The sequence below is a fragment of the Mustelus asterias genome, chromosome 20 (assembly GCF_964213995.1).
Source record: "Mustelus asterias chromosome 20, sMusAst1.hap1.1, whole genome shotgun sequence".
NCBI lineage: Eukaryota > Metazoa > Chordata > Chondrichthyes > Carcharhiniformes > Triakidae > Mustelus > Mustelus asterias.
In genome coordinates, this window is record NC_135820.1 from 23,934,850 (window position 1) to 24,006,938 (window position 72,089).

Here is a 72,089-nt window from a genome sequence, read left to right on the forward strand (position 1 = left end):
GCTGTCCTTGTCCTTTTAGGTGGCAGAGGTCATGGGTTTGGAAGGTGCTATCAAAGGTGTCTTGGTGAGTTACTACAGTGCATCTTGCAGATGATACACACTGCTGCTACTGTGCACCAATGATGGAGAGAGTGAATGTCTAAGGTGCTGGTGGAATGGAGTGCCACTCAAGCTGGCTGCTTTGTCCTGAATAGTATTGAGCTTTGGAGAGTTGTTGGAGTTGCACTCATCCAGGCAAGTGGGGAGTATTCCATCACATCTCTAACTTGTGCCTTGTAGATGGTGGACAGATGCCCAGTTAAAAGAGCATTGTACATGCACATTTATTTTCCTAAGCTATTGACAGAGAAAAATCGTACAGCGATACAGCATTTCAGAGAATTAAAGCTATATACTTTGTGGCAATTTCCACAGGGTACTGAGGTAACCAATTCCTCATTAGAATCTTAGAATCCCTACAGTGCAGAAGGAGGCCATTTGGCCCAAAGAGTCCTCACTGACAACAATCCCACCCAGACCCTATCCCCGTAACCCCGCTTATTTACCCTGCTAATCCCCCTGATATTAAGGGGAAATTCTTACGCATTGATACTATATAACTCCACTGAGCATTCCACAGCCTAGAAAATTTCCATTCTCTGTGTAAAATTTCCAATATTTAACCACATATCTTAATTTCTTGTTCCATTCTGCTGTGCCTATTCCACATGAGGAATCCTTTACACGTTTAACAACAGGACACTTGCAGGAGATATCACAGCAATGACGATTCACTGAAATCTAGGTCATTGTTCAAAACTGCTAAACTGCACAGGATTTTCAACTTCTGAAAGAAAAACAGAAAATGCCGGAAAGGCTCAGCAGGTCAGGCAGTGTCCCTGGAGAGAAAGCTAATGTTTCAGGTCAATTATCTTTCATCAGACATTGATATGAAAAATTGAACCTATTTCATTATTTTCACGCATGCTGATGTTCTGAGTATTTCTGATACCTTTTTTAAACACATCACAAATCTCCAACATCCACGGTATTTTGCTGCACTGTCTATCTGTCTAAATCCAGTACCCTTTCCTACTACATCCAAATTCACTCATTTTCTTTTGTTTCCTTTCTGGTTCGTATAAAATTAAATAGAAATTTCTACAGCAAAACCTCTCAGCCCAACCACTGTGTTAGTGTTTATTTTCCACTTGAGAAGTATCTTTGTCCCCATTCTGTTCTCATCTGTCCATACTTTTCCCATGATCCCTTTTATTCTCCTTCCTTTCAACAACTTATCCAATCTATTCTTACGCATTGATACTATAATCTCTCCATTGAGCATTCCACAGCCTAAAAAGCTTCCGTTCTCTGTGGAAAATCTCCAATTTAACCGCATATCTTAAATTTCTTGTTCCAGTTTCCTTAACCACTGCAAACCATCTCTTTTCTATGTTGCATCCCTTCATCATCTCCAAGTTTCACCATTATTCTGCATTCACTACAATCTCAATGTACTTCTGAATGTTGTTACCCAAAAGTGCAAAACAGAAACCCAACAGTTCCAAAACATTGCCACAAACCATTCATTTTTCATTGACATTACCGTTCTGAGGGCATAAATAGATATTATGGTGCCCAAGAGCACAGCCTGTATGAATTGACATCTTAATAAACGTACACTCCCTTCAAAAAACAGTTAGTTGTAAAGAAGTTTCACAACACTTAAGTACACTTCAGACAGTACATTCAGCTCACTCCCGGTACCCGGAAAGGGCCCTCGTGCATGAAGACCTTCAGGTTATTACAAACACAATCAAAGCTGTTGCATACAAACCCACTGTGTACGGGAACCACGACAGGGAGGAGTAATGCACAATCTTCACAAGCAAGGTATAAACAGTCACCAAAAGGAAAAATGCTGGAAAATCTCAGCAGGTCTGGCAACATCTGTAAGGAGAGAAAAGAGCTGACATTTCGAGTGTAGATGACCCTTTGTCAAAGCTCCCTTTGTCAAAGACCAGGTATAAACAGTTCTTCCACTTGAAATGAAGAGAATAAAAACTGAAATGTTCCATACTGCCTATTCCATTTATATTACAGGTTTAAAAAAAATCAAATTATTCTGGTGTCAAATCAGTTAGAGAGTAACTTCATAGAGATACAACAATTAATTCTTAATGTAGAATGAAGAACAGGAAAGATGTCTACACCATTTGATCCTTTATATTGGTATTATTAAAAAAGTTTAAAGGAAATCTCTCCAAGTTCCAATATTAATCTAATTTGATTCTTAAAGGGATTATCAGTTACACTTGCATGCACTTGTATACAAAGTGCTTATTGCTCATTTGGAGACTCTCTACAGATCAAGTAATAAGATATTGGTGTCTATTTTAGCCAGTTTAATGATATGCTGATTTACCTTCACTCCTACTGAAAGAGACCCAGGGAAGTTGACATTTCCAGGATTTAGTAGAGCTGGCTCTATTTCCACCATTTTGTTTTATTCTAACATCCTTAGTTTAAACATAATGCTGAAAATATTTTCCATGATTTTTTTTGGTAACACTGGTTCTCCTTTTATCCTTTCAATTGAGGTCTTTCAACAACCAAATGCAGCCAAGAGTGCAGACAGCAGCCTCTAGCAGCATGACAGTATTGACTTTACAATTTATCCGCCCACCTTCCCTTTCCTCCCTCTGCTTAGCACCAACCTGTTAGGTGGGCAGCAGACAGTAATAAACCATGGGCACAGGCTCCCACCATACTGCTGCATTCCATTATTTTGCAGGAGAATAATTTAATTACCCACACAAAAGGAAATCGCAGACTGCTGTGTATTGAAATGGGCACAGTATATCAAGCAGAATGTACAATAAAGCTGGACAACACCTGAACTTCCAACAAAAATGTTCGTTCATTTTGCTTTTGATGGTCACTGTTGGACATAACCATAAATACAAAGCTTGATTATGGGGGAGTGGGGGGAATAAAGCGCATTACGCAAAACCAGAATTTCTGCTACATACACATTGGTGCATAGAAAGGAAAGAAATGCAGAGGAATCCAATGTGCTCAAGGCATACTAGAGAAATGCCAGTATCCACTCCGCTCCACTGAGACGCTGACAATGCTCCTTGTAAAGTTGAACGGTTCCTTAATGGGAGACCAGTTGGGTAAAGATCACTTGCACATCACCAGCTGAAGAAGGAATGCGGAAAGAAGCAAATCCAAGTACTGCTCACGAGCAACACAAGAGAGAGAGAGAACATGCCTTTCCCCCACCCCATCCCCCCCCCCCACCCCCCCGCAAACTCAATTTACAACACAGCAATCACAATATCTTCTGATTTTCTGTAGTGAAGGAATTCAAAGGATCTGATCCTGTTCCATAGTTACCCTTGAGACATTTTTAATCACCAGCTCCAGTCAATTTTCCTCATGGTTCCCACCACAGGGGCATTCCTGCCAATCACCTTGATTTGACTCCTATTAACACGATAATGAGAACCACTACTATCACAAATAAAATCAGAATGACCAACATCTTTCGATTTTTCTTCTGGTATTGCTCTGCCTGCAAAATTAAAAATAGAAACTTTTAAGATAAATACTTCTATATAAACACTTGTATTATATACCACCTTACACGTCACAGATTCTCAATGAAGATTGGCCTATTGAATCTGCACTGACGTGTGAGAAACACCTGACTTACCTATCGAATCCCATTTACCAGCACTTGGCCAATGTTATAACGTGCCAAGCGCTAATGCAGGCAATTCTTAAAGGATTTGAGGCAACCACCTTGCCAGAAAGCACATCCAGACCATCACCACCCTCTGGGTAAAAGTGTTTTTCCTCACATACCCCCCCAATCTCCTGCCCATTACCATGAACTTCTGTCCCCTTGTGACTGACCCTTAAAGGTTAAAGTATATTTATTAGTGTCACAAGTAGGCTTACACTCACACTGCAATGAAGTCACTGTAAAAATCCCTTAGTTGCCACACTCCGGCACCTGTTCAGGTGCAGAGGAAGAATTTAGCATGGCCAATGCACCTAACCAGCACGTCTTTTGGACTGTGGGAGAAAACCGAAGCATCCGGAGGAAACCCATACAGACACGGGGGACAACGTGCAGATTCCATATGGTGACCCAAACTGGAACCCAGGTCCCCGGCACTATGAGACAACAGTGCTTATTACTGTGCCACCGTTCCACCCTTCAACTAAGGGCAGCATGGGCACAGCTGTTTCCTATCCACTTGGTCCATGCCCCTCAATCTTGTACACCTCGATTTGGTTGCCCCTTAGTTTTCTCTGCTCCAATGAAAAACCCAAGCCTATCCAAACTCTCTTCATAACTTAAATGTTCCATCCCACACAACATCCTGCTGAATCTCCTCTGCACCCTCTCCAGTGCAATCACATCCTTCCTATAATGTGGCAACCAGAACATAATAGAACATAAGAACTAGGCCATCTGGCCCCTCGAGCCTGCTCCGTCATTCAATAAGATCATGGCTGATCTTTTTGTGGACTCAGCTCCACTTACCCGCCCGCTCACCATAACCCTTAATTCCTTTATTGTTCAAAAATTTATCTATCCTTGCCTTAACAACATTCAATGAGGTAGCCTCAACTGCTTCACTGGGCAGGGAATTCCACAGATTCACAACCCTTTGTGTGAAGAAGTTCCTCCTCAACTTAATCCTAAATCTGCTTCCCCTTATTTTGAGGCTATGCCCTCTAGTTCGAGTTTCACCCACCAGTAGAAACAACTTCCCTACTTCTATCTTACCTATTCCCTTCATAATCTTATATGTTTCTATAAATCTCCCCTCATTCTTCTGAGTTCCAATGAGTATAGCCCCAGTCTACTCAGTTTCTCCTCATAACCCAACCCTCTCAACTCTGGAATCAACCTAGTGAATCTCCTCTGCACCCCCTCCAGTGCCAGTATATCCTTTCTCAAGTAAGGAGCCCAAAACTGTACACAGTACTCCAGGTGTGGCCTCACCAGCACCTTATACAGCTGCAACATAACCTTGCTGTTTTTAAACTCCATCCCTCCAGCAATGAAGGACAAAATTCCATTTGCCTTCTTAATTACCTCCTGCACCTGCAAACCAACTCCTTGAGATTCCTGCACAAGGACACCCAGGTCCCTCTGCACAGCAGCATGTTGGAATTTTTTACCATTTAAATAATAGTCAATTTTGCTGTTATTCCTACCAAAATGGATGAACTGCACACAGTACTCCACCCGTGGCCTCACCAAAGTTCTATACAACTCCAACATGACCTCCCTGTTTTTGTAATCTATGCCTTGACTGATAAAGGCCTTTTTCACTACTACACTAACATGCACTTACACCTTCAGTGATCTATGGACAGACACACCAAGGTCCCCTTGTTCCTCAGAACTTGCTAGTGTCATGCCATTCATTGAATACTTCCTTGTCAAATTACTCCTTCCAAAGTGTATCACCTCTCACTTTTCAGGGTTAAATTCCATCTGCCACTTATCTGTTCATTTGACCATCCCACCGATATCGCCCTCTAGCCCACGTCACTTAGCCTCACTTAGCCTGGGTTAACCACCCAGCCAACGAGTAATCCACAAACATACTAATCCTATCCCCCACATCCATCGTTCAGTTCACTGGGCCTGTAACAGCTCAATGATGGAGGCACCTTCTCCATTCCCATTTATTTCCTCTGGACTTTTGGATATTGTTCCCTTCAAAGAATTTTTCAAATTTCTCTCTTAACCGTTGATCAATTCAGTTTTGCCAGTAGCTGTGGTTCCTTGTTTTAAAAACCGATATGCCGAAAACAATTTCTGCAAATTTTCCCTTTAGGACCGCAGTAACTTGCACCTCGATGGACACAATTCACTGACCAGAGGTCAGAGATTTGGGAGAATGGGTTTTCCTCAGGTTCTAGTAAAACTTAATAGAAGGATCTGCTTAACTTTGGCGTGAAAAACAGAGTTAACAGGTCAGATTGATAACCGATTGTCAGTTCTGATGAATTCTAGAATCCTAGGTAGTATTCAGCTACCTTAAAGGTATCGCTGTACCAAGATATCAAAACTGTATGAGCAGATTGATGGGATATATATTTTCTGTGTTAGGTTCACACTATGCACTGCAGGGAGTTGTGTACAACTGCTTGACAAATAAATCCTGTATAAATAAAGGTTGCCTCACATCCTTTAAAAAGTACCTGGATGAGCATTTGGCACGTGATAACATCAAGGCTATGGGCCAAGTGCTGGTAAATTGGATTAGGTGGGAGGTCAGATGTTTCTCGCATGCCGGTGCAGACTCGATGGGCCAAAGGACCTCTTCTGCACTTTATGATTCAATGAAATAGTCATCTGAAAGAAAGTTGTACCTTCTGTAACTGTTGCAAGCCCTCTTCTGTTTTAATACAGGATTGTTCAACATTGTAGTCAATCTGGTCCAAAATGGTCCCCTGAAAATGAATATAGAGAATAGGCAGCTGCAAGATTAATGAAAAGTTCATCGGGTCACTGCCTTTTGAGACCTGCTTGTGCCAAGTACACTATCCTGGTCGGCAGGAACATGGTGGAACTGCTCCAATGCTGCAGGGACTTGCGCACCACGAGCTGCTGAATACCAGCACTCGAGCTGAGATGTGTTAAAAAGGCAAAATTGGCTAGTAAAGGGATGGACACCTTGGCAGTGGGAGAATGTTTCTTTGTACCATTGCTGAGTTTGGCAGCAGTATCTTGCCGCTTTGCTCTGTGAAGGTCTGTTTAATCACGATCCCCAACATTAACATGGGCCAATTAAGATGATTTACCTTCTTTGAAGAGTAAGTCTGACCTCTGGTCACTGCCTCTTCGCCCTTGGAGATTCGGTGGTGTATGTAGCAAGGAACATGGTTTGATATGGAGGCGGTGGGGGTGAGGGGGGACTGGATGGATGCTGGAGTGAGCTGAAAATGGAAAACAAGAGGCTAAACAGGTGCATGTGCACACCTGGTGCCTTCCTTCTGGGAGCAAAGCTGGAAAGGGATCTCATGCTCGAGCGTTAACGCTTTTCCAAAACCACCACACCTGTTCCACTATCATGCTGGCCAGCTCTCTGAAGATTTCATTCAAGTCTGAGATTGATTGTACAATCTGCCGGATCTCCTTCTCTCGTTCTTCCACCATCAGAGTGTTCTCTTCTACCAACAGCAGCTGATCATTCGTAAAACCCTGTAAATGGAATAGAGCGTGTCTGTTTACATACCGTCAACACACAAGGCCAATTAATAAAATTAGTCACATACCAGGTGCACAAGGACATTTTACTAAATTATACACATACCTTTGTTACTTTCTTGGGGTGTCACTAAAGGTATTTTTGTTGCCCAACAGGCCTGAACTAAGTGACTTGCTCGGCCACTTCAGAGGGACTTATAGTCAATGATGTTTGTGAAGGACTGCAGTAACTTCTAGGCCAAACTGGGCCTAGAATTCATGGAGTCATAGAGATTTACATCATGGAAACAGGCCCTTCGGCCCAACTTGTCCATGCCACTCTTTTTTTTAAACCACTAAGCGAATCCCAATTGCCTGCATTTGGCCCATATCCCTCTATATCCATCCTACCCATGTAATTGTCTAAATACTTTTTAAAAGACAAAATTGTACCTGCCTCTACTACTACCTCTGGCAGCTTGTTCCAGACACTCACCACCCTGTGTGTGAAAAGATTGCCCTCTGGACCCGTTTGTATCTCTCCCCTCTCACCTTAAACCTATGCCCTCTAGTTTGAGACTCCCCTACCTTTGGGAAAATACCTTGACTATCTAATTGATCTATGCCCATCATTATTTTATAAACCTCTATAAGATCAACCCTAAGTCTCCTACGCTCCAGGGAAAAAGAATCCCTCTCCTTATAACTCAAACTATCAAGTCCCAGTGGCATCCTAGCAAATCTTTTCTGCACTCTTTCTAGTTTAATAATATCCTTTCTATAATAGGGTGACCAGAACTGTACAAAGTATTCCAAGTGTGGCCTCACCAATGTCTTGCACAACTTCAACAAGACATCCCAACTCCTATATTCAATTAGTGATCAAGTTCAGTTCTTACAAGAAACCGAAAGCTTTTATGGATACTAGCATTTTATTTCCAGATTTTTTTCTTCAAATTTGCACTATTTTTATAGTGGGATGTGAAGTTATTCTTTGGATCATTGGTCAACCCCTCTGCATTACTCACCTAGTAACATTACCAGTGCATCACCGCAATGCAAACAAAAGGGAGAGAGGCTCACCATGATTGTAAACAGTCAGAAAAACTATGGAGCCTCTATTACGGCTGCCAGTCACAGCCCTTTCATGGCAGTTCCTTATTTTCACACTTGGTTTATTTCGACAAATTCATCCTAACTCTCAAAATGCTTTGTCCTGAGCAATGCTGCATACCATAAAATCCCTACTGTGCAAAAGGAGACCATTTCACCCATTGAGTCTGCGCAATCCCACCCAGGCCCTATCTCCATAACACTGCTTATCCTCCCGACACTAATGGGCGATTTAACATGGCCAATAAACCTAAACCGCACATCTCTGGTCTGTGGGAGGAAATCCATGATGTGGAGATGCCGGCGTTGGACTGGGGAAAACACAGTAAGAAGTTTAACAACACCAGTTTAAAGTCCAACAGGTTTATTTGGTAGCAAAAGCCACACAAGCTTTCGGAGCCTTAAGCCCCTTCTTCAGGTGAGTGGGAATTCTGTTCACAAACAGGGCATATAAAGACACAAACTCAATTTACAGAATAATGGTTGGAATGCGAATACTTACAACTAATCAAGTCTTAAAGGTACAAGCAATGTGTGTGGAGAGAGCATTAAGACAGGTTAAAGAGATGTGTATTGTCTCCAGACAGGACAGCCAGTGAGACTCTGCAAGTCCAGGCAAGCTGTGGGGATTACAGATAGTGTGACATGAACCCAATATCCCGGTTGAGGCCGTCCTCATGTGTGCGGAACTTGGCTATCAGTTTCTGCTCAGCGACTCTGCGCCGTCGTGTGTCGTGAAGGCCGCCTTGGAGAACGCTTACCCGAATATCAGAGGTCGAATGCCCATGAAGTGTCTACCTGATACGCTGCAGGAAACGGATGAATGAACACCGCTGGACAATCACCAGGCAAGACTGTTCTCTTCCTGTTGGGGAGCACTTCAGCGGTCACGGGCATTCGGCCTCTGATATTCGGGTAAGCGTTCTCCGAGGCAGCCTTCACGACACACGACAGCGCAGAGTCACTGAGCAGAGACTGATAGCCAAGTTCCGCACACATGAGGACGGCCTCAACCGGGATGTTGGGTTCATGTCACACTATCTGTAATCCCCACAGCTTGCTTGGAACTGCGGAGTCTCACTGGCTGTCCTGTCTGGAGACAATACACATCTCTTTAACCTGTCTTAATGCTCTCTCCACACACATTGTTTGTACCTTAAAGACTTGATTAGCTGTAAGTATTCGCATTCCAACCATTATTCTGTAAATTGAGTTTGTGTCTTTATATGCCCTGTTTGTGAACAGAATTCCCACTCACCTGAAGAAGGAACTTAAGGCTCTGAAAGCTTGTGGCTTTTGCAACCAAATAAACCTGTTGGACTTTAACCTGGTGTTGTTAAACTTCTTACGGAGGAAATCCATGCAGACGTGGGGAGAATGTGCAAACTCCACACGGATAGTGACCCAAGGTCGGAATTGAACGAGGCTCCTTGGTGCTGTGAGGCAGCAATGCTAACCACTGTGTCACCGTGCCACCCTACCATTGATAAGGGGCAAACTGTGTTCACATCAACATGTTTTGATTTGATTTATTGACACATGTATTGGGATCAAGTGAAAAGTATTGTTTCTTGCACGCTATACAGACAAAACATACCATTCATAGAGTACATAGGAGAGAAGAAAGGAGAGGATGCAGAATATAGTGTTGCGGCATAGGGTATAGAGAGAGATCAGCTTAATATATGGTAGATCCATTCAAAAATCTGATAGCAGCAAGGAAGAAGCTGTTCTTGAGTCAGTTGGTACGTGTTCTCAGACTTTTACATCTTTTTCCCAACGGAAGAAAGTGAAAGAGAGAGTACACCTGGGGTGCATGGGGGGTCCTTAATTATACTGGCTTTTCTGAAGCAGCAGGAAGTGTAAACAGAGTCAATGGATGGGAGATTGGTTTGCGTGATGGACTGGGCTATGTTCACAACCCTTTATAGTTCCTTGTGATCTTGATCAGAGCAGGAGCCATACCAAGCTGTGATACATCTGGAAAGGATGCTTTCTATGGTGCATCTGTAAAAATTGGTAAGATCGTAGTGGATATGCCAAATTTCTTAGTCTTCAGAGAAAGTGGAGACATTGGTGGGCTTTCTTAACTACAGCATCAGTGTGGAGGGACCAGGACAGGTTGTTAGTAATTTGGACACCTAGAAACTTGAAGTTCTCAACCATTTCCACTTCACCACCGTTGATGTAGACGCCACATGTTTCCTGAAGTCGATGACTATCTCCTTCATTTAACTGACATTGAAGGAAAGATTATTGTCATCACACTATTTCTCACTACAAGCAGTGGGGACTGTGCCACTAAATCAGGCAGGGCCAAATAACACAATTATGTTTGATCAGCATCTCTGTCGCAAGGCATCAATGAATAGTATACCCACCTTGTCATAAAGATTGTTGTCTTCCCCATCATCCATTAGTGGCACTGATGTGTCAAAAAAGTGTTTGGATCTTTCCTCTCGATTCTTCAAACCTATCACAAAAAACAAAAATTCTGTAAATGAAAGGAAGTAAACCTGCAAAATAGAAATAAAACATGGAATTCTATAAGTTCCTTTGCTGATTTAAGACAAGGTCATATTTAGCAGGGTTAAAACAAAACAGAGAGTGCTCCAGTACTCCTTCAGAGTCTCCTCCAGAAGTTCCCCCTTCCCTTACTGCTCATGAATCTTGCTGAGATATGGGTGGCAGACCAGTTCTCCAAGTGCATGGTTGGACAGTGAATGCCAGCAAGCAAGAGTGAATCACAGTCACATCAAAGCCTGCCTAGTTACCAGGCGTTCAAAATCATGAGGGGTTTCATTTGAGCAAATAAGGATAAACTGATTCCACTGAAGGAGGGTCAGTCACCATTTATAAGATAATTTGCAAGAAAAGCAAAGATTTTTTAATGCCCAGTTTTGATCAAGAATTCACTGCCTGAATTTATTTTACTCATCTGGTCCTCCCATCCTTCAGGCATAAACCTTGCTGGGGTGCCTGGTTTTCTTGGGCAGCAGCCTGGCCTGGATGTTGGCAAGACTCCGCCCTGGGTGATGGTGACCCTGTCCAGCAGTTTATTAAGCTCCTCGTTGCTGTGGATGGCAAGCTGCAGGTGGTAGGGGAGAATGCCGATCTTATTGTGTTCTTGGACCGTATTGCCGGCAGCTTGACAACCTCGGTGGTCAGATACTCCAGAACAGTAGCCAGATTGAGGCCCCGGCGCCCACCCATTCAGCATAGCCGTTGGATGAAGCCCCCAAGGAACTGGAGACCGGCTTTGGAGGAGCCTTGGCATGCCCTTTTCCACGGTTTTACCGAGGGTCAGGCTCTCTGAAAGGGTGATGGAAGCAAATTCAAAAACCTTCAATAGGACATATACCTGACGAACAAAACGTTTCAGAGACATGGGGCAGTGTGAATAATGGATGACTGTTTCTAACAGCTCACACAGGCATGGCCTGTATGGCCTTTAGTGCTGTAAGATTCTATGACTTAATGCAGGAACAAATGAAAGCCCAAACTAGACTGAGTATTTACAGTAACACGTTTTTCCTACTTGTTAACTGTTAAGAGCTAAAGCAATTAACTTAAGTCAGTTTTAAATTTGGTGGAAACATTTTGGCTCTGCCACCTTCAGCCATTATCAATCAATACAAACTCTCCCATGCCCTAGAAGGGCACTGCTCATACATACAGACCAATGACACTCAGATTAAAGTGCTTCCCTGTCCTTGGCAGCTTACGTTTAAGATAGTTGGATTGGGCATGTCGAAAAGTGGTCGACAGATCTTGAAGAGCTTGTGCTAGAGAGGAGATGACGTTTCGAAGGACCCGTTCTTCCTGCTCTGTACAACTGCGCCATTTTCCCTGCAGGCTCTGCACTGATCGCTGACACCGGTGGAACATCTGAAGGAAAGCAATGCAGTAACTAAAAGGTCAGGATATCCAATCCATCTCTCAGCAATGTTTTAAATATCATTGTATGGAAATGCATCGTTGTGAACATAACTAATCTTTCGCTCCCTTACTGAAGGATGAGTTGGTAGCTAAAGGTTAAGATTTTGACAGTGTATGTTCGATGAACACCTGCGTGCCTCAGTGTCACTTTCCACGGCGTTTTCCCAAAATGTCAACAGAAGAGCTACAAAATCCTTGGAAAAATGGTAAATACTGTTTTGCCCAGTGATTCTGCAGCCAAAATTATGGCAGAAGAATTGCAGTGGAAATTTACTCCCTCAAATTAACTTTTTAGTTCTGCACCTGGACAGGTTGTATAGGATATCGCCTGGTTTCATGTTGTCACTATCTGATATCATTTTCAAGTGATTTCCTCCTCCCCTCCTCTACCCAAGGTCTTGTTCCAGGGGTGTGAGCTACCCGCTGAGCTGATCTCCCTTTCCCCACACACTTGAATGAAAACAGGTTCTGCTGCTTAAAGCGAAGTGCGTGTTAGTTGAGAGTGCAGAGCCTCCTGAAACAAAATGGACATTCTCTGTCATTATGTCACAGAGTAGGGCTCAAAGAAGATATCACTCCCGGGTTACTTCTAGTCAGTGTTTGAAGAATTAAGGATAAGCAGGAACAGGGAAGCGGAAAGAAACCTGAAGTACAAATATTTTTGTTCAAAAAAGCCTGTACACCATCTACAAGGCAGAAGTCAGGAGTTTGATGGAATACTGCCCAATTGCCTAGATGCTCCAACAACATTCAAGAAGCTTGACACCATCCAGGACAAAGCAGCACCACATCCACAAAAATCCACTCCCTTCACCACCAATGCTCAGTAGCAGCAGTGTGCACCATCTACAAGATGCACTGCAGAAATTCACCAAAGATCCTTAGACAAGTACCGTCCAAACCCACAAACATTTCCTTCTAGAAGGACAAGGCAACAGATACATAGGAACACCACCACCTGCAAGTTCTCCTCCAAGTAACTCACCATCCTAATTTGGAAATATATCACAATTCCTCTGCAGTTGCTGGGTCAAAATCCTGGGGAATTCCCTCCCTAACGACATTGTGGGACAACCCACAGCACATGGACTGCAGCGATTCAAGAAGGCAGCTCACCACCACCTTCTCAAGGGCAATGATCGCTGGTGGCAAGACACAAAGATTCAGGGTAAAGAGCAGCTATTCACAGTGACCAAAGGTGGGAGGTGGGACCCCACAACGATCAATGCTGTAACCACTGCTGTTCACAATTTATATGAATGTTTTAGACTTTGAAATCAAAGACACAATTACTACATTTGAGAATGACAGAAAATTAATGGCAGTGTGGTGTGGGGGATAGTTGATAGTGCGAAGGACCTCAACAAATTACAAGGAGCATTAATAAACTTGCAGAATGGGCATAGAATTGGCAAATTAATTTCATCACAGGTAAAAATGAAGTCATACAATTTTGGTAAGAAAAAGGAGGTCTATTTACTTGGAAAATAAAAATCTAAAGGAGTGAGAGGATTGCAAATAGGTTAATCACAAAGTTACAATCAAGTTAATAAATTAAAACAGCAAGCAAAACCTGGATTTTATTTCCAGGGATAGAACTGCAAAGTAGAGAAGTTATGATAAACCTCTATCAGACTATAGTAAGACCACCTTTGGAGTATTGTATTCAGTTCTAGTTGCCATATCACAAAGGATAGAAACACTAGAAAAAATGTTTAAAAATTAACAAGGATGATAACAAATGCAACAAATAGGCTTAGTTTCTTTTCTCTTGAAAAGTGAAGGCTGAGGGGCGCTTTAACATTGTGTTTCCACTTATGGGGAAGAGCAAAACTAGAAGTCATCAGCATAAGATAGTCACAAAGAAACTAACGAAAACAATGCAGCACAGGAACAGGCCCTTTGGCCCACCAAGCCTGCACCGATACACAGTTTCTACCCCTCTGTTTGCCCCCCATTCATGTGTCTATCGAGATATACTTTGAATGTTGCTAATGTGCCTGAATCCACCACCTCCACTGGCAGGCACCCATCACCCTGTGTGTGAAAAACTTCCCCCACACATCTCCCCTAAACTTACCACCTCTCACCTTAAACCTGTGCCCTCCTGTAGTTGACCCTTCTACCCTGGAAAAATATCTCTGACTATTGACCCTACCTATGCCTTTCATACTTTTGTAGACTTCTATCAGGTCGTCCCTCAGTCTCTGTCTTTCTAGTGAAAACAATCCAAGTTCATCCAACCGTGCCTCATACCTAAAACCCTCAAGACCAGGCAACATCTTGAGAAACCTTCTTTGCATCCTCTCCAAAGCATCCATGTTCTTCTGGTAGTGTGGCAATCCGAACTGCACACAATAATCAAAATGCAGCCTAACTAAAGTTTTATACAACTATAACATAACTTACCAACTTTTATACTCAATGCCCCAATGAAGGCAAGCATGCTGTATGCCTTCTTGACCACCTTATCCACCTATGTTGCCGCTTTCAGGGTTCCGTGGACCTCTATGTACAGATGCCTCTGTGTGTCAATTCTCCGAAGGATTCTGCCATTTACTGTATAATTTGCACCTGAATTTCACCTTCCAAAATGTATCATCTCACATTTGTCTGCATTAAACTCCATCTGCTATTTCCCTGCCCAAGTCTGCAATCTGTCTATATCCTGCTGTATCCTTTGAAAATCCTTGTCACTGTCAGCAACTCCACCAATTTTTGTCATTCATTTCAAGCCACTTACATTTTCCTCCAGATCATTTTCTTCCGGTGGAGCAGGCAGAGAGGGAAGTGATTTTTTGGAGGGCAGAATTGGAAGATAAGATAAGCTGAATTTTTTTTTACTTACATTTTTCTGAGTTGTTTTTTGGGTTTTTTTTCCTGAGCAACAGGAAACAGGAAATAGGTCGCAGGGAGACCTGGGACGGTTTTTTGCCCAATAAATTTGAACGGGGAGCTTTTTTTTTTCTTTTTCTTTTCTCTTTCGTTTCTTAGTAAGGGAAGTTAGCAGGGATGTCAGTGCAGGCAGTGCAATGTTCCTCCTGTGGGATGTTTGAGGTGAGGGACACCATTAGTGTCCCAGCTGAGTACACCTGTAGGAAGTGCACCCAATTCCAGCTCCTTGAAGACCGTGTTAGGGATCTGGAGCTGGAACTGGATGAACTCAGGATCATTCGGAAGGCAGAGACAGTTATAGATAAAAACTACAGGGAGGTTCATACTCCTAGGAATGAGGATACTTGGGGTGACTGTTAGAAGGGATAAGAAGCAGTCAGTGCAGCGATCCCCTGTGGCCGTTCCTCTGTATAACAAGTATACCATTTTGGATACTGTTGGGGAGGACGACTTACCAGGGGTAAGCCATGGGGTACAGGTCTCTGGCACAGAGTCTGTCCCTGTTGCTCAGAAGGGAAAGGGGGGGAGGAGTAGAGCATTAATCATTGGGGACTCCATAGTTAGGGGGACAGAGAGGAGATTCTGTGGAAGCGAGAGAGACTCATGGTTGGTGTGTTGCCTCCCAGGTGCCGGGGTCCGTGATGTCTCGGATCGTGTTTTCGAGATCCTTAAAGGGGAAGGGGACCAGCCCCAAGTTGTGGTCCACACAGGCACCAATGACATAGGTAGGAAAAGAGATGGGGATGGAAGGCAGAAATTCAGGGAGTTAGGGTGGAAGCTTAGAGCTAGAACAAGTAGAGTTGTTATCTCTGGTTTGTTACCCGTGCCACGTGCTAGCGAGGAGAGGAATAGGGAGGGAGAACAGTTGAACACGTGGCTACAGGAATGGTGCAGGAGGGAAGGATTCAGATACCTGGATAATTGGGGCTCATTCTGGGGTAGGTGGGACCTCTACAAACGGAATGGTCTTCACCTGGACCAGAGGGGTACCAATATTCTGGGGGGGAAATTTGCGAATGCTCTTCGGGAGGGTTTAAACTAATTCGGCTGGGGAATGGGAACCTGAATTGTTGCTCCAGTGTACAGGAGGATGTGAGTGGTGAGGTCATGAATAAGGTTTCAAAGTTGCAGGAGTGTACCAGCAGGCAGAAGGGTGTTTTGAAGTGTGTCTACTTCAACGCCAGAAGCATCCGGAATAATCATAGAAATCATAGAAACCCTACAGTGCAGAAGGAGGCCATTCGGCCCATCGAGTCTGCACCGACCACAATCCCACCCCACATATTTACCCGCTAATCCCTCTAACCTACGCATCCCAGGACTCTAAGGGGCAATTTTTAACCTGGCCAATCAACCTAACCCGCACATCTTTGGACTGTGGGAGGAAACCGGAGCACCCGGAGGAAACCCACGCAGACACGAGGAGAATGTGGAAACTCCACACAGACAGTGACCCGAGCCGGGAATCGAACCCGGGACCCTGGAGCTGTGAAGCAGCAGTGCTAACCACTGTGTAATAAGGTGGGTGAACTTGCAGCATGGGTTGGTACCTGGGGCTTCGATGTTGTGCCCATTTCGGAGACATGGATTGAGCAGGGACAGGAATAGTTGTTGCACATTCCGGGGTTTAGATGTTTCAGTAAAATCAGGGAAGGTGGTAAAAGAGGGGGAGGTGTGGCATTGTTAGTCAAGGACAGTATTACGGTGGCAGAAAGGACGTTTGATGAGGACTCGTCTACTGAGGTAGTTTGGGCTGAGGTTAGAAACAGGAAAGGAGAGGTCACCCTGTTGGGAGTTTTCTATAGGTCTCCGAAAAGTTCCAGAGATGTAGAGGAAAGGATTGCAAAGATGATTCTGGATAGGAGCAGAAGTAACAGGGTAGTTGTTATGGGGGACTTTAACTTTACAAATATTGACTGGAAACGCTATAGTTCGAGTACTTTAGATGGGTCAGTTTTTGTCCAATGTGTGCAGGAAGGCTTCCTGACGCAGTATGTAGATAGGCCAACAAGAGGCGAGGCCACATTGGATTTGGTACTGGGTAATGAACCAGGCCAGGTGTTAGATTTGGAGGTAGGTGAGCACTTTGGTGATAGTGACCACAATTCGGTTACGTTTACTTTTGCGACGGAAAGGGATAGGTATATACCGCAGGGCAAGTGTTATAGCTGGGGGAAAGGAAATTATGATGCGATTAGGTGAGATTTAGGATGCATAGGATGGGGAAGAAATCTGCAGGGGATGGGCACAATTGAAATGTGGAGCTTGTTCAAGGAACAGCTACTGCGTGTCCTTGATAAGTATGTACCTGTCAGGCAGGGAGGAAGTGGTTGAGCGAGGGAACCGTGGTTTACTAAAGAAGTTGAATCTCTTGTGAAGAGGAAGAAGGAGACTTATGTAAAGATGAGACATGAAGGCTCAGTTAGGGTGCTTGAGAGTTACAAGTTAGCCAGGAAGGACCTAAAGAGAGAATTAAGAAGAGCCAGGAGGGGACATGAGAAGTCTTTGGCAGGTAGGATCAAGGAAAACCCTAAAGCTTTCTATAGGTATGTCAGGAATAAAAGAATGACTCAGGTAAGATTAGGGCCAATCAAGGACAGTAGTGGGAAGTTGTGCGTGGAGTCCGAAGAGATAGGAGAGGCGCTAAATGAATATTTTTCGTCATTATTCACAAAGGAAAAAGACAAAGTTGTCGAAGAGAATACTGAGATACAGGCTATTGGACTAGGCGGATTGAGGTCCATAAGGAGGAGGTGTTAGCAATTCTGGAAAGGTGTGAAAATCGATAAGTCCCCTGGGCTGGATGGGATTTATCCTAGGATTCTCTGGGAAGCTAGGGAGGAGATTGCAGAGCCTTTGGCTTTGATCTTTATGTCGTCATTGTCTACAGGAATAGTGCCACAAGACTGGAGGATAGCAAATGTTGTCCCCTTGTTCAAGAAGGGGAGTAGAGACAAACCTGGTAATTATAGACCAGTGAGCCTTACTTCTGTTGTGGGCAAAGTTTTGGAAAGGATTATAAGAGATAGGATTTATAATCATCTAGAAATACGGTTTTGTGAAAGGTAGGTCGTGCCTCACAAACCTTATTGAGTTCTTTGAGAAGGTGACCAAAGAGGTGGATGAGGGTAAAGCAGTTGATGTGGTGTATATGGATTTCAGTAAAGCGTTTGATAAGGTTCCCCATGGTAGGCTATTGCAGAAAATACGGAGGCATGGGATTGAGGGTGACTTTGCAGTTTGGATCAGAAATTGGCTAGCTGTAAGAAGACAGAGGGTGGTGGTTAATGGGAAATGTTCATCCTGGAGTTCAGTTACCAGTGGTGTACCGCAAGGATCTGTTTTGGGGCCACTGCTGTTTGTCATTTTTATTAATGACCTGGATGAAGGCGTAGATGGCTGGGTTAGCAAATTTGTGGATGACACTAAAGTCGGGAGTTGTGGACAGTGTGGAAGGATGTTGCAGGTTAGAGGGACATAGATAAGCTGCAGAGCTGGGCTGAGAGGTGGCAAATGGAGTTTAATGCGGAAAAGTGTGAGGTGATTCACTTTGGAAGGAGTAACAAGAATACAGAGTACTGGGCTAATGGTAAGATACTTGGTAGTGTGGATGAGCAGAGAGATCTCGGTGTCCATGTGCATAGATCCCTGAAAGTTGCCACCCAGGTTGATAGGGTTGTTAAGAAGGCGTACGGTGTGTTAGCTTTTATTGGTAGAGGGATTGAGTTTTGGAGCCATGATGTCATGTTGCAGCTGTACAAAACTCTGGTGCGGCCGCACTTGGAGTATTGCGTACAGTTCTGGTCGCCGCATTATAGGAAGGATGTGGAAGCATTGGAAAGGGTGCAGAGGAGATTTACTAGGATGTTGCCTGGTATGGTGGGAAGGTCTTATGAGGGAAGGCTGAGTGACTTGAGGCTATTTTCGTTAGAGAGAAGAAGGTTAAGAGGTGACTTAATAGAGGCATACAAGATGATCAGAGGATTAGATAGGGTGGACAGTGAGAGCCTTTTTCCTCGGATGGTGATGGCTAGCACGAGGGGACATAGCTTTAAATTGAGGGGTGATAGATATAGGACAGATGTCAGAGGTAGGTTCTTTACTCAGAGTAGTAAGGGCGTGGAATGCCCTGCCTGCAACAGTCGTGGACTCGTCAACTTTAAGGGCATTTAAAGGGTCATTGGATAAACATATGGATGATATTGGAATAGTGTAGGTTAGATGGGCTTTAGATTGGTTTCACAGGTCGGCGCAACATTGAGGGCCAAAGGGCCTGTACTGCGCTGTAATGTTCTATGTTCATTTATACATATTCCAAACAACAAAGGTCCCAGCACTGATCCCTGTAAAATACCACTAGTTACTGACTACCATTCTGTAAAGCACCCTTCCACCGCTACTTTCTGTCTTCTATAACCAAGCCAGTTCTGTATCCATCTAGCAAGCACACTGCAGATCCCACGAGACTTTACCTTTTATACCAGCTTGCCATGAAAGAGTGGGAGTGGAACTTGCTACCACATTTAAGTGTTTAAGGTGAATAGCATATATGCACTTGAGGGGAAATCTAGGTAAGTAGGTGAGAGAGAAAGGAATAGGAGGATTGGTTGTCAATGTGAGATGAACAAAATAAAGTGGGAGAAAACTTATGTAGAGCGTTAATACTATCATAGGTCTGCTGGGTCAAATGGTCTGTTTCTGTGCTGTAGATTCTATGTTACTTTTAACATTCTGTTAACTGAGACTGCAAATTTTTGTGAGCTCAGCAGAATGGTTCAGCAATGCATATATGTGCAGTAGCACACAAGATGCACATCTACTACACAAATGAAATAAGCCATGCACACCCAGTTTAAAATGGCTATGGGCACACTTAAGACTACTAAAGCCAGTCAAAGCTCCAGCAGATGTTAGCAATGTCTAAACCGTGTTCATACATTTTGCCTGACAAATAGACACATTAAAAAATCTGGTGAGTGAGCAGAAGAGAATAGGTGGCTCAAGTGAAGAAGAATTAGAGCAGACTTTATAGCTATAACATTCTACAGAGGTTTCCAATTAAAATAGAGGCTCGATCATATCATAGATCATCCTGCTTCTGACTTCCAGATCCTCCATTTTATTAATGTTACCTCACTGCAGAAGTATACCAGACCTGAGTTATTTCTTGTGTGGTGATTTCTATTGCATGCTCCTCCTCACTGCTGTCATCCAGTGTCGGCCGGTTCAAATACTTGTCATGCAAACCAGCCAGTTCCTTCATCTTCTGTTTTATTCTGGTGATATCAAACTGAATCTTAACGGAGAGCAAGAGATAAAAAAACAAATCAACATTTCAATCTGCAACCTACCTCATTGACATACAATTTCTCCACATTCCCTGACAGACTACTACCTTGACATGTGCACTGATTTGAAACTCTCCAAACAGGTTTCCGTTCCTGCCATAGTTCTGAATCGGCCCTTATCAAAGTCCCATACAAGATCCTATGTGAATGTGACAAAGCTATCAGATTCTTCCTCGTTTTTCTTGACCTGCCTACAGCCTTTGACACATTGACCACACCATCTTCCTCCAATGCCTCTTCTCTGCTGTCCAATAGAGTGGGACTGTCCTCACCTGGTTCCATTCTTATCTCACCAGTCAGTCAATGAATCACCTGGTTTCTTTTCCTGCTCCTGCACCAACACCTTTGCTATCCCCTTCTATTTCTCATCTATATGCTGTTCCTCAACAACATCATCCAAAGACACATCAGGTTCCAGGTATAACCTGACAACACCCAGTTCTATCTCACCACCACTGCTCTTGATCCATTCACGATCTCTGAATTGTTGAACTGCTTGTCTGACATCCAGAAAGGTCTGCCAATTAAGAATTATAGGAAGGCCAAAGCCATTGACTTTTGGCTCCTACCATCAGCTTTGCTCCCGAATCACTGATTCCATTCTTCCAACTGGCCACTATCTTGAAGTTGAACCAGATTGATTACAATCTTGATGCCCTATTTGATCCTGAGCTCAACTTCTCAATCCCATTTCCTCTCTATCACCAAGACTGCCTACTTCAGTCACAATTATATTGTCCATCTCCTTCTCTGCCCATCGTCTACTGAAACCCTCATCTGAGTTTTTGTTACCTCCAGAAGTGGTCAGATGGTTCCCTTGGCTGGCCTCCCCATCGCCCATCGTCTGTAAACTTCAACTCACAAAACACTCTGTCTGTGGGTTTGCAGACAACACAAAAATTGGTGGAACTGCAGATAGTGAAGAGGATTGTTAGAGGATATAGCAAGCTATAGATTGGTTGGAGACTTGGGCGGAGAAATGGCAGATGGGGTTTAATCCAAGAGTGAGATAATGCATTTTGGAAGTCCAATGCATGTAGGAATTATAAAGTAAATGTAGAATCCTTAGGAGCATTGATAGGCAGAGATCTGGGTGTACATGTCCACCGATCACTGAAAGTGGCAGCACAGGTGGATAAAGTAGTCAAGAAGGCATACGGCATGCTTGCCTTCATTGGTTGGGGCACTGAGTAAAAACATTTGCAGGTCATGCTGCAGCTGTACATAACATTGTGTACAATTCTGGTCGCCACACTACCAAAAGGATGTGGATGCTTTGGAGAGGGCACAGAAGAGGCTTACCAGAATATTGCCTGGTCCGGAGGTATTGGCTATGAGGAGAGGTTGGATAAACTCGGTTTGTTCTCACTGGAACGGCGGAGGTTGAGGGGTGACCGGATAGAGAGTTACAAGATTGAGTGGCATGGACAGAGTGGATAGTCAGATGCTCTTTCCTAGGGTAGAAAAGTCAAGTACCAGAGACAGAGATTTAAGGTGTGGGGAGAAAAGTTTAGAGGAGATGCGCGAAGCAAGTTTTATTTGCACAGAGGGTGGTGAATGTCTGGAACGCGCTGCCCGGGAAGGTGGTGGGTGCAGATATGATAGCGACATTTAAGGGGCAACTAGACGAATACATGAATAGGATGGTGAAGGAGGAAAAATATACAGATGCGTACACATAAGATGGTTGCCTGGCACACAAACAGTCACCTGGGAAAGAGACATTAAACGGACACTGACTTTCAGTACAGACAGCCACCTGAGATTAAAACATAAAGGACAGACAGATATCCAAAGTTAAACACGCAGGAATCAAATCCTACAGGAAGCCAGCCAGGGCTTAAAGATAAGGACAATAGGGATAGATAATGAGATTAACTACAGATGGGATCGGGAATACATAACTGCAGGAAAACCAATTACTGTAAATTACTATATGAATAGGCCAAAACTAAAAACCATTGATAGCCACTGACGCAGGAAATGTATCCATTCCTAAGACAATGCGATGTTAACCTGTTCATGTCTGTATCTGTCTGTATTTGTCTATAACGATGTGTTAACGATCGATCACCTACTTGATTACAACGATGTGATAATGGCTAGATGTCCGGTCCATTTATTGTGTAAAGGGTATAAAGATGGACTGCTCCTATTGTCTCATTGAGGGAAGGTTTTGCTGCTTGTTAGTGCCTTTTCTCCACGAAGCTTCGTTAAAATAAAACTGTATTCTTGAAACCTTCAAGCCTGACTCAGTGGTACTTTTCCCACAACAGATGGCAATGGAAGGAAATGGATTCTGTAAGTGCATACGGTTTTAGTTTGAGGGCCCGTTCCTGTGTTGTACTTTTCTTTGTCTGCATCTTGACTTGCATCATGTCCCATTTCCTTATAATCCCAGTGTTCGTTGACTATCAGTTCCATCTTCTGTTTAAAATTCTCATCCTAATGCTCAAACTCTCTGAGATCACGCCACTTTATTTCTGCATCTTCCCTCCATTTCTCCGAGAACTCTTTGGTCTTCCAATGCTGCATCCTCAATTTTTATCATTGAACCAGTGACAGTTGTGCCTTCATCTGCCAAGGACCTACACTCTGCAATTCCCTCCCTAAAGTCTCCACTTTCATATCTCTTTACCCCCCCTCCAAGTTGTTTCTCTTTGACCATGTTTTGTGTCACCTGTCTTAATATCTCATTGTGGACTTGATGTCAGTATTTGTCTGATAACACTCCTGCATAGCACCTTGAAAACATTTACAATGTTAAAAGTGATATATAAATGCAAATTGTTGTTTTTGATCACAGGAAATTTCAACATTCCCACACGGAACATAACCCCGAGCAAGTCTGATTAGAGGATGTCTCCCTATTCCTTGTCAAAGACCGGCGCCACCCTTGCTCCGCCCCACCCCACCCGCATTCTGATAGGTCATAGGAAGCCTTGTTTTCCTTCATCTTCCTGCCAGAATTTGATTTGAGAGCGCCTCCCCACTCTGCAATAGCGAGGCCCTCCTCCAAGATCCACATTGAAAAAGGAAGTTTTCCTATAATCTGATCACCATCCCCTGCCTCCACCACCCTGCTCACACCCCTCACCATCAAAAACTCACTGGTTAAAGGGACCTTGAGCATTCCCTAACTATTATATGCACAATACCATGAACACTTAGCTAATTACCCAAGTAAAATTCCAAACCTGCAGAGACTACATCACCCAGAGACATATTAATCACTTACCTGTTCCACTCCATCCACCCATTTTGGAGGTAGTTTCTTGGTGACACCAATAGCAGCTTCTGGATCGAGGCTGATCCCAGACACCAATGCCATGCGATCATCGGCAATCTGTCAGCAAGACAAACACAGTCAGTGTACTCCTCCTACACAGCAGGTAAACACCTACACCACCTTCTAGCTGTGGAATTATTAATCAGCTCCTTTAACCTGTATTCTCTGATAGCTCCACAGAGAAGGTGCTAAACTTTGCAATGCAGTTTTCCCCAAATAAAGAATCTCTCTTGTCTAACCTTTTCTTCTTAACACCAGCTTATGTCAGCTGATATAGTCCTGACTTCCAAGGTCAATGAACAGGAGAGTGGATCAGAAAATATTTAAATAAAGTAAATCATAGTGTGGGGGACCAGGACAATGATTCAGTCTTCACTGGTTGGGCACATTCTACCACAATATTGCAATTAAGTCTACTTACAAAGGAAAGTGTTTGCTCCAGCTCCCAAAACACAGATTTTGTAAACCTGTCTAATTTGTCAGGGTTGGATCACAATCATTTAGATGGATGGGAGACAGCTTGGTTGTTGGCACCCTCGAAGGTATACCATTACATTAGGGAAGAAGTGGAGTGTCAGTCCTCAACTTATCTCCAAATATGTTTCAAGTCAGCAACATGATCACGAAGTCAATTTTGCCAAAACCCACAGAACACCGACACTCATTTTCCTGCCTGAATACAGCTCAAAATGCTGCTGCCAACCCCATTCCCAGAAACCCTCAAGGCTGTGATCACTGCGTCACCCTACCGACCCACCCTGTCCCCAATCCACTGGAGATTGAAGGTGGTATCTGTTGCAATAGTGCAGTCACAATCCCATTCACTTGCCCATTCAGTCAATGAAATGTTCCTCAGCTAGAAGGTTTCTCAAATTTGGGTCCATATACATTTTCCAGAGGGTCCACAAAATAACGTGAAACTGTTCAACCAAGCAGGGTGGGCAATCACCCAGGGTGCTGTGGTAAAGAGAAAGTAAATGAGAGGTAGCCAGAGGTTGGCTCGGATTCAAGCTGGAGGCAGGAGCAGAGTGCAGCAAACTTCACATCAACGATAAACAGACTCTGCAGCGAGATGCTTCACCCATTTCACCAGTATCAGTAAGCAAACTGATACTGGCTTACCTAAAATCATTATTAAAACATGATATGCAGCATTTTCATATTATGCACATGATTTGATACTGTCATTTAGATGGGGGGGATCCATGATTAACTAATTTGAAAAGGGGTGTTTTAACCCACTCTTTTGCTACACTACCGCTTCTATTTTAGAATCCAGCCATACTGCAAACATCCTTAATATTATAACAAACCATTTGTTTTGGTTTTGGATTAATATATGGATTTTAGTTTTTACTAATTCATCTTTGGGGCCACTTACCTGACTTAGATTAAGGTAATATTCTAGATTTATCGTTTCTGCCATTTAGACGCACCCTAAACAACCACCTTCTCTCTAGACTGGAGAGACTACACTTGAGGCTTTTCTCAATACTTGACTCCCTTTACATTGAGGTCCTTCCTGGCACCTTTTCCGAGCCTGTATTTGTTGTTATTGGAGTACGGAAAGCAGAGCTGAATCCAGTACAACTGTGCACATGTCAGCAAACTATACAGCTGCAGCGTCACTTCCAGAAACTCTGTCTTCAGTTGGCCAGTCCAGTGAAATATCCCTGCGTTTCAAGGCAGAGTGTGAAAGGTTCATCACCACCTGGTGGTGTTTTCAAAGGATTTCCTCGATCAATTTAATCTCATTCACTGACTATTCAGCTCAAGCAACATTCTGTCCACAAGGGGCAAAATAAGGATCTGTTAAAATATTCAGCCCAATACACAACGGAGTCCAGAGTCAGCAACATACTTGTAATATCAGAGGGCCTGTAGCACTCCAATTTAAAGTTAGAAAAGAAACAACAAAGGGCTGATAGAATGTTGGAATAAAAAGATGTGTGGGAAGAATGTTAGGAAAAAAAGGGATGTGGGGGAAGGATTTGCAACCTCGATTGGCTACAGCATTCAGGCACTATTACAACAACAAACATGGATCAGTGATATTAGGGAACATTATCTGAAAGGAGATCCATTATGATTCTGAAGGGAGAAGAAAATGATAACGTGGGGAGAAAGTTTGAAAGAGAGATCATTGATGGACCTCTGATGAGTGGAGCGAGCTGGAGCTAAGTAGTTTTTCCAAGTCAGGGAGAGAGGATACAGATCACAGTGCCAGGGATTGTCAGGAAAAGATACTGAGATCACAAAATGATTTAAAAGCAAGGACAAGGTTGTGAAATTTGACATACTGGGGAATGAAGTACCTGTGAAATTCAGCAAGAGCTGGGGTAATGGATATGGGGGAACTTCATATAGGCCTGAACTCAAGCTGCAGAATTCTGCAAATAATGGAGTGGAGCTACTCCCTGGTCCAGCATTTAAAGAAATTGTGGTGGAATGGTGAGCGTATGGGCTTGGGTTTCAACAGAATAGGGCATAAGTGGGTAATATTTAGAAGTAGATAAGTGTTGCTAACTAATGGAAAATACTAACATTGCCAGCTCACGGGGAAACAGAAAACAGCGGGAGCATGCCAAGCATCTGAGCACACTTATTAAACCATGTTGTAGGGTATGAGACAACTGTGTACGTCAAAGTAAACTCCCATTAACTGTTGATCCTCCAGAGATCTCTCATGTATTGTTTGTATGTGGGAAGTGGAGGTCTTAATCCAGAGTAAATATCTGAAAGAAATTTAGGAATTCCTGTTCAGTGGGAACTTTTAACAGAATATTACATTGGGGCCTAGCACAAAAAGGCTTGCCCTTTGTAGTTTACGAATGATAAAGTGGACAGTACCTCATCCAACTCCTGCAGCGATTGGTAGCATCCATCAAACCCCAGCCAATCAGGGAGACCAGAACAGAGGAAACAGACACAGGTGGTCAGATCAGACAGCGAGTAAAAAAAAACAGACAGTAAGTTAACAGAAACCAGCATCCCCAGTAAAGATGTAACCATGTGTCAGTGCAGTCACACCAGGTTTACTGGCAAAGAGCAGCCAGCTCAGTTAACTGGAGAAAATAAAACTAAAAATGCTTAAAGTTTAAAGTTAAAGTTTGTTTATTAGTGTCACAAGTAGGCTTACATCAACACTGCAATTAAATTGCTGTGAAAATCCCCTTGTTGCCACACTCTGGCGTCTGTTTGGGTACACTGAGGGAGAATTTAGCACGGCCAATGCACCTTAACTGGCACGTCCTTCAGACTGTGGGAGGAAACTGGAGCATCAGGAGGAAATCCATGCAGACACAGGGAGAACGTGCAGTCTCCGCACAGGCAGTGACCCAAGCCGGGAATCAAACCCAGGTCCCTGGCACTGTGAAGCAGCAGTGCTGTACAAAGCTGTACAAAACTGTACAATGAGATTAATCCTGGGACTTTCAGTATTCCTGTCTCATTTATAACAGAGAAGGGTTGAAGCTGCATAATTCACCTGCAAAATGAAAACTAGGATAACATATTAATCACGGACATTAACTATATTAACTATAACTCGGACGGCACAGTGGCTAGCACTGCTGCCTCACAGCGCCAGGGACTCGGGTTCAATTCCCGGCTTGGGTCACTGTCTGTGTGGAGTTTGCACATTCTCCCCGTGTCTGCGTGGGTTTCCTCCCGGGTGCTCCGGCTTCCTCCCACAGTCCAAAGATGTGTGGGTTAGGTGGAATGGCCATGCTAAATTGACCCGAGTGTCAGGGGATTAGTAGGGTAAATATGTGGGGTTACAGGGAAGAAGGCCTGGGTGGGAATGTAGTTGGTGTAGACTCGATGGGCCAAATGGCCTCCTTCTGCACTGTAGGGTTCTATGATTCTATATCCTCAATCACTTCTCAGAGAGTCTCACTAGCAACAGGAACATCTGGTGCTTGAAATGGGGTTCCATTCATACAGTACCTCATTACATCATTCAGAAATATCTCAAAGTGCTTCAGAAGAGCAGTTACTATTATATCGGCTAATGTAGTAGCCAACCTCCAAACAGCAAGATTATACATATATCACAAAATAAAAGATTATTGAATCAATTCTTTGATATTGCTGGTTGAGAGAAACATATTGGTCATAACATCCCACATTCCTACTCCACTGCTCAGTGACAATTCACTTAGAACCATAGAAAATTACAGCTCAAACAGGCCTTTTGGTCCTTCTTGTCTGTGCCGAACCATTTTTTGCCTCGTCCCACTGACCTGCACTTGGACCATATCCCTCCACACCCCTCTCATCCATGAACCCGTCCAAGTTTTTCTTAAATGTTAAAGGCATTTACCATTTTATCCGGCAGCTCATTCCACACTCCCACCACTCTCTGCGTGAAGAAGCCCCACCTAATATTCCCTTTAAACTTTTCTCCTTTCACCCTTAACCCATGCCCTCTGGTTTTTTTCTCCCCCAGCCTCAGTGGAAAAAGCCTGCTTGCATTCACTCTATCTATACCCATCAAAATCTTATACACCTCTATCAAAATCTCCCCTCATTCTTCTACGCTCCAGGGAATAAAGTCCCAACCTATTCAATCTCTCTCTGTAACTCAGCTTCTCAAGTCCCGGCAACATCCTTGTGAACCTTCTCTGCACTCTTTCAACCTTATTTACATCCTTCCTGTAACTTGGTGACCAAAACTGTACACGATACTCTAAATTCGGCCTCACCAATGCCTTATATAACCTTACCATAACACTCCAACTTTTATTCTTTTATACCAATTTATAAAAGGCCAATGTACCAACGGCACTCTTTACGACCCTATCCACCTGTGACGTCACTTGTAGGGAATTCTGTACCTGTATTCCCAGATCCCTCTGTTCAACTGCACTCTTCAGAGTCCTACCATTTACCCTGTATGTTCTACTTTGGTTTGTCCTTCCAAAGTGCAATATCTCATACTTGTCTGCGTTAAATTCCATTTGCCGTTTTTCAGCCCATTTTTCTAGTTGGTCCAAATCCCTCTGCAAGCTTTGAAAACCTTCCTCACTGTCCACTACACCTCCAATCTTTGTATCATCAGCAAATTTGCTGATCCAATTTACCACATTATCATCCAGATCATTGATATAGATGACAAACAACAATGAACCCAACACCGATCCCTGCGGCACACCACTAGTCACAGGCCTCCACTCAGAGAAGCAATCATAAGAACATAAGAAATAGGAGCAGGAGTAGGCCATCTGGCCCTTCGAGCCTGCCCCGCCATTCAACAAGATCATGGCTGATCTGAAGCGAATCAGTTCCACTTACCCGCCTGCTCCCCATAACCCCTTATCGATCAGAAAACTATCTACCCGTGATTTAAACATATTCAACGAGGAAGCCTCCACCACTTCAATAGGCAGAGAATTCCAGAGATTCACTACCCTCTGAGAGAAGAAGTTCCCCCTCAACTCTGTTCTGAACCGGCCCCCCCTTATTTTGAGGCTGTGCCCTCTAGTTCTGGTTTCCCTTCTAAGTGGAAAGAATCTCTCCACCTCTACCCTATCCAGCCCCTTCATTATCTTATATGTCTCTATAAGATCACCCCTCATCCTTCTAAACTCCAACGAGTACAGACCCAATCTGTTTAATCTCTCCTCATAAGCCACACCCCTCATCTCCAGTATCAACCTGGTGAACCTTCTCTGCACTCCCTCCAAGGCCAATATATCCTTTCGCAAATAAGGGGCCCAAAACTGCACACAGTACTCCAGTTGCGGCCTCACCAGTGCCTTGTACAGTTGCAGCAAGACCTCCCTGCTTTTATATTCTATCCCCCTCGCGATAAAGGCCAACATTCCATTCGCCTTCTTGATCACCTGCTGCACCTGCAGACTGAGTTTTTGCGAATTGTGCACAAGGACCCCCAGGTCCCTCTGCACAGTCGCACGATGTAATTTTTCTCCATTTAAATAATATTCCAATTTACTATTATTTCTTCCAAAGTGGATAACCTCACATTTGCTAACGTTATATTCCATCTGCCAGATCCTCACCCACTCGCTCAGCCTATCCAAATCTCTCTGCAGACAATCCTCCACAACCACTCTCTGGCTTCTTCCATTGAGCCAGTGTTTAATCCAATTTACTACCTCCCCATGTATACCCAGCGACTGAACCTTCCTAACTAACCTCCCATGAGGGACCTTGTCAAAGGCCGTGCTGAAATACAGGTAGACAACATCCACCGCCTTCCCTTCATCCACTTTCCTGGTAACCTCCTCGAAAAACTCTAATAGATTGGTCAAACATGACCTACCACGCACAAAGCCATGTTGACTCTCCCTAATAAGTCCCTGTCTATCCAAATATTTGTAGATCCTATCTCTCATCACACCTTCCAATAACTTGCCCACCACCGATATCAAACCTACTGGCCTATAATTTCCCGGATTTCTTTTGGAACCTTTTTTAAACAACGGAACAACATGAGCCACCCTCCAATCATCAGGCACCTCCCCCGTGAATACTGACATTTTAAATATATCTGTCAGGGCCCCTGCAAGTTCAACACTAGCTTCCCTCAAGGTCCGTGGGAATACCCTGTCCGGTCCTGGGGATTTATCCACTCTGATTTGCCTCAAGACAGCAAGCACCTCCTCCCCTTTAATCTGTAAAGGTTCCATGACCTCCCTATCTGTTTGCCCTATTTCCGTAGACTCCATGCCCGTTTCCTCAGTAAATACGGATGCAAAAAAACCATTTAGTATCTCCCCCATCTCTTTTGGTTCCATACACAGTCTACCACTCTGGTCTTCAAGAGGACCAATTTTATCCCTCACTATTCTTTTGCTCCTAACATACCTATAGAAGCTCTTTGGATTTTCCTTCACTCTGTCTGCCAAAGCAACCTCATGTCTTCTTTTAGCCCTCCTGATTTCCCTCTTAAGTAGCTTCTTGCACTTCTTATACTCCTCGAGCATCTGATCTGTTCCTTGCTGCCTGTACATTTCATACAACTCTCTCTTCCTCTTAATCAGTGTTACAATCTCCCTCGAGAACCAAGGTTCCTTATTCCTATTTACTTTGCCTTTAATCCTGACAGGAACATACAAACTCTGCACTCTCAAAATTTCTCCTTGAAGGCATCTTGAAGATTCAGTCAGAGTCCTGTATCTAAAGTAATAAATATCTTAAACCACTTGGTGACTTTGTCTGGCTACTTGAGTGGAACAACAGTATGATCAAAAGAAAAACATTGTGACAGCCCCGTAACACACATCTCCAACATTGCGGCACTCCCTCAGTGCTGCAGTACCAGCTAGATTATTTATTAGGCTGAGAATATTAAACATTCAAGAGTTGTTTTTTTTTACAAATAGAAGGGTTTACTGGTCAAGGTTGTCTAACATTCCACGGAGCCAAACCACCAATGACAGAATGTCAATTTGCAATTTTCAAATGGGACTCAAATGATCTGGAGAAGACCTGCTGAGTTTATTCAAAATTTTCTGTTTTCACTATAGGATAAGTTTACTGATGTCAGTCTCACAGCAGCAGAAACAATCAATACCTTTCATGCTTAGCAAACTGCTCCTTTCACTAACTTCACACTCCATGCTCAGAGGTTTGGCAGCTGGAAGTTAGACTTAACAGGTTTGATTACCGAAATATTTTTAGCTGGGTAACTCTCACAGATGTACCTATGACACCAGACTTGACCTCTCTCGACTCTTCTGTGCTATACAGCTTGCTAAACAATTTGTTCCAGCTCACTACCAGGAAACTGAAGCCACCACCGTCAGTGGTTCCCCAACAAAAACTCAGTTCCCTGGTCACCAACTCCCACCTGTTGCGAAGTCGGTGTGTGAAGTTGTACAAACTAAGTAATAGCATGATGGGAAAATTGGTCAACTATCTGGTACAATATAAGAACGGCTGACCAGGCTATTCCAAAATGCCTGACCTCTGTAAGGCCTGATAAGATTGACTCCTCATAACCTAGGGCTGTATGAGTAAATAAAACAAGATAAGGTCAGGGATGAAGGAGTCACCGACCTTCTTCTGTTACATCAAAGGACAAGATAAGGGTATGAATGATGAGACAAAGAGTTCTCGGAGGTCTGCAGGTTGTGCCATGATTAATGACATTGCTTATGATTCTATTACTGATCGAATCCCTGAATAAACTCAAGTCACGCAAACTGATAATGATTATGTATAAATACTGAACTGATTCTTTGTGTAAGCGCGGACTTGAGGAGGAATTAGCAAGTTGTACCAACTGCTCTCTGAATTCAAGTTTCAGCCAAATACTGCATGCAGTCTTTCACAAATAAAGACTAGTTATTTAGTCGAAACAAATTTTGTTGAGTTTTTCTATCAGTCAAGAAGCAGGAAAGTTTCCACTTCAACATTTGGCGCTGCGAAGCAGAAACCAATACAGTGGGTGAATTCCGTGGGGGACTGAAGAAGTGATCAAGCCGCAACCCGGAGGGAAGAGACAGACGCCGGCACAAGGTAAGATTCATGTTGGTCTCTCTCTCTCCCTCTCGGATCGGTGCTGCGACCCCTCGTCCCTGACGGAGGAAACTAACAGGTGATGGTATTCGAATCTAAATTGAACTGTGAGTTGAGTATTTAGGGTCGGGGACCCGATTGTGACTGTGAGTAGGGACTCACAGTCGGGGACCCGATTGTGGCTAGCCTAAGGTCAGGGACCCCTTGATCTCGTTTTACATCCGGATCAGGGTTACACAGGCTTAGTTTGGGTCAGGGACCCTGTGAATTGATTTTGGTACCAGGAATTCTTTTATTAACGTTTTTGCCAGGGGCACAGTATACTGACATTATGGGACAAAGTTTCGACAAAACAGAGGGCAATTCTCCTTTGCTTTTTATGTGCTCTGAGTCCCCTGCTCAGGAACGTAATTTACGACGATCATCTGCTGCACTAAATAGTAAATTAGGTAAGGATATTTGGCCACTAGGCAGCACGTGAAACTTGGAAAATTGCACTGCAGCAGAAAAAGCTATTTGGACGAAAAACGCAGGTTCCAAGTGGAAAACTTTAATTTCAAAATGGAAAAAAGAGTCAACTAGGCACCACGAGCAGTCGCTATTAATGAGTTGGAGGGATAACACCCATAAAAAAGGATTGATGAATGTGTGGACGGGAAATCAAAGGATTGGGAAACTTTAAAATTGGAATGTGAACTTAGGGATAAGAAAGCATCGGGTGATAGGCAGGTTGGGCTAGCCCATCAAATTAAACAACAGGAGGATCCTCCCAGTTGCTCTGGCATGCCACTGTTTCCCTATTCAGGCGATACGGAGGAAGAGGAGTTGACCCCTAGACCCTCCCTTTATCCACCTCTGGCAACAAGGTTTTCTCACCTCTGCAGGAACTCCCATTCAAAACGCTCTTTGGGTTAAAAATCTCCTCGATGCTGTTCAGCTTCCTCGTCAATTGGCTGTTATTAAATGTGCTGCACACACGAAGGGGGACACTCCTGTGCAATTAGGGAATGCCCGTGCTGATTCAGCTGCTAAGGTGGCAGCTGTATCGGTCTCTGTGATTGTTCCCACTGGGGGTAATCAGGCTCTAAATCGGGTACCTGCATTCGGGACGAAGGGAATGCCAGAGATAACTGAGGTTCAACATTTACAGAGGGACGCCTCTGATTCTGAACGTACACTATGGAAGTCAATGGGATGTTCGCACTCCTTGGCTCGGGACCTCTGGCTTACTCCAGTTGGTCAAGTTTGTATCCCGGATTCTTTATTACCGGTACTTACTGACTATTTGCATTCTTGTACCCATCTCGGCAAGGAGGGAATGGTACAGCTACTTCTAAAGACTTGGTGGCACCCAGATTTGAATACAGCAGCGCAAACGCGGCTGGATCGATGCCTCATTTGCATGAGAAATAGTAAGGGTAAAGGCATTAAATGCCCTCCTGGAACCACTCCCTTGCCAGATGGCTCTTTTGCCAGTATACAGCTTGATTTTATTGAATTATCAAAAGTAGAATCATAGAAACCCGACAGTGCAGAAGGAGGCCATTCGGCCCATCGAGTCTGCACCGACCACAATCCCACCCAGGCCCTACCCCCACATATTTACCCGCTAATCCCACTAACCTACGCATCTCAGGACTCTAAGGGGCAATTTTTAACCTGGCCAATCAACCTAACCCGCACATCTTTGGACTGTGGGAGGAAACCGGAGCACCCGGAGGAAACCCATGCAGACACGAGGAGAATGTGCAAATTCCACACAGACAGTGACCCGAGCCGGGAATCGAACCCGGGACCCTGGAGCTGTGAAGCAGCAGTGCTAACCACTGTGCTACCGTGCCGCCATTGCTATAATTTACATTGCTATAAATATTGTTTAGTAATAATTGATGTGTTTAGTAAATGGATTGAAGCCTTCCCCACCACGAATTGTACTGCACATACGGTGGTGAAGTTATTGTTGACAGAAGTTATTTCCCGTTTTGGGGTACCCAAAATGGTGAGCTCAGATAGTGGACCACATTTTGTGGCTTGGATCAATACTGAATTGTGTGAAGCACTCGTAATTAAACAACAACTGCACTGCGCGTATCACCCGCAGGCAGCAGGAATTGTGGAAAGAGTTAATGGGACTTTAAAAGAAAAATTATCTAAATTGACTGAAGAAACTGGGTTAAATTAGCTAAAGGTATTGCCCAAGGCACTGTTTCACATGCGAGTGACTCCACATTCGTGGACCGAACTGTCAGCTGCGGAGATAGTCTACGGTCGGCCAATGAGGACTCCCTGGGATGCCCATGAAAAACCCCTGGAGGGAGTAGACCTCCATGTGATGGGGGAACAGATGCAGAATTATTTGAAGCAATTAACAATTTCTCTGAAGTTTCTCCACTCACAGGTGAAACAGGCACATCTCCCAGTGACAGCAGGGACAGCCACTCCTCGATATCCAGTGATCGAACCCGGAGACTACGTATTGGTGAAGAACTGGGATAGAAAGAAACTAGGACAACGCTGGAGCGGACCTTTTCAAGAACTATTGACTACACCAACTTCCATCAAGCTTGAAGGACGTTCAAGTTGGATACATCTTTCCGATTGCAAGAAGATTGTCTCCAAGATTGTCTTCATTATATTTTTTTGACTTTCTGGACTATATGGCCTTAATGGCCACTCGGTAGTGAAAAAGCGAACTACCCGGGGACTGCATGCCAATACCTATTTATATGTGTCATATATTTATGCTGAAAAATTGAATGTAAGCAAGTGTTGAGTTTGTACCCACATCCCCGTCCATTCGAGGGAAGGAATACCTCTCCAATCCCTCCCATTCCAGATAGGAGAGACAGTTGAATGGATTCTACGTCAAAACCAAACCGGGATCGGGGGAGATGATAGAATGGAAATCGGCTGGCTATGAAATGACTAGGTTTTCGGCTTGGTACCAGCCTGCTTATAATCATGCCTTGCTTCCACCCTCCCTTACCGTCCCCTCGAATGATGTGCGAGGTTCCCTATGTTTTAGTAAATCAGGGAAAGAAAAGTTGATGGGGCAAAGTAGATGCAACCTTACAGCTGAGTGGTAAGGGCCAGCAGCAAACCTATCTAACAAGGGTATGTTTATTCTTGATTGGTCCAGGGTATGGAATATAACCTCTAATAGCTCATGGGCACATGCTTCCCCAACACCCTGGATGACATTGGCTGATGATTTTGGAACATATTTCATATGTGCAACTAAAGCATACTCGTGGCTTCCTACCAATTGGATAGGATCCTGTTATCTGGGATATGGTTGCTTGTGTAAATGCATTTTTAATCGGGTCATGGATATACCTATTTAATTAGTTGTTATGATATGACAAAAGGAGAGAATGTGAAGTTGTACGAACTAAGTAATGGCATGATGGGAAAATTGGTCAACTATTTGGTACAATACAAGAACGGCTGACCAGGCTATTCCAAAATGCCTGACCTCTGTAAGGCCTGATAAGATTGACTCCTCATAACCTAGGGCTGTATGAGTAAGACAAGATAAGGTCAGGGATGAAGGAGTCACTGACCTTTTTCTGTTACATCAAAGGACAAGATAAGGATATGAATGATGAGACAAAGAGTTCTCGGAGGTCTGCAGGTTGTGCCATGATTAATGACATTGCTTATGCTTCTATTACTGATCGAATCCCTGAATAAGCTCTAGTCACGCAAACTGATAATGATTATGTATAAATACTGAACTGTTTCTTTCTGTAAGCGTGGACTTGAGGAGGAATTAGCAAGTTGTACCAACTGCTCTCTGAACTCAAGTTTCAGCCAATACTGCATGCAGTCTTTCGTAAATAAAGACTAGTTATTTAGTCAAAACGAATTTTGTTGAGTCTTTCTATCACAGTCAAGAAGCAGGAAAGTTTCCACTTCAACAGGTGTAGGGGGAAACCTAATAGGATTATCGCCAGACTATTAATCCAGAAACTCAGCCAATGTTCTGGGGACCCAGGTTCAAATCCCACCACGGCAGATGGTGGAATTTGAATTCAACATTTTTTAAAATCTGGAATTAAGAATCTACTGATGACCATGAAACCGTTGTCAATTGTCAGAAAAACCCATCTGGTTCACTCATGTCTTTTAGGAAAGGAAATCTGCTGTCCTTACCTGGTCTGGCCTACATGTGACTCCAAAGCCACAGCAAGGTGGTTGACTCTCAACTGCCCTCGGGCAACTAGGGATGGGCAATAAATGCTGCCCAGCCAGCGACACCCATGTCCCACGAATGATTGGAAAAGTTGGTGTTTGTAAAATTGTCTGTTAAAAAGGTGGTGTTTTTTTAGATGCAGGTGCATTTGCAGACTAAAACATTGTATTGAGAGGCTAGGCAGTCATGTTGCTAAGGCAACAGGCTTTGTCATCAGGGGTATAAGAGACAGCTCTCAGCTCCACAGAGAGATAGCAACTGCACTCTGCCACAGATAATAGCTTTTAGCTCAAAGCCTCATCCAAATAGAAAAGGTACCAAAATAAGCCAGAGATTCCAGACTTAAGAAAGAATGCAGAAGATTCCGAAAGACGACAAACCTGGTTGAAATTTTGAGTGTGACTAAAAAAATTCTATTTTTTTGTTGATAAGTGGGAAATGTATTTCTCTAAACAGCATTCCATTAGAATGGTGTTTTATTTGGTTTGTCAATAGTTTAGCTAACCTGTTCACTGTTTGTTAGATAAATAAAGTGTTACTTGTTGATCTTACAGAGTGTGTCTCAGGTAGTTATTTTGATTTAACCACCAAAAGTTGCTGAAGAACAGATCGTACTTTTTCTCACACACTTTGAACAGATTATCAGGCGAGGTACTCCTCTGAGTGGTTAAATGTTAGTTCTCAGAGAGGGGGGTCAACCATCCCTTTTTAACACACCTCAGTCACTGACCGAGCTAAACAGGACCAAAAACAGAAAGTGCTGGAAAATCTCAACAGGTCTGACAGCATCTGTGGGGAGAGAATAGAGCCAACGTTCCGAGTCTAACTGACCATTCATCAGAACTTTGTCAGAGCTCTAACAAAGGGTAATCTAGACTCGAAACATTGGCTCTATTCTCTCCCCACAGATGCTGCCAGGCTTGCTGAAACTTTCCAGCATTTTCTGTTTTTGTTTCAGATTCCAGCATCTACAGTATTTTGCTTTTTAGCTAAACAGGATCGCTGGCAATCTCACAACCCTATTCGGCCTTCTGTGCTGTAAATGTCTTGTAATTCTATGCTGACATACACAGCAAAAAGCCCCATCATTGCAGTCCTTTAGTACGATCTGTTCTTCAGCAACTTTTGGTGGTTAAATCAAAATAACTACCTGAAACACTCTCTGTCCTTGCTCAGCCTACATCTTCTGCAAATTCCCAACACCATAAATTCTGATCCTTGTTTCAAGGTCTTGACCTTCATGAACCACTACAATCCCTGACCCAAACTCTATATATCTCTAACTTTGACCTCAAAGACCACCCGCCCCCTACCTCAGTTCTCTCACAACTGAGGGTCTTACTTTCTGCTCCATACACCAAATCCCTCCGTACCAATCCCCCCACAACCCTTTCCTCCGCAAAATACTCAGTAAAAACCACCAAGCTTTTGATTACCATCCTTACATATCTCCTTTCAGACTCAGCAGAAATAGTGTTCATTACGTGTCAGTGAAGCGCATTGCGACATCTTTCAATATTAAAGATACAATCCAAAATTATCAATATTTAAAATGTAGAATAATGTCCCCCAGATACATTGTTCAGCAACATTCAGAAACACTACCCCAAAGCTCAAACAGATAATCATTTTGGATATAAACCTGCAATTTCATCTTTTTAAAAAAAATCACTGTAACAAAACTGATTGACGCATGATCTCTAATCTCGAATTATATAACTGATTGGAAACAACTCGACAACACAATATCAGCCTTGCCTCAGTGGCAGAACGTTTTCCCCTAATAGGTGTTAATTGTTCACATCTCTGACCTCTGGAAACTTGAGGTCAAATTCTAGCCTGACAATCCAGTGCAGTAATGAGGGAGACCGATACTATCAGAGATGCAGTCTTTCTGATTAGTTATTAATCTACCCCATCTAACCCACTCAGTTGGACACAAAAAGGTCCCATATCACTACGCCATGATGACCTGGAGAGTTTTTGCAGTGCTCTGGCCAATACTTCTCCCTCAACCAGCATCATTGAAAAAAGGCCATTCATCTCCTTGGAGTTTGCAGAGATTTTCCACATGCAAATAGGCTACCACATTTCCTAAACAACAAAAGAGATGACAATACTTCCGAAATACTTGACTGAACTGTGGCAAAAGATGCTATATAAATACAGGTCTTCATGATAGGGCTCCTTTGGTTTCCTTTCAAGACACTTCAGAACATAATGTAGCATGGTAATACAAATAAAGGAAATCGAACATCAGATTGTACAGACTATGCATAATACACACTGACATGAAACAGTCTTAATAACCATACAAACTGCACAACACAGTCACAGTCCTCTTAGTTAAAAACTGAAATGGCAAAGTAAAGGTTAAATTTCAAAGCAAACTGGAGGATACATCCTGTCTTCCAATCACTAGAGTGAAATCCTGAGAATAATAGGTCATTGCATTTTGATTGGTTAATACAAGCAGATCTTTCTGAGGATTGTTCATTGGGGTGCCATGGTGGCAAGCACCACTGCCTCACGGCATCAAGGACCCAGGTTCGATTCCAGCTCAGGTGACTGTCTGTGTGGAGTTTGCAGATTCTCCCAGTGTCTGCGTGGGTTTCTTCTGGATGCTCCGGTTTCCTCTCAGTCCAAAGATATGTAGGTTAGGTGGAAAGACAATGCTAAATTGCCCCTTAGAGATGTCTAGGTTAGATAGATTAGCCATGGTAAATGTGCAGAGTTATGGGGATAGGGCAGGGGAGAGGGCCTGGGTAAGACACACTGTCACAAAGTCGGTGCAGACTCCCCATCCAACCCTGATTATCAGAGCTTGATACTGGGGAATGGAAAAAACTGGTGTGCAGTACCAACAGTTCCCAGTCCATCACAGTAGTGGGAACTTGTGTATGGAGTCAGTAGGGATAGGCGAGGTGATGAATGAATACTTTTCTTCAGTGTTCACTAAGGAGAGGGGCCATGTTTTTGAGGAAGAGAAGGTGTTACAGGCTAATAGGCTGGAGGAAATAGATGTTCAGAGGGAGGATGTCCTGGCAGTTTTGAATAAACTGAAGGTCGATAAGTCCCCTGGGCCTGATGAAATATATCCTAGGATTCTTTGGGAGTCAAGGGATGAGGTTGCAGAGCCTTTGGCTTTGATCTTTGGGTCCTCACTGTCCACGGGGATGGTGCCAGAGAACTGGAGAGTGGCAAATGTTGTTCCTCTGTTTAAGAAAGAGAATAGAAATGACTCTGGTAATTATAGACCGGTTAGTCTTACTTCGGTGGTTGGTAAATTGATGGAAAAGGTCCTTAGGGATGGGATTTACGACCATTTAGAAAGATGCGGATTAATCCGGGATAGTCAGCACGGATTCGTGAAGGGCAAGTCGTGCCTCACAAATTTGATTGAATTTTTTGAGGAGGTAACTAAGTGTGTTGATGAAGGTAGGGCAGTTGATGTCATATACATGGATTTTAGTAAGGCGTTTGATAAGGTCCCCCATGGTCGGCTTATGATGAAAGTAAGGAGGTGTGGGATAGAGGGAAAGTTGGCCGATTGGATAGGTAACTGGCTGTCTGATCGAAGACAGAGGGTGGTGGTGGATGGAAAATTTTCAGACTGGAGGCAGGTTGCTAGCGGAGGGCCACAGGGATCAGTGCTTGGTCCTCTGCTCTTTGTGATTTTTATTAATGACTTAGAGGAGGGGGCTGAAGGGTGGATCAGTAAATTTGCTGATGACACCAAGATTGGTGGAGTAGTGGATGAGGTGGAGGGCTGTTGTAGGCTGCAAAGAGACATAGATAGGATGCAAAGCTGGGCTGAAAAATGGCAAATGGAGTTTAACCCTGATAAATGTGAGGTGATTCATTTTGGTAGGACTAATTTAAATGTGGATTACAGGGTCAAAGGTAGGGTTCTGAAGACTGTGGAAGAACAGAGAGATCTTGGGGTCCATATCCACAGATCTCTGAAGGTTGCCACTCAAGTGGATAGAGCTGTGAAGAAGGCCTATAGTGTGTTAGCTTTTATTAACAGGGGATTGGAGTTTAAGAGCCGTGGGGTTATGCTGCAACTGTACAGGACCTTGGTGAGACCACATTTGGAATATTGTGTGCAGTTCTGGTCGCCTCACTATAAGAAGGATGTGGAAGCGCTGGAAAGAGTGCAGAGGAGATTTACCAGGATGCTGCCTGGTTTGAAGGGTAGGTCTTATGAGGAAAGGTTGAGGGAGCTGGGGCTGTTCTCTCTGGAGCGGAGGAGGCTGAGGGGAGACTTAAGAGAGGTTTATAAAATGATGAAGGGGATAGATAGAGTGAACGTTCAAAGACTATTTCCTCGGGTGGATGGAGCTATTACAAGGGGGCATTATTATAGGGTTCGTGATGGGAGATACAGGAAGGAGATCAGAGGTAGGTTCTTTACGCAGAGAGTGGTTGGGGTGTGGAATGGACTGCCTGCAGTGATAGTGGAGTCAGACACTTTAGGAACATTTAAGCGGTTATTGGATAGGCACATGGAGCACACCAGGATGATAGGGAGTGGGATAGCTTGATCTTGGTTTCAGATAAAGCTCGGCACAACATCGTGGGCCGAAGGGCCTGTTCTGTGCTGTACTGTTCTATGTTCTATTACAGCACAGTTTAACTGCAAAATAAGACCCCCTCTAAACTGTCCCAAATGTACCTTAGAAAGAGCCCAGATATAGAAACATAGAAAAACTACAGCACAAAACAGGCCCTTCGGCCCCACAAGTTGTGCCGAACATATCCCTACCTTTTAGGCCTGCCTATAACCCTCCATCCTGTTAAGTCCCATGTACTCATCCAGGAGTCTCTTAAAAGACCCTATTGAGTTTGCCTCCATCACCACTGACGGCAGCCGATTCCACTCGCCCACCACCCTCTGTGTGAAAAACTTACCCCTAACATTTCCCCTGTACCTACCCCACAGCACCTTAAACCTGTGTCCTCTCGTAGCAGCCATTTCCACCCTGGGAAAAAGCCTCTGAGAGCCCACCCAATCTATGCCTCTCAACATCTTATATACCTCTATTAGGTCTCCTCTCATCCTACGCCTCTCCAAGGAGAAAAGGCCGAGCTCCCTCAGCCTATCCTCATAAGGCATGCCACTCAATCCAGGCAACATCCTTATAAATCGCCTCTGCACCCTTTCAATCTTCTCCACATCTTTCCTGTAATGAGGCGACCAGACCTGAGCACAGTACTCCAAGTGGGGTCTGACGAGGGTCTTATATAGCTGCATCATTATCCCTGGACTCCTAAACTCAATCCCTTGATTGATAAAGGCCAGCACACCATACGCCTTCTTAACCACCTTCTCCACCTGCGGGGCCGATTTTAGAGTCCTATGGATCCGGACCCCAAGGTCCTTCTGATCCTCTACAGTACTAAGAGTCTTTCCCTTTATATTGTACTCCTTCATCCCATTTGACCTGCCAAAATGGACCACTACGCATTTATCTGGGTTGAAGTCCATCTGCCACTTCTCCGCCCAGTCTTGCATCCTACCTATGTCCCTCTGTAACTTCTGACATCCCTCCAGACTATCCACAACCCCACCAACCCCCATATACTGAGAGAGGCATGGGAAGAAATTGCTGAGGCCGTGAGAGAAATCTTTGTACCCTCACTGACTACAGGAGAGGTCGCAGAAGATTGGAGAGCAGCCAATTTTGTTCCTTTGTTTAAGAAGGGTTGCAAGGATAGCGGCGAGCCTTATGTCAGTGGTAAGGAAATTATTGGGAGAGGATTCTTCGAGACAAGATTTACTCCCACTTGGAAATAAGTGGATGTATTAGCGAGAGGCAACATGGTTTTGTGAAAGGAAGGTCATGTCTCACTACTTGTCGAGTTTTGCGAGGAAGTGACGAAGATGGTTGATAAGGGTAGGACAGTGGATGTTGTCTACATGGACTTCAGTAAGGCCTTTGACAAGGTCCCTCATGGCAGACTGGTACAGAAGGTGAAGTCGCACAGGATCAGAGGTGAGCTGGCAAGATGGACGTAGAACTGGCTCAGTCATAGAATAAGTAAGAAGTCTCACAACACCAGGTTAAAATCCAACAGGTTTATTTGGTAGCAAAAGCCACTAACTTTCGGAGCGCTGCCCCTTCATCAGGTGAGTGGGAATTCTGTTCACAAACAGGGCATATAAAGACACAAACTCAATTTACAAAATAATGATCATTAACTCCCACTCACCTGACGAAGGGGCAGCGCTTCGAAAGCTGGTGGCTTTTGCTACCAAATAAACCTGTTGGACTTTAACCCGGTGTTGTGAGACTTCTTACTGTGTTTACCCCAGTCCAACGCCGGCATCTCCACATCAGTCATAGAAGACAGAGGATAGCAGTGGAAGGGTCCATCTCTGAATGGAGGACTGTGACTAGTGGCATTCCTCAGGGTTCAGTGCTGGGACCTTTGCTGTTTGCAATAAATATAAATGATTTGGAGGAAAATGTAACTGGTTTGATTAGTAAATTTGCAAATGGCACAAAGGTTGGCGGAATTGCAGATAGCGATGAGGACTGTCAGAGGATATAGGTCAGTTGGAGACTTGGGCAGATGGAGTTTAATCCGAACAAATGTGAGGTAAAGCATTTTGGAAGATCTAATACAGATGGGAAATATACAGTAAATGACAGAACCCTTAAGAGTATTGAAAGTCAGAGGGATCTGGTGTATAGGTCACTGAAGTGGCAACGCAGGTGGTGAAGGTAGTCAAGAAGTCATACAGCAAGCTTGTCTTCTTTGGCCGGGGCATTGAATTTAAAAATTGGCAAGTCATTGTTGCAGCTTTATAGAACCTTAGTTAGGCCGCACTTGGAATATAGTGTTCAATTCTGATCGCCACACTACCACAACGATGTGGTGGCTTTGGAGAGAGTACAGAAAAGATTTACCAGGACGTTGCCTGGTATGGAGGGCATTAACTAACTGGAACAATAGAGGTTGAGGGGCGACCTGACAGAAGTCTACAAGATAATGAGGAGCATGGGCAGAGTCGATAGTCAGAAGCTTTTTCCTAGGGTGGAAGAGTTTCTTGGGGGATAGGTTTAAGATGCGAGGAGCAAGATTTAAAGGCAATGCATGCAGAAAGTTTTTTTTTTTACACAGAGGGTGGCAAGTGCCTGGAACTCACTGCCGGGGGAGGTAGTGGAAGCAGATACGATAGTGACGTTTAAGGGGCGTCTTGACAAATACATGAATAGGATGGGAATGGAGGAATATGGTCCCTGGAAGGGTATGGGGTTTAGTTCAGTCGAGCAGCATGGTCAGTGCAGGCTTGAAGAGCCGAAAGGCCTGTTCCTGTGTTGTAATTTTCTTTGCTAGCCCAACTTCCAAATTTCTCCCCCGCTCTCCCACCAAACCTTCTATTTACACTGATGTGGAGCTGCCGGTGTTGGACTGGGTGGGCACAGTAAGAAGTCTTGCAACACCAGGTTGAAGTCCAACAGGTTTATTTGGAATCAGAAGTTTTTGGAGCGCTGCTCCTTCATCGGGTGAGTCTATTTACACTGGCCAACCTATGGCCTTTCTAAATGAAGTAGTAAATTCAGGGCAGTTCGTGCTGTGGAGTTTTCAGTGGGAACGGAATGTACAGTAGTGTCGCCAGCGGTTTGCGTTAGAGTCACAACTCTTTCTGATATATATCTTAATTATCTGGACTAGGGTATATTGAGAAATAATTTCAAAGTTTGAAATTATTTCCCAATTCAGAAATATACTAAAAGGTTAGGAAAAAATTAACAAAATGGTGCAATTTTAAAGAGGTGCAGGCACAGAGCAATGTGTACTTATACAAGTCTTTGTAGGTGGCAAGACAAGTTGAGATGGTGTTAAAAAAACTTATGGGATCACAAATAGTGGCGGATAGTACAAGAGCAATTTTACGTCAAACTTTCATTAAACATTTGGAGAAGCCCCAGCTGAAATGCTGTGTTCATTTTCAAAGTCACACTTTAGGAAGGATGTCAAGGTTTACTAGAATAGTATTAGGGAAGAAAGACTTCAGTTATGTGGAGAGATTAAAAATGCTGAAAGCTTCAGATCCCTGTGCATTAGCACTGGTCATCTGTAAAAATATCCTTAGACATTCAGTTTGTTCTTCTTCGAGCAGAAAGAGTTAAGGAGAGATTAACAGATATATTCAAAATCATGAAGCGTTTTGATGAAGTAAATAAGCAGAATGGTTTCCAGTGGCAGTAGGGACAACAACCAGAGGATGCAGATTTAAGGTTAACTGGAAAATTAACAAAGCAGAGATGACAAGAGAAAATTATTGGCATGCCGAGCTGTTCTGATCTGGAGTGCATTGCCTGAATGGGGGCTGGAAGCAGATTCAGTCGTAACTTTTAAAACGGAACTGATTAAAAGTGGAAAATGGTGCAAGGTTATGGGGAAGGAACAGGAAATTGGAAGTGATTAGATAACTCTTTCAGAAAGCCATCGCAGCTATGGAGGGTTGAATAGCTTCCTTCTGTGCTCCATAATTTTCTAATTCTGTAATCCACAATGTGGCAATTAAACCTAGCACCCACTCACAACCATGCAGGCCAGATCACAATGTACAGTGATTTAACCCTATAACAAACCTATGCAGCATATTTCACAATGTACTGTGATTAAAGACCAGCATCAGTTATTCATAGAATCATAGAATACTGCAGTGCAGAAGGAGGCCATTCGGCCTGTCGTGTCTGCACCGACCACAATCCCACCCAGGCCCTATTCCCACAACCCCATGCATTTACCCTCGCTAGTCCCTGTGACACTAAGGGGAAATTTAGCATGGCCAATCCACCTAACCTGCACATCTTTGGACTGTAGGAGGAAACCGGAGCACCCGGAGGAAACTCATGCAGACACGGGGAGAACGTGCAATCTCCACACAGACAGTGACCGAAGCTGGGAATCGAACCCGGGTCCCTGGCACTGTGAGGCACCACTGTGCCACCCCTATTACATCTCTCCCCACTAATTTTAAGCCAGAAGAGCATGAAATCTAACATGGTTTTGTAGCATGCAGGCTGGGATTTAAAAAAATTAACATTACAGGCATTAACAAAAAGATGATCAACAACAAATTGCCCCCTTAGAGCTTTTCCATTATATTCTACTTCACTGAATAATATTTGGCGAGGTTTAGAGCAATCTGGGATGGCACCAAGACTTTACATTGTCTGATCCGATCAGTAGAGGTAATTGAATTATCATGCAGAAGAATAAAATCCTGCCCAACTTCTCTTTCTAACGCAAATATCTTAGCCAATTTAGATTTCTCAATTCTATTGCTCTATGTTTCAAAACAAAACAAAGCCTCACTTATAATTATTTGCCAAGTTAGCACGAGTTAATTCTTACTGATTGATGGATATTAATTTTACTGTAGGTTTACGGGTCCACGGAGCAGCGGGAAAGATTCTGGATAGGATTCATGGGTAAGGTGCACAGGCAAGAGCCAGGTTCTAACCATGAGCTCAATGTGGCCCTGACAGCTGTTCTCAGAGAAGGCAGAACAATATTGACATGATGTTCCATATATATTGCAATAAACATGGAGCTATTGCATATAAGATAATATCCTGTGTTGTGCACAGGGCTGCTATCATTCTCAGCTACAGACTAGCTTTTAACAATAGTTTGAGTTAACATGTAGAATGAAAGACGATTAAAACTCTTGTATTAGTTGCCTTTCCATTAAGTAGATTTTCAAGGATCCTGCATGTTCATCGTAAAGATTTCACTCAACAAGTAGCCTAGAGAGATCGGTTTTGCAATTTTGATGAGAAGGAACTCATTACCAGTGAGCTTGCGCAGGACCAGTCAGCCGGAGTGAGAGTCCAGCCAGAGTGAGGGTATCGGGAATTTGGAGCTGAGTGGGTAGCTATTGGTAAGTGTTTCTCTTTTTTTTCTCTTTAAAATTCAGTAGTCTAGTTTAAAGGGCAATAAGCACTGACCCAGTTAGGTAAATGGCAGTTATCTGTCAATCAATTGAAGCCTGATTAGAGCCTCAATAGGTGTGAACACTTAGGAATTTCAAACTGGTGAGAGTCATCCCAGCTCACCTCAGTTGTATATAAGGCAGTGGTTTTAGCAAGCGCACGACCAGTGAGATTATACAGGATCAGTCAGCCGGGGAGAGATTTCAGCCAGAGTGAGGTATTGGGAATTTGGAGCTGAGTGGGAATTCGGTGCTGAGGGGAAAGAGGTGTTCATCTTTGGGAGGAGCAGCGAGGCGAACCTGTGAGGGAGACTTGAGGGAAAGTGAGAAATGAGAAGTAGAAAGAAAACGAACGAGGATGTCACAGCCAGCAGGGTAAGTGATTGGCTGGTGACTGATAAGTAGCTTTCCCTTTCTTTTTTCTCTTGGCATCGTAGTTGTATTGCAAGTTAATTTAAGGGTTAAGTCATGGCAGGAGATCCCAGACCGATGTCATGCTCCTCTTGTGAGATGTGGGAATTCAGGGATTCTTTCGGTGTCCCCGGCTCCTTCACGTGCAAGAAGTGTATCCAACTGCAGCTCTTGTTGGACTGCTTGATGGCTTTGGAGCTGTGGATGGATTCACTTTGGAGCATCCTCAATGCTGAGGATGTTGTGGATAGCACGTTCGGTGAGTTGGTCACACCGCAGATAAAAATTACTGAGGAAGATAGGGAATGGGTGACCACCAGACAGAGGAAGAGTAGGAAGGCACTGCAGGGGTCCCCTGTGGCCATCTCCCTCCAAAACATTTTAGATATACCATTTTAGATACTGTTGGGGGAGATGGCTGACCAGGGAAAGGTGACAGCAGCCAGGTTCATGGCACCATGGCTAGTTCTGCTGTGCAGGAGGACAGAAAATTGTAAGGAGAATAGACAGGCATTTCTGCAGACCCAAACAAGACTCCAGGATGCTATGTTGCCTCCCTGGTGCAAAAGTCAAGGATGTCTCTGAACAGCTGCAGAACATTCTGGAGGGGGAGGGTGAACAGCCAGCTGTCGTGATACATATAGGTACCAACGATGTAGGTAAAAAATGGGATGAGGGCCTTTAAGTTGAATTTAGGAAGTTAGGAGTTAAACTAAAAAGTAGGACCTCAAAGGTAGTAATCTCAGGATTGCTACAAGTCTACATGCTAGTCAGAGTAGGAATGTCAGGATAGCTAAGATAAATACATGGCTTGAGGGATGGTGCAAGAGGGAGAGATTCAAATTCCTGGGATATAGGAACCGGTTCTGGGGGAGGTGAGACCAGTACAAATCAGACGGCAGGATGGGAACCAATGTCCTAGGGAGAGTGTACGCTAGTGCTGTTGGGGAGGGTTTAAACTAATATGGCAGGGGGGGATGGGAACCAATGCAGGAGGTCAGAGGGAAGTAAAGTGGGGACAGAAACAACAGACAGCAAGGCGAAAAGTGAAAGGCAGAGAAACCAAAGTCAAAAAGCAAAAAAGGTACAGGGTACAGAAACTGTGGAGAGCTCAGTGAATGGGTCCAGTGAGGCTAAGAGAAATAAAACACAGGCGAGAGCATACAAAACATGACCGGACAGATGGTCTGAGAAAGCAGGGCAGAGAGCAAGATGTCTAGATTAAACTGTATTTATTTCAATGCAAGAGGCCTGACGGGCAAGGCAGATGAACTCAGGGCAAGTTTGGGTCTATGGGACTGGACTATTATAGCTATTACTGAAACATGGCTAAGGGAGGGGCAGGACTAGCATCTCAATATTCCAGGGTACAGATGCTGTAGGAAAGATAGAACAGGACATAAGAGAGGAGGGGGAGATGCGTTTTTGATTAGGGAGAACATCACGGCAATACTCAGAGAGGACATATCCGAGGGTTCGCCCACTGAGTCTATATGGGTAGAACTAAGAAATAAGAAGGGAGAGATCACCTTGATAGGATTGTACTATAGACCCCAAATAGTCAGTGGGAAATTGAGGAACAAATATGTAAGGGGATAACAGATAGCTCCTAGAAAAATAGGGTGGTAATAGTCGGGGACTTTAACTTTCCCAACATTGACTGGGACAGCCATAGCATTAGAGGCTTGGATGGAGAGAAATTTGTTGAATGTATTCAGGAGAAATTTCTCATTCAGTATGTGGAGGCCTGACTAGAGAGGGGGCAAAACTTGACCTCCTCTTGAGAAATAAGAAAGGGCAGGTGACAGAAGTGTTAGTGAGGGATCACTTTTGGGACCAGTGACCATAATTTGATTAGTTTTAAGATAGCTATGGAGAATGATAGGTCTGGCCCAAAAGTTAAAATTCTAAATTGGGGCAAGGCCAATTTTGATGGTATCAGGCAAGAACTTTCAAAAGTTGATTGGGGGAGCCTGTGGGAAGGCAAAGGGATGTCAGGTAAGTGGGAGGCTTTCAAAAGTGTGTTAGCCAGGGTTCAAAGTAAGCACATTCCTTTTAGAGTGAAGGGCAAGGCTGGTAGAAGTAGGGAACCCTGGATGACTCAGGATATTGAGACCTTGGTCAAAAAGAAGGAGGCAAATGATATGCATAGGCAGCTGGGACCAAGTGGATAGAGGTTTTCGGAGTCGACTTGAGAGAGAAATCAGGAGGGCACAAAGGGGACACGAGATTGTTTTGGCAGATAAGGCAAAGGAGAATCTAAAGAGCTTTGACAAATACATAAAGGGCAAAAGAGTAATTAGGGAGAGGGTAGGGCCTCTAGAAACATAGAAACCCTACAGTACAGAAAGAGGCCATTCGGCCCATCGAGTCTGCACCGACCACAATCCCACCCAGGCCCTACTCCCATATCCCTCCATATTTTACCCACTAATCCCTCTAACCTACACATCTCAGAACACTAAGGGCAATTTTTCGCATGGCCAATCAACCTAACCCGCACATCTTTGGACTGTGGGAGGAAACCGGAGCACCCGGAGGAAACCCATGCTCTTGAGGTCATCTATGTGCAGATCCACAGGAGATGGATGAGATCCTAAATGAATATTTCTGATCAGTATTTACTGTCGAGAAAGGCACGGATGTTAGGGAACTTGGGGAAATAAATAGTAATGGCTTGAGGAATGTACATATTACAGAGAAGGTGGTGCTAGAAGTCTCAAAGCGCATCAAAGTTGATAAATCCCCGGAACCTGAAGAAATGTATCCCAGGAGGTTGTGGGAGGCTCGGGAGGAAATAGCGGGTCCCCTAGCAGAGATATTTGGGTCAGCGACACCAACAGGTGAGGCGCCTGAAGATCGGAGGGTAGCAAATCATAGAAATCATAGAAACCCTACAGTACAGAAAGAGGCCATTCGGCCCATCGAGTCTGCACCGACCACAATCCCACCCAGGCCCTACCCCCAAATCCCTACATATTTTACCCGCTAATCCCTCAAATCTACGCATCCCAGGACACTAAGGGGCAATTTTAGCATGGCCAATCAACCTCACCCGCACATCTTTGGACAAATGCTGTGCCTTTGTTTAAGAAAGGCTGCAGGGAAAATCCTGGGAACTACAGACCAGTGAGCCTAATGTCTGTCGTCGGTAAGTTGTTAAAAGGCATTCTGAGAGACAGGATCTACAGGCATTTAGAGAGGCAAGGGTTGATTAGGGACAGTTAGCATAGGCAATCATGTCTCACAAATTTGATTGAGTTTTTTGAAAGGGTCACCAAGAAGGTAGGGCAGCGCAGTTGACATTGACAAGATGAACAAGGCAATTTTTTTTTACACAGAGGTGGTGCGTGCCTGGAACTCACTGCCGGGGAAGGTAGTGGAAGCAGATACGATAGTGACTTTTAAGGGGTGTCTTGACAAATACATTAATAGAATGGGAATAGAGAGATGGTCCCTGGAAGGGTAGGGGGTTTTAGTTGTCGGACAGCATGTTCCAGACACACATCACACTCTGTGGATGCAGAGCTTAGAGGACCAAAGGGCCTGTTCTTGTGCTGTAATTTTCTTTGTACAGCATGGTAGGTTGTTGCACAAGGTTAAATCTCACGGGATCCAAGGTGAGGGAGCCAATTGGATACAAAATTGGCTTGACGACAGAAGACGGTGGTTGTAGAGGGTGAGAGTCATAGAGGTTTACAGCATGGGAACAGGCCCTTCAGCCCAACTTATGTATGCCACCCTTTTTTTAAACCACTAAGCTCTTCCCAATTGCCCACGTATGGCCCATATCCATCTATAGCCATTTTACTCATGTAACTGCCTAAAAGCTTTTTAAAAAACATTGTACCTACCTCAACTACTATCTCTGGCAGCTTGTTCCAGACCCTCACCACCCTGTGTGTGAAACAATTGCCCCTCTGGACCCTTTTGTATCTCTCCCCTCTCACCTTAAACCTATGCCTTCTAGTTTTAGACTCCCCTACCTTTGGGAAAAGATATTGACTATCTAGCTGATCTATGCCCCTTATTATTTTATAGACCTCTATAAGATGACCCCTAAGTCTCCTATGCTCCAGAGAAAAAAGTCCCAGTCTATTCAGCCTCTCCTTATAACTCAAATCATCAAGTCCCGGTAGTATCCTAGTAAATCTTTTCTGCACTCTTTCTAGTTTAATAATATCCTTTCTATAATAGGATGACCAGAACTGAATTCCAAGTGTGGCCTTACTAATCTCTTGTACAACTTCAACAACAAGACTCCCAAACTCCTGTATTCAATGTTCTGATGTGGAGATGCCGGCGTTGGACTGGGGTGAACACAGTAAGAAGTCTCACAACACCAGGTTAAAGTCCAACAGGTTTATTTGGTAGCAAATACCATAAGCTTTCGGAGCGCTGCTCCTTCGTCAGATGGAGTGGAAATGTGCTCTCAAACAGGGCACAGAGACACAAAATCAAGTTACAGAATACTGATTAGAATGCGAATCCCTACAACCAGCCAGATCTTAAAGGTACAGACAATGTGGGTGGGGGGAGCATTGAACACAGGTTAAAGAGATGTGTATTGTCTCCAGACAGGACAGCTAGTGAGATTCTGCAAGTCCAGGAGGCAAGCTGTGGGGGTTACTGATAATGTGACATAAATCCAACATCCCGGTTTAGGCCATCCTCATGTGTGCGGAACTTGGCTATCAGTTTCTGCTCAGCGACTCTGCGCTGTCGTGTGTTGTGAAGGCTGCCTTGGAGAACGCTTACCAGAAGATCCAAGGCTGAATGCCCGTGACTGCTGAAGTGCTCCCCCACAGGAAGAGAACAGTCTTGCCTGGTGATTGTCGAGCGGTGTTCATTCATCCGTTGTCGTAGCGTCTGCATGGTTTCCCCAATGTACCATGCCTCGGGACATCCTTTCCTGCAGCGTATCAGGTAGACAATGTTGGCCGAGTTGCAAGAGTATGTACCGTGTACCTGGTAGATGGTGTTCTCACGTGAGGTGATGGCATCCGTGTCGATGATCCGGCACGTCTTGCAGAGGTTGCTGTGGAAGGGTTGTGTGGTGTCGTGGTCACCGTTCTCCTGAAGGCTGGGTAGTTTGCTGCGGACAATGGTCTGTTTGAGGTTGTGCGGTTGTTTGAAGGCAAGAAGTGGGGGTGTGGGGATGGCCTTGGCGAGATGTTCGTCTTCATCAATGACATGTTGAAGGCTCCGGAGGAGATGCCGTAGCTTCTCCGCTCCGGGGAAGTACTGGACGACGAAGGGTACTCTGTCCACCGTGTCCCGTGTTTGTCTTCTGAGGAGGTCGGTGCGGTTTTTCGCTGTGGCACGTCGGAACTGTCGATCGATGAGTCGAGCGCCATATCCTGTTCTTATGAGGGCATCTTTCAGCGTCTGGAGGTGTCTGTTGCGATCCTCCTCATCCGAGCAGATCCTGTGTATTCGGAGGGCTTGTCCGTAGGGGGTGGCCTCTTTAACGTGTTTAGGGTGGAAGCTGGAGAAGTGGAGCATCGTGAGGTTATCCGTGGGCTTGCGGTACAGTGAGGTGCTGAGGTGACCGTCCTTAATGGAGATGCGTGTGTCCAAGAATGCAACCGATTCCGGAGAGTAGTCTATGGTGAGTCTGATGGTGAGATGGAACTTGTTGATGTCATCATATAGTTGTTTCAGTGATTGCTCACCATGACTCCAAAGGAAGAAAATATCATCGATGTATCTAGTGTATAGCATCGGTTGAAGGTCCTGAGCGGTGAAGAAGTCTTGTTCGAACCTGTTCATGAAGATGTTGGCATATTGGACGGCCTAAACCGGGATGTTGGATTTATGTCGCATTATCAGTAACCCCCACAGCTTGCCTCCTGGACTTGCAGAATCTCACTAGCTGTCCTGTCTGGAGACAATACACATCTCTTTAACCTGTGTTCAATGCTCCCCCCACCCACATTGTCTGTACCTTTAAGACCTGGCTGGCTGTAGGGATTCGCATTCTAATCAGTATTCTGTAACTTGATTTTGTGTCTCTGTGCACTGTTTGAGAGCACATTTCCACTCCATCTGACGAAGGAGCAGCGCTCCGAAAGCTTATGGTATTTGCTACCAAATAAACCTGTTGGACTTTAACCTGGTGTTGTGAGACTTCTTACTGTGTTCAATGTTCTGACCAATGAAACCAAGCATGCCAAATGACTTTTTCACCAACCTGTCCACCTGTGACTCTACATTCAAGGAACTATGAACCTGTACTCGTAGATCTCTTCGTTCTATAACTCTCCCCAACGCCCCACCATTAACTGAGTAAGTTCTGCCCTGGTTCGATCGACCAAAATGCATCACCTCACATTTATCTAAATTAAACTCCATCTGCCATTCATCAGGCCACTGGCCCAATTGATCAAGATCCCTCCACTCAGAGAAACAATCCTCCACAACCACTCTCTGGCTTCTTCCATTGAGCCAGTGTCTAATCCAATTTACTACCTCCCCATGTATACCCAGCGACTGAACCTTCCTAACTAACCTCCCGTGAGGGACCTTGTCAAAGGCCTTGCTGAAATCCAGGTAGACAACATCCACCGCCTTCCCTTCATCCACCTTCCTGGTAACCTCCTCGAAAAACTCTAATAGATTGGTCAAACATGATCTACCACGCACAAAGCCATGTTGACTCTCCCTAATAAGTCCCTGTCTATCCAAATATTTGTAGATCCTATCCCTCATCACACCTTCCAATAACTTGCCCACCACCAACGTCAAACTTACTGGCCTATAATTTCCCGGATTTCTTTTGGAACCTTTTTTAAACAACGGAACAACATGAGCCACCCTCCAATCATCAGGCACCTTCCCTGTGAATACTGACATTTTAAATATGTCTGCTTCCCTCAAGGTCCGTGGGAATACCCTGTCTGGTCCTGGGGATTTATCCACTCTGATTTGCCTCAAGACAGCAAGCACCTCCTCCCCTTTAATCTGTAAAGGTTCCATGACCTCCCTACCTGTTTGCCCTATTTCCGTAGACTCCATGCCCGTTTCCTCAGTAAATACGGATGCAAAAAAACCATTTAGTATCTCCCCCATCTCTTTTGGTTCCATACACAGTCTACCACTCTGGTCTTCAAGAGGACCAATTTTATCCCTCACTATCCTTTTGCTCCTAACATACCTATAGAAGCTCTTTGGATTTTCCTTCACTCTGTCTGCCAAAGCAACCTCATGTCTTCTTTTAGCCCTCCTGATTTCCCTCTTAAGTAGCTTCTTGCACTTCTTATACTCCTCGAGCATCTGATCTGTTCCTTGCTGCCTGTACATTTCATACAACTCTCTCTTCCTCTTAATCAGTGTTACAATCTCCCTCGAGAACCAAGGTTCCTTATTCCTATTTACTTTGCCTTTAATCCTGACAGGAACATACAAACTCTGCACTCTCAAAATTTCTCCTTTGAAGGCCTCCCACTTTCCATTTACATCCTTACCAGAGAACAGCCTGTGCCAATCCACACTTCCCAGATCCCTTCTCATTTCATCAAATTTGGCCTTTTTCCAGTTCAGAACTTCAACCCAAGGACCAGATCTATCCTTATCTTTGATCAGGTTGAAACTAATGGCATTATGATCACTGGATCCAAAGTGTTCCCTCACACTCACATCCATCACCTGCCCTAACTCATTTCCCAATAGGAGATCCAATATCGCATCCTCTCTAGTTGGCACCTCTATATACTGATGTAGAAAATTCTCCTGAACACATTTTACAAACTCTACCCTGTCTAAACCTTTAACAGTATGCGAGTCCCAATCTATATGTGGAAAATTAAAATCCCCTACTGTCACAACTTTGTGTTTCTTGCAGTTGTCAGCTATCTCTCCGCTGATTTGCTCCTCCAATTCTCGCTGACTATTGGGTGGTCTATAATACAACCCCATTAATGTGGTCATACCTTTCCTGTTTCTCAGCTCCACCCATAGGGCCTCTGTAGACAAGCTCCCTAATCTATCCTGCTTGAGTACCGCTGTAACATTTTCCCTGACCAACAATGCCACCCCCCCCCACCTTTTATCCCTCTGCCTCTATCCCGCCTGAAACATTGGAACCCTGGAACATTGAGCTGCCCTCTTGTAGCCAAGTTTCACTAATGGCTATAATGTCATATTTCCATGTGTCTATCCACGCCTTCAGCTCATCTGCCTTCCCCACAATACTCCTGGCATTGAAATAGACACACCTCAAAAGATTATTTCCACCACACTCAAACCTTCCATTTGTGATTTTGCTTGAACTAACCTGTCTTTTCACCCCTGCTCCACTATCTGCTCTGGCACTCTGGTTCCCATCCCCCTGCAAATCTAATTTAAACGTTCCTCAATAACACTAGCAAACCTCCCTGCAAGTATATTGGTCCCCTTGTAGTTTAGGTGTAACCCGTCTCTCTTGTACAGGTCCCACCTGCCCCAGAAGAGGTCCCAATGATCCAAGAATTGGAAACCCTGCCCCCTGCACCAGTTCCTCAGCCACGTGTTTATCCGCCCAAGCATCTTACTCCTGCCCTCACTGGCATGTGGCTCAGGTAGCAATCCTGAGATTACTACCCTCGGGGTCCTGCTTTTTAAACTTCCTTCCAAGCTCTTTGTACTCACTCTTCCTTCCTACGTCATTTGTACCGATGTGTACCACGACATCTGGCTGATCACCTTCCCACTTTAGAACGCTGTGCACGCGATCAGAGACATCGCTGACCTTGGCACCTGGGAGGCAACAAACCATGCGGGAGTCTCTGTCCCAACCACAGAACCTCCTGTCCGTACCTCTGACCATCGAGTCCCCTATCACTACTGCTCTCCTCTTCTTCATCCCACCCTTTTGCGCTGTAGAACCAGACTCAGTATCAGAGTTCCGGCTGTCGCAGCTTGTCCCAGGTAAAGCATCTCCCACAACAGTATCCAATTCAGTATACCTGTTGTGGAGGGGTATGGCCACAGGGGAACCCTGCTCTGCCTGTCCTTTCACACTGCCATTTCCTCTCCTTACAGTAACCCAATTTCCTGTGCTCTGCTATCTCCCTAAAGCTACTGTCTATATACTTCTCATTCTCCCGAATTCGATGGAGGTCATCAAGCTCCTTCTCCCGTTCCCTAACACGCTTTGCTAGCAGCTGCAGCTGAATGCATCTTTTGCAGGTGCTGTCGTCAGGAATACCGGAGGTCTCCCTGATCTCCCACATCCTGCAAGAGGAGCATTCCAACATCTTGCCTGGCATTTTTTTTCCCCCACTCTTTAAACTGTCGCCGCTCTGTGTTCCCGCTCTTTAAACTGTCACCACTCTGTGTCCCTGCTCTTTAAACTGTCACCGCTCTGTGTTCCTGCTTTTTAAATTTGCTACGGCTCTTCGGGGGGGGGGGTTTAAACTAATTTGTCAGGGGGATGGGAAAATGAGCTGTAGTCCAGAAGCCAGTGTTGAGTGTAGTGAGGTACTGAGGAGAGTATCAAGGTCGCAGGAGTGTCCTGGCAGACAGGAAGGTGGGTTGAAGTGTGTCCACTTCAATGCAAGGAGCATCTGGAATAAGGTAGGTGAACTTGGGGTGTGGATTAGTACTTGGCTCTACGATGTTGTGGCCATTACGGAGACATGGTTAGAACTGGGACAGAAATGGTTGTTGGAAGTTCCGGGGTATAGATGTTTCAGTAAAACCATAGAAAATTAGTACAATTTCAAAAGTTGAACTTGGAAATATTTTGAACTGTGAGCAGAATAAAGATAGACTGGCAGGCTGATGGAATGGGAAGACACATGGCAGATGATATTTAATACAGAGAAGAGTCAGGTGATACAATCTGGTAGGAAAAACAAAGAAAGATATAAAAGAAGAATACAATTCTAGAATGGTGCAGGAGCAAAGGGATCAGCAGTGCTCAAATCATTAAAAGTGGTGGGGCTGCTTGAGAAAGTGGTTAAATAAGGCCTACATGATCTTGGGCTTTGTAGTAAAAGGCATAAAGTGCAAAAACTTTATTTAAAAAACAGGCTCAGCCTCAACTGGAGTAATGTATTTAATTCTGGACACCATATTTTATGAAGGATTGTAGGAAAGAATGAAGAGCACTGTTTCAAGGATGAGGGATTTGAGTTATTTGGACAGATTACAGAAGCTGGCACTGTTCTTCAGGGAGGAGGGAAGGTTGAGAGGAGATTTGATAGAGCTGTTTCAGATCATGAAGCATCTGGACAGAGTTGATAGGAAGAAAGTTTTCCATTGGTGGCAAGTTCAAAGACCAGAGGGTACCAATTTCAGGCAACACGAGGAAAAACATAAATCTCCCTCTATAGGATACATTATATATTCTATATAAATCTCTGTAAATAATATACTATACAATAAATATCCGATAATAGATCACTCCCTATAGAATATAAAATCCTATACAATAAATATTCTATGCAATAATGAAGTGGTTGAGGGTATATTTGATACCCAGGAGTTATTCCCAGGCCCGGTGCCAGCTCGGTTTGCTATCCCCTCTTCCCCACCCCCGGCCCCACTCAGAGACAAAACTAACACAGGGACTGGGACTCACCGCAGCGCCGCGGCCCAGGGCCTGTCCCGGCTTTTTACTCACTTGCTCGGCCAGCAGCTGCCGGCTCTGGGCCGCTCGATTCCGCATCAGCACGTAGGCGTCCGTCAGGCTGCGGGTCGCCATGGTGGCCGCAGGCCCTCCGCTGCCCCTTCACTCTGTTTACAAGCACCTCCAGTGGCTCCCCTGGCCTGGGGGGGGGGGGGGAACTGCAGCACCAGGAACCCCGGTCCAGCAGGGAAGAGGCTGCCGTCATTTCCGGATAAACCGCGTCCGTCCTCCTCAAGATACCGGCTGCGCCTCGAAACCCTGGCAAAAGGTTCCGGTAACGGCCGATGTGCATTTCTGTGGCTGCTGTTGTCCTCCATTCACTTGGGCAATGGTTCAATGGCAGCATTCTAACATCAAATAGACTCACTCCAGAGACTTCAAACACAATATTAGCCTCTAGTGCTGGTTTTATTCATGATAAAATCTGGCTGATGATTCCACCAGATATTAATAAGGTGGGCAGTCTGAACACTGACTGAGGAGGATAAAAAGCCTTTATTGTGTCAGTCATAGGGTGTGGAGTAATGTTGGGGGTTAGATTGCAAGTCTTTAATTGTGCAGTCCATCACGCAGAGTAATGCAATGGTGCACCTGGAGTTGATGGTGGCACCGGGAACAGAAAATATCTTAAGAGTATGGGCTTGTTTTCAGATCTATATGAGGATTTCACTTGACTCCACCACTACCATCTCCTTAAAAGAGGCCAACAACTGCCTTAAAAGAGGCCACCACTACCATCTACCCAAACGCTATTGTTGATATTGAATAAATCAGATATCAAGACTTTGAGTCATAATTTCCTCTTGTTTATCGCTATCGAAACAGAAAACATTCTTTCTGGTTCCTGCCTCCATTATAATTTCTGTCATCATGGCCTTAACATTAAAGTTCTCTATTTCTTTTCCACACCCCTTCACAAACTTCAACTCATTTAAAGTCAGTAACTCAGGCCCTCGCTTGCACTCCCGCCACTCGCACTTTTTTTTAAGCTCCAGTGGTTTCTGTGCTCTAAGGGAGCTGACATCAAGTTTCAGGCCTAATTCCAAATTCCTGCATGCCCCATCCACTCCTGTAACACCAAGCTTCTTAGTGTTTTTCACTCCACAATCCCACATTTAGCCACTACAGTCCTGGCCTTCTCTAGCCATTTCTCACCACTCTGCTTCAAAAAAAATAAGCTCTCTAAAACATCTTTCCCCCATTGCACATACCACTCCTGCTGAGCACCTACTGTTTTCCACTCTTCCATGCAAAGCGCTTTGAGAAATACCCCACTGTAGAATTGCAAATTGTTGTCTCTTAGTATTAAAAGAGCAGTAGAACATAGAACATAGAAAGCCACAGCACAAACAGGCCCTTCGGCCCACAAGTTGCGCCGATCATATCCCTACCTCTAGGCCTATCTATAGCCCTCAATCCCATTAAATCCCATGTACTCATCCAGAAGTCTCTTAAAAGACCCCAACGAGTTTGCCTCCACCACCACCGACGTCAGCCGATTCCACTCACCCACCACCCTCTGAGTGAAAAACTTACCCCTGACATCTCCTCTGTACCTACCCCCCAGCACCTTAAACCTGTGTCCTCTCGTAGCAACCATTTCAGCCCTTGGAAATAGCCTCTGAGAGTCTACCCTATCCAGACCTCTCAACATCTTGTAAACCTCTATCAGGTCACCTCTCATCCTTCGTCTCTCCAGGGAGAAGAGACCAAGCTCCCTCAACCTATCCTCATAAGGCATGCCCCCCAATCCAGGCAACATCCTTGTAAATCTCCTCTACACCCTTTCAATGGCTTCAACATCTTTCCTGTAATGAGGTGACCAGAACTGCGCGCAGTACTCCAAGTGGGGTCTAACCAGGGTCCTATAAAGCTGCAGCATTATCTCCCGACTCCTAAACTCAATCCCTCGATTAATGAAGGCCAGTACGCCGTACGCCTTCTTGACCGCATCCTCCACCTGCGAGGCCGATTTAAGAGTCCTATGGACCCGGACCCCAAGGTCCTTCTGATCCTCTACACTGCTAAGAATGGTACCCTTCATATTATATTGCTGCTTCATCCCATTGGATCTGCCAAAATGGATCACCACACACTTATCCGGGTTGAAGTCCATCTGCCACTTCTCCGCCCAGTCTTGCATTCTATCTATGTCTCGCTGCAACTTCTGACATCCCTCCAAACTATCCACAACACCACCTACCTTGGTGTCGTCAGCAAACTTACCAACCCATCCCTCCACTTCCTCATCCAGGTCATTTATGAAAATGACAAACAGCAAGGGTCCCAGAACAGATCCCTGGGGCACTCCACTGGTCACTGACCGCCATGCAGAGAAAGACCCCTCCACAGCCACTCTCTGCCTTCTGCAGGCAAGCCAGTTCTGGATCCACAAGGCAACAGCCCCTTGGATCCCATGCCCTCTCACTTTCTCAAGAAGTCTTGCATTGGGGACCTTATCGAACGCCTTGCTGAAGTCCATATAGACCACATCCACCGCTCTTCCTTCGTCAATGTGTTTGGTCACATTTTCAAAGAACTCAACCAGGCTCGTAAGGCACGACCTGCCCTTGACAAAGCCGTGCTGACTACTTTTGATCATACTAAACTTCTCTAGATGATCATAAATCCTGTCTCTCAGGATCCTCTCCATCAACTTACCAACCACTGAGGTTAGACTCACCGGTCGGTAATTTCCCGGGCTGTCCCTGTTCCCTTTCTTGAATATAGGGACCACATCTGCAATCCTCCAATCCTCCGGAACCTCTCCCGTCTCCATCGACGATGCAAAGATCATCGCCAAAGGCTCCGCAATCTCCTCCCTCGCCTCCCACAGTAACCTGGGGTACATCCCATCCGGTCCCGGCGACTTACCAACCTTGATGCCATTCAATAGTTCCAACACATCCTCTTTCTTTATGTCCACATGCTCGATCCTTTCTGTCCACCGCAAACCAGCAGTACAACCACCCAGATCCCTTTCCACCGTGAATACCGAGGTAAAGTATTCATTAAGCAGCTCCGCCATTTCTAACGGTTCCGCACAAACTTTTCCCCCTTCACCTTTTAAGGGTCCTATGCCTTCACATCTCATCCTTTTACTCTTGACATATTTGTAGAAAGCCTTAGGATTCTCCTTAATCTTACCCGCCAAGGCCTTCTCATGACCCCTTCTCGCTCTCCTAATTTCCTTCTTAAGCTCCTTCCTACATCCCGTATACTCCTCTAAATCCTTAACACCTCCTAGCTCTCTGAACCTTCTGTACGCCTCTCTTTTCTTATTCACCAGGTTCATCACAACCTTCGTGCACCACGGTTCCCGTACCCTACCAACACCCCCCTGTCTCATCGGAACGTTGTCATGCAGAGCTCCAGACAAACATTCCTTGAAAATCCTCCACTTTCCTTCGGTACTTTTCCCCAAGAATGCCTCCTTCCAATTTACCCGTCTAATTTCCTCCCTGATGACACTGTATTTCCCTTTACTCCAGAGAAACACTTTCCTAGCCTGCCTGATCCTATCTCTTTCCAATGCTATCGTGAAGGAGATAGAATTATGATCGCTATCCCCAAGATGCTCACCCACCGAGAGATCCTCCACCTGTCCAGGTTCATTAGCCAGCACCAGATCAAGTACAGCCTCTCCTCTAGTAGGCTTATCCACATACTGTGTCAGGAAACTCTCCTGGACACACCTAACAAACTCCTCTCCATCCAAACCCCTAGCCCTAGGGATATTCCAATCTATGTTTGGGAAATTAAAATCTCCCATCACGACAACTCTGTTATTCCTACATCTCTCCAGGATCTGTTTCCCCATCTGCTCCTCAACATCTCTGTTACTATTGGGCGGCCTATAGAAAACACCCAGCAACGTTACCGACCCCTTCCTGTTCCTAACCTCCACCCACAGAGACTCCGTCGTCAATCCCTCCACGGCGTCCACCTTCTCTACAGCCGTGACACTATCCCTGATCAACAGTGCCACTCCCCCCCCTCTCTTGCCTCCCTCCCTGTCCTTCCTGAAACATCTAAAACCCGGCACCTGAAGCACCCAGTCCTGTCCCTGAGACATCCAAGTCTCCGTAATGGCCACCACATCACAATTCGAAGCAGCAATCCACGCTCTAAGCTCATCCACTTTATTCACTACACTCCTGGCATTAAAATAGACACATCTCAGACCTTCAGCCTGAGCACTTCCCTTCTCCATCACTCGTCTAACCTCCCTCTTACCCTGTTTACATTCCTTATCTATTTGCGAGCTAACCTCCTCACTCTCAGTCTCCTCATTTCGATTCCCTCCCCCCAACCTTTCTAGTTTAAAGTCTCTCCAGTACTCTATTATTCTGTACGTTCATATGTTATTTTTTTCTAAAATAGTGCAAATGAAAATAATGATTAAAACTGGTCATTGAAGCTGAACATTGAAATCTTTACATTTCCTGGGTGCGGAGTATGTACATCGTGATACACAAGCCATCATTATGGTATATGGGACAGGCTGGAATGGGCCTGTGACACTTTTCCTGTCAATTATTACAATTATTACAGAATTGACTTCTGCTAATCCTTCATTTGCAAAGCATATCCTCATATCTTGCCTTTGGTATTTGTTATGGAAAAAATCTGGTCTTGCTCACCCTCTGGTGAAGGCCGGTAAGGGAAAATGTTATGGGGCCTCCGAAACAATAACAGACATGGACCCCTTTTGAAGGTCAGTAAGCTGATAAACATTTTCCACTGCTGTACAGAGAAAGTATGACATTTTAATTTGGACATTTTAACTTCCAACTATGAAACTGATGCACTATCAATTACGACACGAAGACTCCAGTGAGTGAGGGAAACTAATAGGCTTTTATTCACAGAGAACAGGAGCACACCCTTGTAGCTGACCTGGTCTAGACTGAGGCAAGGAGGAGGGACCATCACCTTTATACCCCACTCTAGGTGGAAAGGGAGGAGTCTCAGGTGGAAAGGGAGGAGTTCCAGGTGGAAAGGGAGGAGTCTCGGGCCAGGTGCAGCATGGGTGTGTTCAGGCATACACATGTAGTTACAGTGGTTCACCACATTCACCCCTCCTTTAAAAAAGAGTCCGGCGGGGTGGGTGGAACCATATGTACAGGGGTATGAGGGTATATATATACATAAGAGTCACAAGCTGAGGTGAGGCGTCGTCCCTTCACAGGTTCAGCCTGTCGGGCGGCTTGACTAGTCGTTGTGACCGCCGCAGTACCGGTTGAGGTGTTGTTTCCGATGGCAGGGTGGAGCCGCTCGAATCTGCCGTGGTCCCATCTGGTCAGGTCCTGTGTGGTGACTCCGGGGGCTCAGGCAAGCTGCGTACAAGGGGCAAAGATGTAAGCGGACCTGGTGCTACCTGAACAGAGGGGTTTAGGGGTGTGGGGTGAGGGGTCATAGTGGACTCCGGGGCACCCGGAGGCGCCAGGTCCCGGATAGAGACCGTGTCCTCCCGCCCATCGTGGTATGCCACATAGGCATATTGGGGGTTGGCATGGAGGAGCTGGACTTTTTCAACCAGGGGGTCCAACTTATGGGGTCGTACATGCCTCCGGAGCAGAACAGGGCCTGGGTACGCCAGCCACGACGGTAGTGCGTTTCCCGAGGAGGACTTCCTCGGGAAAGCAAACATCCGTTCATGGGGGGTGGCGTTGGTGGCCGTACACAGGAGGGACCATAGAACATAGAACATAGAACAGTACAGCACAGAACAGGCCCTTCGGCCCACGATGTTGTGCCGAGCTTTATCTGAAACCAAGATCAAGCTATCCCACTCCCTATCATCCTGGTGTGCTCCATGTGCCTATCCAATAACCGCTTAAATGTTCCTAAAATGTCTGACTCCACTATCACTGCAGGCAGTCCATTCCACACCCCAACCACTCTCTGCGTAAAGAACCTACCTCTGATATCCGTCCTGTATCTCCCACCACGAACCCTATAGTTATGCCCCCTTGTAATAGCTCCATCCACCCAAGGAAATAGTCTTTGAACGTTCACTCTATCTATCCCCTTCATCATTTTATACACCTCTATTAAGTCTCCCCTCAGCCTCCTCCGCTCCAGAGAGAACAGCCCTAGCTCCCTCAACCTTTCCTCATATGACCTACCCTCCAAACCAGGCAGCATCCTGGTAAATCTCCTCTGCACTCCTTCCAGCGCTTCCACATCCTTCCTATAGTGAGGTGACCAGAACTGCACACAATATTCCAAATGTGGTCTCACCAAGGTCCTGTACAGTTGCAGCATAACCCCACGGCTCTTAAACTCCAACCCCCTGTTAATAAAAGCAAATTGAATGAATGGACCGAATTGAATGTAGTGCATCGGGGAGGACTTCTTGCCAGCAGGAGACTGGAAGGCCTTTAGACCGTAGCGCTAGTAAAACAGCCTTCCAGACTGTCGCGTTCTCCCTCTCTACCTGTCCGTTCCCCCTGGGGTTGGAGCTGGTGGTCCTACTCGAGGCTATGCCCTTGGAGAGCAGGTACTGACGCAGCTCATCGCTCATGAATGAGGATCCCCGGTCGCTGTGGATATAGTTGGGGTACCCGAACAGGATGAAGAGGCCGTGCAGGGCCTTGACGACCGTGGTTGAGGTCATGTCCAAGCAGGGGATGGCAAAGGGGAATCGGGAGTACTCATCTATAACGTTGAGGAAATAGATGTTGCGGTCAGAAGAAGGAAGGGGCCCTTTGAAATCGACGCTGAGGTGTTCAAAGGGGTGGGTGGCTTATATGAGGTGTGCCCGGTCTGGCCGATAGAAGTGTGGCTTACATTCTGCGCAGACTGGACAGTGTCTGGTTATAGACCGCACGTCCTCAACAGAATAGGGCAGGTTACGGGCCTTAATAAAATGGTAGAGCCTGGTGACCCCCAGGTGACAGAGGTCATTGTGGAGAGTCTGTAGTTGGTTCACATGTTCCGCGCGACAGGGCGTCCCAGGGCTCATTGAGCTTCCCGGGCCGATATAAGATATCGTAATTGTAGGTGGAGAGATCAATCCTCCACCTCAGTATCTTATCATTCTTAATCTTGCCCCTCTGCGCGTTGTTGAACGTGAAAGCCACTGAATGTTGGTCCGTGAGCAAGGTGAACCGTCAGCCAGCTAGGTAGTGGTGCCAGTGTCGCACCGCTTCGACGATGGCCTGAGCCTCCTTCTCGACCGAGGAGTGTCAAATTTCTGAGCCCTGAAGGGTTCGTGAGAAGAAGGCTACGGGTCTGCCCGCCTGGTTGAGGGTGGCGGCCAGGGCGAAGACGCATCACTCTCCACCTGAAAGGAGATTGACTCGTCCACAGCGTACATCGTGGCCTTTGCGATGTCCGCTTTGATGCGGTCGGGATCAGGGCCGATGACCCTGTTTTCCACCACATATCCCAGGATGGCGAGGCGATGAGTGCGGAAGACACACTTCTCCTTATTATAGGTCAGATTCAGGAGAGCGGCCGTACGGAGGAATTTATTAAGGTTGGCGTCGTGGTCCTGCTGATCATGGCCGCAGATGGTGACGTTATCCAGGTACGGGAAGGTGGCCCGCAGCCCGTTCTGGTCTACCATTCGGTCCATTTCGTGCTGGAAGACCGAGACCCCATTGGTGATGCCGAAGGGAACCCTAAGAAAGTGGTAGAGGCGGCAATCCGCCTCGAAAGCCGTATATTTGCGGTCCTCCGGGTGGATGGGGAGCTGGTGGTAGGCCGATTTGAGGTTGATCGTGGAGAACACCCGGTATTGCGCAATCCGATTGACCATGTCGGATATGCGCCGAAGGGGATACGCATCCAGCTGCGTGTACCGGTTGATGGTCTGACTGTAATCGATGACCATCCGGTGTTTCTCCCCAGTTTTGACCACTACCACCTGCGCTCTCCAGGGGCTGGTGCTCACCTCAATGATCCCTTCCTTCAGGAGCCGCTGGACCCCGGAACTAATAAAGGTCCTTTCCCCCGCACTGTACCGTCTGCTCATAGTGGCTCAGAAATAGGCTTACACTCGGGGGTGAGGTGTTCGAATAGCGGTGGAGGGGTGACTTGGAGGGTTGAAAGGCCGCAGGTGGTACGCGGTGGGCAATCTAGGAACTGTGGGTTGCAGACGGAGATCGGGGAAAGAGGCCTGTTGTACTGTAGCGTGATACTCTTAAGATGGGTCATGAAATCGAGCCCTAAGAGTACGGGAGCGCAGAGGTGTGGGAGCACCAGGAGCTTAAAATTTGCGTAATCGGTTCCCCGAACCGTAAGGGTCACCACACAGTACCCGAGGACATCCACCGAGCGGGACTTTAAGGGCAGGGAAATGGTTTGTTTGACTGGCCGCACCGAAAGGGCGTAGCGGCGCACAGTATCGGGGTGGATGAAGGTCTCCGTACTCCCGCTGTCAAACAAACAATTTCCCGCGCGGCCGTTTACCTGTATGTCCATCATGGACCTGGCGAGCTGATGTGGACGAGACTGGTCCAGCTGGATCGCTGCCACCGTGGGTCCCGGAGAATCATCGGCCGGCGTCCAAAATGGCGGCTCCCTTGTCTCGCCTGCAGCCGACGGCGTCCAAGATGCTGGCCCACTTGACTTCCACGCGGCCGATGGCGTCCAAAATGGCGGCTCCCCGGGCTCACACGTGGTCGCTGGTGTCCAACATGGCGGCTCCCGTGAGTCACATGCAGTTGATGGCGTTCGGATTTTCTGTTCCCGCGGGTCGCACGCTGCGCTATTTGGTTTCGAGGCCGACTTCGCCCTGCAGACTTTCGCGTAGTGGCCTTTCTTTCCGCACCCTGAGCAGAACACCTCCCTTGCCAGGCAGCGTTGTCGGGGGTGCTTCACTAGGCCGCAAAAATAACACTTGGGGGCTGATGGGCTGAGGAATTAGAAGGGCAAAAAGGGGTCACGAAATGTCCTTGGCAGACAGGATTAAGGAGAATCCCAAAGCATTTTATTCATACGTTAGGAACAAAAGGGTTGTCAGGGAAAAAATCGGACCTCTCAGGGACAAAAGTGGGGAATTATGCTTAGAGCCCAAAGAAGTAGGGGAGATCCTAAATGAATACTTTGCATCGGTATTCACAAAGGAGAGGGATGTGTTGACTGGGAGTGTCTCGGAGGGGAGTGTTGACCCGTTAGAGAAAATCTCCATTACAAGGGAGGAAGTGTTAGGTTTTTTAGGGAATATAAAGACTGACAAATCCCCAGGGCCTGATGGAATCTATCCCAGGCTGCTCAGGGAGACAAGAGATGAAATCGCGCGCCTCTGACGCAAATCTTTGTCTCGTCACTGGACGCAGGTGAGGTCCCGGAGGATTGGAGGATAGCTAATGTGGTCCCGTTATTTAAGAAGGGTTGGAAGGATAACCCGGGTAATTATAGGCCGGTGAGCTTGACGTCCGTGGTCGGGAAGTTGTTGGAGAAGATGCTTAGAGATAGGATGTATGCACATTTAGAAAGGAATAAACTCATTAACGATAGTCAGCATGGTTTTGTGAGAGGGAGGTCATGCCTCACTAACCTGGTGGAGTTTTTTGAAGAAGTGACTGGAATGGTTGACGAGGGATGGGCCGTGGATGTCGTCTATATGGACTTTAGTAAAGCGTTTGACAAAGTCCCTCATGGTAGGTTGGTGCAAAAGGTTGGATCTCATGGGATAAAGGGGGAGGTGGCTAGATGGGTGGAGAACTGGCTTGGTCACAGAAGACAGAGGGTGGTAGTGGAAGGTTCTTTTTCCGGCTGGAGGCCTGTGACTAGTGGTGTTCCGCAGGGCTCTGTATTGGGACCTCTGCTGTTTGTGATTTATATAAATGATCTGGAAGAAGGTGTAACTGGGGTGATCAGTAAGTTTGCGGACGACACGAAAATGGCTGGACTTGCAGATAGTGAGGAACATTGTCAGAGGCTGCAGAAGGATATAGATAGGCTGGAAATTTGGGCAAAGAAATGGCAGATGGAGTTCAATCCAGATAAATGCGAAGTGTACCGTGTACCTGGTAGATGGTGTTCTCACGTGAGATGATGGCATCCGTGTCGATGATCCGGCACGTCTTGCAGAGGTTGCTGTGGCAGGGTTGTGTGGTGTCATGGTCACTGTTCTCCTGAAGGCTGGGTAGTTTGCTGCGGACAATGGTCTGTTTGAGGTTGCGTGGTTGTTTGAAGGCAAGAAGTGGGGGTGTGGGGATGGCCTTGGCGAGATGTTCGTCTTCATCAATGACATGTTGAAGGCTCCGGAGGAGATGCCGTAGCTTCTCCGCTCCGGGGAAGTACTGGACAACGAAGGGTACTCTGTCCACCGTGTCCCGTGTTTGTTTTCTGAGGAGGTCGGTGAGGTTTTTCGCTGTGGCGCGTCGGAACTGTTGATCGATGAGTTGAGCGCCATATCCTGTTCTTATGAGGGCATCTTTCAACGTCTGGAGGTGTCTGTTGCGATCCTCCTCATCCGAGCAGATCCTGTGTATACGGAGGGCTTGTCCGTAGGGGGTGGTTTCTTTAACGTGTTTAGGGTGGAAGCTGGAGAAGTGGAGCATCATGAGGTTATCCGTGGGTTTGCGGTACAGTGAGGTGCTGAGGCGAACGTCCTTAATGGAGATGCGTGTGTCCAAGAATGCAACCGATTCCGGAGAGTAGTCCATGGTGAGTCTGATGGTGGGATGGAACTTGTTGATGTCATCATAGAGTTGTTTCAGTGATTGCTCACCATGACTCCAAAGGAAGAAAATGTCATCGATGTATCTAGTGTATAGCATCGGTTGAAGGTCCTGTGTGGTGAAGAAGTCTTGTTCGAACCTGTGCATGAAGATGTTGGCATATTGAGGTGCGAATTTGGTCCCCATGGCTGTTCCGTGTGTCTGGATGAAGAACTGGTTGTTGAAGGTGAAGATATTGTGATCCAGGATGAAGCGGATGAGTTGTAAAATTGCATCTGGAAACTGGCAGTTGACGGCATTGAGTACTGAGGCTGTTGCAGCAATGCCATCGTCATGGGGGATGCTGGTGAGAGTGCCGAGACATCCATTGTGACGAGGAGTGCTCCTGGTTCAACTGCTCCATGTATGTTGAGTTTCTGTAGGAAGTCCGTAGTGTCGCGACAAAAGCTGGGGGTTCTTTGTACAATGGGTTTCAGGATGCCCTCGACATAGCTGGAGAGGTTCTCGCACAGGGTTCCATTGCCTGAAACGATGGGACGGCCGGGTGTGTTTGCCTTGTGTATTTTTGGGAGGCAGTAGAGATCTCCAACGCGTGGAGTAGAACATAGAACATAGAACATAGAACATTACAGCGCAGAACAGGCCCTTCGGCCCACGATGTTGCACCGACCAGTTTAAAAAAAAAAACTGTGACCCTCCAACCTAAACCAATTTCTTTTCGTCCATGAACCTATCTACGGATCTCTTAAACGCCCCCAAACTAGGCGCATTTACTACTGATGCTGGCAGGGCATTCCAATCCCTCACCACCCTCTGGGTAAAGAACCTACCCCTGACATCGGTTCTATAACTACCCCCCCTCAATTTAAAGCCATGCCCCCTCGTGCTGGATTTCTCCATCAGAGGAAAAAGGCTATCACTATCCACCCTATCTAAACCTCTAATCATCTTATATGTTTCAATAAGATCCCCTCTTAGCCGCCGCCTTTTCAGCGAAAACAATCCCAAATCCCTCAGCCTCTCCTCATAGGATCTCCCCTCCATACCAGGCAACATCCTGGTAAACCTCCTCTGCACCCTCTCCAAAGCCTCCACATCCTTCCTGTAATGTGGGGACCAGAACTGCACACAGTACTCCAAGTGCGGCCGCACCAGAGTTGTGTACAGTTGCAACATAACGCTACGACTCCTAAATTCAATCCCCCTACCAATAAACGCCAAGACACCATATGCCTTCTTAACAACCTTATCTACTTGATTCCCAACTTTCAGGGATCTATGCACACATACACCTAGATCCCTCTGCTCCTCCACACTATTCAAAGTCCTCCCGTTAGCCCTATACTCAACACATCTGTTATTCCTACCAAAGTGAATTACCTCACACTTCTCCGCATTAAACTCCATCCGCCACCTCTCGGCCCAACTTTGCAACCTGTCTAAGTCTTCCTGCAAACTACGACACCCTTCCTCACTGTCTACCACACCACCGACTTTGGTGTCATCAGCAAATTTGCTAATCCACCCAACTATACCCTCATCCAGATCATTAATAAATATTACAAACAGCAGTGGCCCCAAAACAGATCCCTGAGGTACACCACTTGTAACCGCACTCCATGATGAATATTTACTATCAACCACCACCCTCTGTTTCCTATCCGCTAGCCAATTCCTGATCCAATTTCCTAGATCACCCCCAATCCCATACATCTGCATTTTCTGCAGAAGCCTACCATGGTGAACCTTATCAAACGCCTTACTAAAATCCATATATACCACGTCCACTGCCTTGCCCCCATCCACCTCCTTGGTCACTTTCTCAAAAAACTCAATAAGGTTAGTAAGGCACGACCTACCTGCCACAAAACCATGGGATTGAATATTTGAGTACGTGGGATGAGAGCACGGAGGGTGCTCTGAAAGTCCGGATCAAAGGTTTTGATCAGAGTGTTGAGTTGACGGGTGTGTTCTTTGGTCGGATCTGTGGGTAACTGTCTGTAGTGTTCCTCGTTCTTCAGTTGTCGGTACACGTCTTTGCAGTAATCCGTTCTGTTCAGTATGACGATGGCCCCTCCTTTGTCTGCTGGTTTGATGACAATGTTGTGGTTGGTCTTGAGAGCGTGGATGGCGTTGCGTTGTGCTTGGGTGATGTTCGGTGCTGTCTTGTGAGTGCGGCTGATGAATTTGGTGTTGACGCACCTCCTGACGGCTTGGGCATACATGTCAAGTTGAGGGCAGCGGCCTTCCGGAGGAGTCCAATTCGACTCTTTCCTCTTTGGTTGCACTGCGGATCTCTCTGTCGGCTGTTCTGGTTCATTCGCTGTCTCATTGTGTTCGCTGTTGGCCTCTTGGGGTTTGTGGAAGAACTCCCGCAGCCTCATTCGCCTGATGAATTCCTCTGTGTCCGCTGCGAGACTGATGGGGTCTATTTTGGTAGTGGGGCAAAAGTTGAGCTCGACAATCACCAGGCAAGACTGTTCTCTTCCTGTGGGGGAGCACTTCAGCAGTCACGGGCATTCAGCCTTGGATCTTCAGGTAAGCGTTCTCCAAGGCGGCCTTCACGACACACGACAGCGCAGAGTCACTGAGCAGAAACGGATAGCCAAGTTCCGCACACATGAGGACGGCCTAAACCGGGATGTTGGATTTATGTCACATTGTCAGTAACCCCCACAGCTTGCCTCCTGATCTTGCAGAATCTTACTACCTGTTCTGTCTGGAGACAATACACATCTCTTTAACCTGTGTTTAATGTTCCCTCCACCCACATTATCTGTACCTTTAAGACCTGGCTGGCTGTAGAGAATTGCATTCTAATTAGTATTCTGTAACTTGATGTTGTGTCTCTGTGCACTGTTGGAGAACAGATTTTCACTCCATCTGACGAAGGGGCAGCGCTCCGAAAGCTTATGGTATTTGCTACCAAATAAACCTGTTGGACTTTAACCTGGTGTTGTGAGACTTCTTACTGTGCTTACCCCAGTCCAATGCCGGCATCTCCACATCATATCTGATCAAAGACAGATGGTGGTGGATGGAAAATTTTCGGACTGGAGGCAGGTTGCTAGCGGAGTGCCACAGGGATCAGTGCTTGGTCCTCTGCTCTTTGTGATTTTTATTAATGACTTAGAGGAGGGGGCTGAAGGGTGGATCAGTAAATTTGCTGATGACACCAAGATTGGTGGAGTAGTGGATGAGGTGGAGGGCTGTTGTAGGCTGCAAAGAGACATAGATAGGATGCAAAGCTGGGCTGAAAAATGGCAAATGGAGTTTAACCCTGATAAATGTGAGGTGATTTATTTTGGTAGGACTAATTTAAATGTGGATTACAGGGTCAAAGGTAGGGTTCTGAAGACTGTGGAGGAACAGAGAGACCTTGGGGTCCATATCCACAGATCTCTGAAGGTTGCCACTCAAGTGGATAGAGCTGTGAAGAAGGCCTATAGTGTGTTAGCTTTTATTAACAGGGGATTGGAGTTTAAGAGCCGTGGGGTTATGCTGCAACTGTACAGGACCTTGGTGAGACCACATTTGGAATATTGTGTGCAGTTCTGGTCACCTCACTATAAGAAGGATGTGGAAGCGCTGGAAAGAGTGCAGAGGAGATTTACCAGGATGCTGCCTGGTTTGGAGGATAGGTCTTATGAGGAAAGGTTGAGGGAGCTAGGGCTGTTCTCTCTGGAGCGGAGGAGGCTGAGGGGAGACTTAATAGAGGTTTATAAAGTGATGAAGGGGATAGATAGAGTCAACGTTCAAAGACTATTTCCTCGGGTGGATGAAGCTATTACAAGGGGGCATAACTATAGGGTTCATGGTGGGAGATACAGGAAGGATATCAGAGGTAGGATCTTTATGCAGAGAGTGGTTGGGGTGTGGAATGGACTGCCTGCAGTGATAGTGGAGTCAGACACTTTAGGAACATTTAAGCGGTTATTGGATAGGCACATGGAGCACACCAGGATGATAGGGAGTGGGATAGCTTGACCTTGGTTTCA

The 72,089-nt window shown here is 45.4% G+C and overlaps 1 protein-coding gene across 5 annotated transcripts; it reads right to left on the reverse strand.

The window, feature by feature from the left end:
- Window positions 1-2,802: 2,802 nt before the first annotated feature.
- Window positions 2,803-57,712, reverse strand: stx16 (syntaxin 16). Of its 5 annotated transcripts, none has more exons than XM_078236337.1 (8): window positions 57,404-57,701; window positions 23,738-23,845; window positions 20,307-20,447; window positions 12,043-12,205; window positions 10,699-10,790; window positions 7,076-7,219; window positions 6,388-6,468; window positions 2,803-3,559 (listed from the first exon to the last, which is right to left on the reverse strand). In XM_078236337.1, the coding sequence occupies exons 1-8, from the start codon at window positions 57,524-57,526 to the stop codon at window positions 3,455-3,457; spliced, it is 957 nt and encodes a 318-aa protein (XP_078092463.1). In that variant the 5' UTR covers window positions 57,527-57,701; the 3' UTR covers window positions 2,803-3,454. The 5 variants fall into 5 exon arrangements, with proteins under 5 accessions (XP_078092463.1, XP_078092464.1, XP_078092465.1 ...); XM_078236338.1 differs by having other exon boundaries at window positions 57,446-57,697; XM_078236339.1 differs by lacking the exon at window positions 57,404-57,701 and adding an exon at window positions 26,639-26,691.
- Window positions 57,713-72,089: the final 14,377 nt, after the last annotated feature.

Excerpts from the sequence above, each read along its gene's own strand:
- stx16 (XM_078236337.1), bottom strand. The coding sequence starts at position 57,526 with ATGGCGACCCGCAGCCTGACGGACGCCTACGTGCTGATGCGGAATCGA. Across the intron at positions 20,448-23,737 it reads GGGTGGATGGAGTGGAACAG|ATTCAGTTTGATATCACCAG; the intron begins GTAAGTGATTAA and ends CTCTCCGTTAAG. Across the intron at positions 10,791-12,042 it reads CCAATCCAACTATCTTAAAC|GTTTGAAGAATCGAGAGGAA; the intron begins GTAAGCTGCCAA and ends TTTTTGTGATAG.